The sequence below is a fragment of the Lactuca sativa genome, chromosome 1 (genome assembly GCF_002870075.4).
Source record: "Lactuca sativa cultivar Salinas chromosome 1, Lsat_Salinas_v11, whole genome shotgun sequence".
In the NCBI taxonomy this organism is placed as follows: Eukaryota; Viridiplantae; Streptophyta; class Magnoliopsida; order Asterales; family Asteraceae; genus Lactuca; species Lactuca sativa.
In genome coordinates, this window is record NC_056623.2 from 60,257,826 (window position 1) to 60,329,914 (window position 72,089).

At 37.9% G+C, this 72,089-nt stretch overlaps 1 protein-coding gene across 2 annotated transcripts; it reads left to right on the forward strand.

Moving 5' to 3' along the window:
* Positions 1-5,684: 5,684 nt before the first annotated feature.
* Positions 5,685-8,076, forward strand: LOC111905020 (uncharacterized). 2 transcript variants are annotated; one of them, XM_023900699.3, is made up of 4 exons: positions 5,685-6,200; positions 7,304-7,414; positions 7,513-7,593; positions 7,706-8,076. In XM_023900699.3, the coding sequence occupies exons 1-4, from the start codon at positions 5,937-5,939 to the stop codon at positions 7,781-7,783; spliced, it is 534 nt and encodes a 177-aa protein (XP_023756467.1). In that variant the 5' UTR covers positions 5,685-5,936; the 3' UTR covers positions 7,784-8,076. The 2 variants fall into 2 exon arrangements, with proteins under 2 accessions (XP_023756467.1, XP_023756468.1); XM_023900700.3 differs by having other exon boundaries at positions 5,690-6,200; positions 7,709-8,076.
* Positions 8,077-72,089: the final 64,013 nt, after the last annotated feature.

Below are 72,089 nucleotides of genomic sequence, written 5' to 3' on the forward strand. Positions count from 1 at the left end.
TACTGTCACTAGCACTTAGCATCATATCATACTAATACATAAACATAACACAGGTAGTAGCAACCCCTAGATGAATATCACAGAGACAATCATCTAACATACAACTCTTACTGGTGGGCGGGCATTGTGGGCGTAGACCCACCGCTACTGGAAGGTAACTCACCTCGTAGTAGCTGTTGATCTGTGTGGGAATTTTCTGTTTGCTGCTGCGGCTACTCCGGAAATCCTCCGGCTGTAATTTCCCACAAAATAATCAATTAATTACTGCTAACTGCCCTTGGGGTAAAATGACCATTTTACCCCTGACCAAGTCAAAGTCAAAGTCAACTACCTGACTCGCCGAGTTGGCTCGCCAACTCGCCGAGTCCCTATCCTTCCCATTTGTCCTCATACCTGACTCTACTCGTCGAGTTAGGTGACGACTCGAAGAGTTATCCTTCCAAACTGATGACCAATGATCCTTCATCCGACTCGACGAGTTGTATGAACAACTCGTCGAGTTCGTCTTCATCCGAAGAACACTCTAGCCTGTGACTCGCCGAGTTGTATGAACAACTCGTCGAGATCGTCTTCATCCGAAGAACACTCTATCCTGTGACTCGCGACTCGACTCGTCGAGTCCGATGAACGACTCGGCGAGTCATTCACATGCAATTACTATATATTCGATTTTGCTTGAATCCAGCTTATGCCATACATAGATCTGAGTTCTTAGGGTAGGTTTTACACGTAAAGTTTCCAACTTTACGTGTAAACATGCATAGAATGGGGATTTAAGGCCAAATAAGGGCTAAAATGGTAGATCTAGAACATTCAAGCAATATGCTTCCATAAAGGCCCTGAATCCGAGCTTCTGGAGCTCAAACATGCTTAGATCTAGAGGTTACACAACTCATTACAAACCCTAATCCATACTCAAGCTTGGAAATGGTTCTAGAAGGACTTTAATGGTGCTCTAAGGGACTTTAAGCATAAACACAGAAGGAACTGAGTTATACCTCAATGAATCACTGAAATATCACCAAGATATTCGACCTCCTTCTTCTCCTCTTGATCTACTCTTCTTCTTCTCTCAAAATCTTCAAGAAATCACATCAAAACACTTTAATCTCTCAAGAAAAAGGGGTTAGGACGATATAGGGAGCTCTGAGGGTGAAGGAGTCGGGCTTGGGGCACATAAGGGAGGTTTAAATAGGGTGCAAACCCTTGAAATTAGGGTTTCATCCAGACAGCGGGGACTCGCCGAGTCCAGAATGTGGACTCACCGAGTCGCCAACTTAAACGTGATCAATATCCCGACACTACTCGGCGAGTCAGGCCTACAACTCGCTGATTCCAAGGCTAAAAATTAAATCACTTAGATAGATTATACGTACCAGGAACTAGGTGCTAGACTTCACCCTTCACCAACTAAATACCGTACATTAGTTGGGGCACTACAATACTTGTCCCTAACAAGACATGATATATCATTCGTTATGAATTGCTTATCACAGTTTATTCATGCACCATCTTCTCTCCATTGGACAACTCTCAAACACTGATTATGGTACTTACAAGGCACTCTATATCATAGAATAATATTGCGTCACAACTCACCACTAACACTCCATGTATTCACTAATGTAGATTGGGCTGGAGACAAAGATAATTACAGATGTACCGCTGGTTACCTATTCTATATTGGCTCTAATCCTATCTCATGGAGCTTAAAGTGCCAAAGCACCTTAGCAAGAAGCTCTACCGAAGTTGAATTTAAAGTTGTTGCTTCTACCACCATAGAAGTTCAATGGCTTACATCTTTACTCAGTGAACTTGGTTACTCATTAAACACCATCCCCACCATCTATTGTGATAACTTAAGTGCTACTTCCTATTATGTAAACTTGATTTTTTCACTTTAGAATGAAACATCTTGCTTTGGATTTTCACTTCGTAAGAGAAAAGGTACAAAAATGCACTTTCCGCGTTCAACACATTGCAAAAGATGATCAGTTGGAAGATGCTCTTACCAAACCCCTACTAAGACCATGCTTTTTTATCTAATATCCAAGATTGGTCTTTTCTTAATATTGTCCATCTTGCGGGGGCATATCAAGATATAACCCGATATATATCAACTTATTTTATCATATTTGTCACATGTATTTGCATAGTCAAATTTTGTTGTATAATTCCTATTATCTCTCAATAGTTAGCTAAATATGTATTATAAATACCCTTGTATGTTCTTTGTATTAAAATGTAACATAATTGTAATATATTCTTCTTCACGTATTATTCATATCTTCATAGTATTCATTAATAACTAAAGTTTTTACAAACTTCAAAACACAAACATAATACAAATGTCAAAAAATATATATGACAGCACTAATCTAAATAACATTAGGTGGATTGTTGGGAGATTTATTACCAAAAAGTCTAATGATTTCGATCATTTAGGCTTCAAATGTCTTGACCATTTGGACTCAAGTTTGCTTGTCTTTCTTCCAACTTCCAAACTTAAAAAACATTTATATATATATATATATATATATATATATATATATATATATATATATATATATATATATATTATAGTAATTACAAAATCTATAGAACAAACTATATATATTAATACTTTTCTTATCTATTATAGCTATATGTATTTGACCAACATAGAAAACGCACTTGGATTTTCTTCACAACTTTTTCATTGTTTCCAATATATATTTGGGCAATGGGCATATTAGGCCATCCATAATACATGCAACGAGAGGGGTCGTGGTCCATGTGGTCACGATCGTTGTTCGTGAACACCACCCCGAACCTTCGTGGTCGGGTGTGGTCATTGTTTTTCGGGATGCATTCGATGCCTGAGAATGACCAATTAGGGCAATTCCTCCCTTTGATCCATTGATCAGCCGTTGAATGGTGCAAATATTTTTTTTAAATATATAAACCTTACATATATAAACACAACATTTACGTAAACCTTTACAGCCAAACCATTCACCTCTTTTATACTCTCTCAAAAAACATATTTATAGATTTCTTTAAGAATTCAATTTGGATGACGAGGAAGAATTTATCTTGACATTCTTCAATGTTGTGCAACACATACACAATGAAGAACGTATAGATGTTACACATACAATAGCAATTGTCAATCGAGATCGTCAAGCTGCACTTGACTTTTTGGTATATGATTACGTTGTCGACAATTGTCTTTATAGTGATGAGTCGTTCGAACATCATTCCCGTCTAAATAAGGCTATATTTTTACGTATCAGTAATTATTTAGAGGTCCGCTATGATTATTTTAAACAAAAACAGGATGCTAGAGGAAGAATGGGTTTTAATACTATACAAAAATATGTGGCTACACTTAGATATTTGGGATACAGTATAGTCTTTGATGCATCCAACGAGTACTTGAAAATATTGAGATGACCATAATTGATTGTGTAGATTGGTTTTACGCATGTGTGTATGAGGTTTATCATAAAGAATATTTGTGTAAACCTATTGCATGTGATATTGAGATATTATATTTGGCTCGTGAAGAGAGACATGAATTTCTGGGAATGATTGGTAGCCTTGATTGTACGTATGTGACATGTGAAAAATGCCCAAATACGTGGCGCGGTCAATTTACTTGAGGTGATATAGGTGAGCCAAGTATAATACTAGAAATTGTTGCATCTCGGGATTTATAGATATGACATTCGTTATTTAGAGTTGCGGGGTCTAGCAATAACATTAATGTTCTTGGTTGGTCCCTTATTTTCAACGATATTTGGACTGGAAAAGCACCTGATATATCATTCATGATGAACGAGCCTTCGTATTAATATGGTTACTACCTTTATGATGAGACATACCCTGATTATTCCATATTATGAAGACATACTCGGTACCTCAAACTGAATAGACAAAGTTGTTTACAAAAAAGCATGAATCAGCTAGAAAGAATATCGAGAGGGTGTTTGAAGTCCTCAATCAGACACGAGATGTAGTGAAATACGCTACATGACTATATGATATGGATAGAAGTAAACGAATGATAAATGCATAATATATTATTGAAAATGAAGGTAGAACGATTTGTACGTAGGATTTGAACGATGTAGTTATCCCGATTAAAGAGTTTGTACCCCGAACGATTGAATTTTTAGCACGGGTTGTTGACATTCATAACAATGAAATGTGTTTTAATCTTCGAAAAGATGTCGCGAAACATTTGTACCTACGAGACATGAACAAATATTAGGTGTTTTTTTTTTTTTTTTTTTTTTTTTTAATGTTTGTTTGTTTATTTTTTTTTTAAGTAATGTGGTTTTTTAATTAATGTAATATTTTTTATTGAATGAAAACTAGTTAAAAACATCTATGTTTTTATTGTATTTTTAAACTAATTTTTTTTCTTAAAAAAATGATGTGGAATGGTGTTGTAATGATAGATATATCATAGGTCTAATGGTTGGATGTGATGATATATGACATCCACCACCAGCGGCGGACCTTAGTGGAGCGCGGGGGTCCCGGGCCACTGCTCCGATTCCGACATGTAGTGTAAATTTTTTTTATGTTTTTCTATTAGGTGCATTGGTTTGAAATACGAATGCCATTATTAATTTAGATTTTTTTGAAAATCTTTTTAGTGTCATCTATACTAAAACTTTCTGCGTCCGCCACTCTTCACTACTATAACGATTAATTGATGATATTGTGGGTGACCTTAGGGTAAAAATGCACCCCACGAATCCACCATAAAAATCTCTATGATCCGGATCAACATCTTAGTATGAATTAAGTCTGGATCAATGGCATTCTTCGTATTTAGAATGATAATCATATTGGAAGGCATTGAAGGAACTTGCGTCTCCTTTCCCTTTTTTTAGGATTCTCAGTGACCTAGTAGATTTTTTTTTTTTTTTTTTTTTTTTTTTTTTTTTTTTTTTTTTTTTTTTTTTTTTTTTTTTTCTTTTCGATATAGCAACACTTCGATTTAGACTTATTAAGTAGAAAGTGGTAAAAAAGTGATAGGATTTTTATTAAGCATAAACATCAAACTTATAAACCAGTGGTTTCAAATGTAAGGTGATATTTTTATCTATGTTTTTGATTCATCCATTTAAGAACAAGATATTTTAATTTTTCTATCTTCAATTTCCAATTTAATTGAAAATAAAAATTCATGATAAAGATATAAAAATCAATTTTTTTAATGTATCTAAACACAAATTAATTTCATAGATATTACTTGCAAGAAAGCGAATTGGATAGTTGGGAAAATAAATTCCACGGCTATCATCCACACGTTTAAACTAATTCCAAGGATATGACGAAAGTTATTATTGAAAAATAACAAATACTGCGTATTTTTATTTACGATTTTGATGATTATTTGATGATATTTTCTGAAAAACCGATGAGATATATTTATCATTCTAATAAATAAATCTTTTATACGTTTCATTTGTCGAAAACAATGGACAAAATTAGGAGGATAATATTTTGATTACGACTATAATAAAGAATCTTTCTGTCTGGCCCCGTTCATGTCATGATCTTTCCATTGGAGATCCATGGGCTTTTTGGTAATTTCCACTTCTTCCCTGGCAGCAAAATATATACACGCCCTTGTATATATATGTATATATACGTTGTATACACGATTTTCATACACTCTGCCCATCTCTCTCTCTCTCTCTCTCTCTCTCTCTCTCTCTCTCTCTCTCTCTCTCTCATCTGGTGGGGCTACAAGGGTTCATAACTTTGGCATTAGGCCTGCCTTCTCTAATCACCACTCTTGAATACACTATACACACACAACGGAAAGTAAAACGTTAAAGCAAAAGAAGAAAACAATTGGAGAGATAAAGAGAGGAATTCGAGGAAGAAGGAGGGTTTTTTACCTTTTCTGGTTGAAGAAAAAGAGAGAACAAGAAATGACTACACAAACACAGGTACAAACACAGAGGCAATCAAGCGAACAGCTTCAGACACTGATGCAAGCTGGACAAATCTCCGGCAGTTTAAGCTTCAATGGGTTGATGACCAAAGAAGACGAAGAGATGTCTAGGTCTGCTCTTTCTACTTTTAAGGCTAAAGAGGAAGAGATTGAGAAGAAGAAGTTGGAGGTTAGGGAAAGGGTTCAAGCTCAGTTGGGTCGAATTGAAGAAGAAACCAGGCGTTTAGCCAGTATTCGTGAGGTTTGTTTCTTCTCTTTTTACCTTTCTGTTTCCCCAATTTTTCATATACTTTACATGTTTTCTTCAATTCTTCAATTTTTTCGAGAAATAAAATTAGGGTTTCAGAAATCGAACCGGAACAAAATCTCTTTTCTACGATTTTCGTATACGTAATTGAAAATCCAACATGTTCGTTTTACTGGGTGAAAAATTAGGGTTTCCTGTATACTGTTTTTTAGAAATCAACCATTTTGTTATCGTGTGTTTATATGAAAGGAATCTGCACAAACTTGTTGGATTTTGGGAAGGAAAATTGGGGGGGTTTTCATGTACGATTTGGGGAACAGTGTTTTCGGTGTTCTTCTCAAAAAATTGAAACAATAATGTCGGTGAACGATTAGTACTTCAATTTTGACTCCTTGAGAATCGAATTTTGGGGAAAGTAAAACCAGATTCCATCGAGTTTTCTCTCTGAGTATTTTGCTCATCAATTCTTCTTTTTCAGAGTAAAATTCAACCGAAAAACTTGTTTGATAGATCTATTTCAATAACGTTTCAACCTTAACCAAAATGGTTCAAGAAATCAAATATATGTATTTAAATTCCGATTATTTTCTTTTTTTGAAAAGAATCATTAGGCCTTAAAGCTTTTAATCACATATATGGTCACACCCATGTTATATAATTATATCAACAAGTACTTGAATTCTTCTCATCTTTATGATTCATTAATTTGAAGGCAAAAAGTCATGTAAATTTGTACCATTTTTGACCTCAAACCCACATTCAATTCTGCATTTTTGGTATCTTCCTATATCATACAACTCCAAATATCTATCATATAACAAGTTCCATTAATCAATGGTGGGACATAAAGTAGTTGTGAACTTAACAAATAATGATATAAAGTCTTTATGAAGTTATACTTTCAAAAGAATGAATCTTTATTGTCCTTGATTGTTAAATGTTAACACATGGGGGTCTATGCTCTATACCTCTCTATCTTCAATGACTCACCTCACATCATTCCCCTCATTCAAAGACATCAAATTACATTACTACCCCCAATACCCAAAAGGGTTTACCCTAAAAAATGTAAACTAAATTATATAATTATTTATTAGGAACTCGAAGCCCTAACAGATCCGATGAAGAAAGAAGTTTCAGTTGTTCGTAAAAGGATTGATACTGTCAACAAAGAATTGAAGCCACTTGGACAAACTTGTCAGAAGAAGGTATAAAATTGGATTCCCATTTTCCAAAATTGTCACAAAATAAAAAAAAAGTTATTTAATTTTTTATTAAATTGTTTCTTGATTGCTATTATTTATAGGAGAGAGAGTACAAGGAAGCCCTCGACGCTTTTAATGAAAAGAACAAAGAAAAAGTACAACTCATCACAAGATTGATGGAGGTTGGTATCTCAAATCTCAATTTTCCGTTAAAAGTTAACAGAATCTTTTTTTTTTTCCGTTTGGAATTAAGTCAATTAACTTATACAAATGTTTGTTTAATAAATTATTAAGCAGTTGGTTAGCGAAAGTGAGAAGATGAGGATGAAGAAACTTGAAGAACTGAGCAAAAGCGTTGAAACAATACAATAAGCTTAATGATGATGATGATTATGATGATGTGATGATGATGATGGTGATGGGGATAATCTAATTAGGGTTTGTGTGAGATTTTATTAAAAAAAGAAGACGTTTTATCTTCTTTCTTTATTTACTACGTGTTTTATATATTGGTTTGGTTTAAATTTGTATGCGTTTTTTTTTTTTTTTTTTTTTTTCCTTTTTTTATGTCAGTTTGTATTTTGCTGATCTAGGTTTGGAAATACATTTGTAAAAACAGGTCTGTAACTAAAATCATGTCAAAGAACCTCTTTTATTTCGATTAACCTTGTATGTCTTTTTATTTATTATTTTGTATAATTTTGGCATTAAAAAAGGTTTTATGCGTTGTGTTTATAGATAGATAAGATGAATGGTTGATAGTGAAACAACCTTTGTGAAGGGTAAGTTTAGTGGTCCAAATGATTACTGGAAGGTGGTGGTACTACTACTACTACTACTGGACCATATTATTGCATGTCTCCTTATGGTTGCATATGACAATATAGGCCCATGTATATATATTTTGTGCAAAATGACAACTGTCTACTTGATATATTGTTGTCATCTACAAAAGCCATGAATCTTTATGGTTTGCTTAGTATATATCGCATCATAAATTACAAGTTAGGGAATGTGACATATGTGAGATAAGGTTTTCGATAAGAGGTGGATGTAAGGTAGGGGACAAGAGGTGGTTATTTATTAAACTTGGAGAAATCGGTTATCTAGGTTTTTTGGTAAATGGGATTTTGAACATGTGGACATGGGATGGAGGTTATAAAACCTAGGAAAATCGGTTATATGGGATTTTGAACATGTGGATATAAAGGTAAGGGAGACATGCATGTGGAGGTTGTTAGACATATAGGAGAATCGGTTATATGATTTCTTTGGTAAACAAGATTTTGTCATTTTGAGCATATGTATATAGGGTGGGGAGACATGTGAATAGGTTATTAGACAATATCGGTTCTTTGCTAAACTAGATTTTAATCATGTGGATATAGGGTGGGGAAACATGCGGATTTAATGAACTTTAAAGAATATCAGTTATCTAGGTTCTTATGTAACAAGATGGAGGTATATGAGGAAGTTGAGGCAGATCTATAAATGACCTCTAAGAAAGTAAGAAGTAGATGGAGGCATATACATGGTAGGGAAACATTTAAAACCTATTAAACTTGGAAAATCAACTATATATTTATATATCGAGTTCTTTGATAAATGGATATAGAACATTCTACAATTATCTAAGTTCTTTGGTAAACAAGATTTAAAGCATCCTACCAACAGGTGCAAGAAAATGTCACTATAGTGATCTAACTAGAATAAAAGTATTCATTAAGTAACACGACTAATGTAATATTATTATTTTGGTGTTATCTTTAACATAAAGTTTATATAGAATAATCACTAGTTAAATGTTAAGTAACCTAGCTATTATCTTAATTGTCTTGAACACCAAAGTATTATAAGAATATTTAATTGTAAAATGCGAGATAATATGTTGCCATGGTGTTTTTTTTTTGGTATTTAGATAATATAAATATGGTTGGACAGTTGGGAATCACTACAACCACCGGATCCTACCCGCCTATGAAAAAATTGGAGGTTTACAATAAGTGCGAACTGACATGTGAAGGTGGGCATAGGACAAGCTGGAGGACAACATTCCTACGTTACTTTAATCACTTAATAGAAAAAGAACCCCTTGCTTTTGTAATTAAATGCTTTTTTAGTCCCTCTGTACAAATACAAGAAAGTTCGATCGACAGTTGTGATTATTCTTTACTTTAATCACTTTATTCAATGCTAAGCCACAAAAGGTTGGAATTACCACATGCATTGGTTGTAGCATACAAGTAAAATATTACAATGTGAACGAAAGAGCATGTTAGTGTTTATTATATTAAATTTGGACAATAATTAATAAAGTTATGTTATATGGAGGTGTATAAATTTGTTTAAGTTCAAGACTGATCCCAAACAGGTTGTTAAACTGTCCCCAAGTTTGATGCACAACCGGGATATCGGATACGTCTTGAGATAGTTAGATAGGCTCTAATTAAAAGTAGGTAGTGTGGTTGTTAGATAAGTTTTTTTTTTTAATATTTCTTTTTGAAACGACAAATAATGTAAATATACTCTCTGTCTAAGTTTGAACCCAGGAACTCCTAGTTAGTTGTTAGATTAGACTCTTTGTTATCGGTTAAATTGTGTTCCATGTATAGTTTGATATATTATTAAAAAGAGTCGAAGTTATTGAGATATTTTTCCTGCTTTTCATTCTTTGAGTTGGGAATTTATAGTCCTTTTATCCAACAATGGCTACGAACTCCTGCACGTCTCAGTATACGTACAATAACAAATTCATTCAAGAGACTCGTATGAGTTTTAGAGCATCCATACTGGACTTGTTTCGGTCAAAGGTCTTTGAGATCACATGGAAACAGTTTATTAAGAAAACAAAGAACTGGTGTAACCAGAATTTTGTTTTAGAGTAGGCTAATAATATACAAAATATGAAAACGATAACAAAATATAACTATATATGCATTCTTAAATAAATTGTTTATTTAAGTTGCAGATGATGTTGTCTTACAACAATATATAAATTTTGAACGGAATAGGTCATATCATAACCCTAAATCATTTTATTTAACAATATATATATATATATATATATATATATATATATATATATATATATATATATATATATATATATATATATATATATGTAACCTTAATTTTGTGTGGGTGAACCACAATTCACTCTTGTCCTATATTGGCTACGCCCCTGACAAAGAATACGAGGCTCATATCAAATAACATTAAAAATGGGGATGCCAAAGCTCTCTTTTTTAGGCCCAACCCAAAAGCGAGTGCCACTTACTCGATCGCACACGACCTTTGAAAACTAGATGGCGGAATATTACCAATTTACATGATGAAGACCAAACGAGAGAGTACCATGGATATATCGAATGATTCTTTTTAGTGTGTTCATGTGACCAACACATAGATCATCCATGTGCAAACAAACCTATTGGACATTATATGTAATATCCGGTCTTGTAAATGTAAGATACTGAAGTGCCTCGACTAAAGTTTGTTAAAGAGTGGGGGTCACAAAAAGCATCCTTGTACAAATGTCTAACTTGGAATTGGTGTCAACCGGTGTTTGTGTAGGTTTGCATGTAGAACATTCTTATGTTTTCGAGGAATGGGAGAAATAGAGCAAGAAACAAGCATATTAAAAGTAATTTTGGGTTTGGTTATGTCCGTAATAATACATGTTTAGATGGTCATGACATATAGAAATGATGTTTGAATCGATGGTTCTTGTATTTATGTATTGTTTAGTGGAAGTTGAGATGGGGGTGGAGGGGGATGCAACATGGATCGGGGATAGAAGACCCATTGGGCTGCGATTGGGCAAGGGATAGCCAACAACAAGGTGGAAGGTGGGCTGACGAAGGTGTAAGGGTCAATGATAAATGTGATTTTTATTGTAAGTGAGAAGATTTGTTCGTTGAATATGACATGTCATGAGATGATTATCTTGTGGGTGTGTAAATCATAACATTTAAATCCATGGTGGTTGTTGGTGTAACAAAGGAATGCACACATGGTAGAACGAGGTTGAAGCTTGTTTATTGGGGTGGTATGTATGAGAAGGGTTCGAATGACAATATTTGTGGCTCGTATTTTTTGTTTGACTTCTTATTTTGCGAGGAAATGTGACGGCATGATAAACAAAATGCCATGCCATTGTTTTGACAAAATGCGTGGAGCCATAAATTATTGTATACATTGCCATTATCACATTGGAGTGTCTTGATGTTTTTGAGAGAATAGGGTTTGATAAAATCGTAGGGGTGAGAAAAAATGAAAACTTGCTATTTTTGGCCAATTAATTAGAAATGTCCATAGGAAGTTTGGTAAAGTAATCAAGAAAAAAGGCATCGGGACAATGTCCTCGGGGACTTAATAAGGGGAGGTCCAAAAATCGCTATGTATGACATCAATTGGACAAATCTCTATGTATTAAATAGTCATTATTTTAATGATCCCTATATATTAAATAGCTATTATTCAAAAAATAACCATCTATCTTTTTGGAACCGGCGAATGAATAGGCATAATAAATTTTCTTTTGGTTTTTAATTACCTACTGAAACCTTTTGATTAGAAATACATCACTTAGTGGGTGTTTGGCTTAGCTTTTAAAAGCTAAAAGAAATTTTCCAAAAAGTTACAAAAAATCAGGATTTCTTGACTTTTTCAAAAAGTTTTTTTTTTTTTTTTTTTTTTTTTTTTTTTTTTTGTATTAAAACTCCAAAAGTTATTAGTTTGTCAAACATCTTTTTGTTTTTTTCTTTTACAAAAAGGACTTTTGGCTGTGAAAAGCTAAGCCAAACACCCCTTAAATATATATGGATATTTGTATTTTCATATCTAATTGGCAGCTTAGTAACCCATCATACTGAAATATATAACAGTTTGTGACTTCAATATGTATAATGATTTTTGGTTAAAAAAAAAAATAATAATAAACAATATGTATTGGTTAATAAATAAATAAATAAACAACTTTAGTATAACTTTTTAGAATTTGAAAACCTAAAAACTCGAAAGTTTAAAATTTGAAAATTTTGAATATTTCCCGCATACAACCGCCGAAGATCGTCAAACCAAAGTTTGATCGATTTTGACCAATTTTCGCCAAACACCCTAATCGTAATCGGCTAAAGGTCGTCAAACGATTATTCGCCGATTAATCGACCGTCATAGCTAATTTCTGTAACATTGATATATATATATATATATATATATATATATATATATATATATATATATATATATATATATATCTTATATCTTAAATTATATATAAAACATATTAGTCATATCTTGAATTTTAAGAGGTACAAGATACAAAAGTTTTTGTACAAATTAATTATGCATAACAAAACCATTGATACTTGCCAAAACTTTAAAGACTTGAATTAAGGAAGGTTATTAAAAATTAATTTGAAGCAAAATAATAATTTTAAAATGTTAAATCCATCAATATAAGTTAATTTACATATCTTAAATTAGATGTCGATAATAATTAATTTATATCAAATGTATAAACATACATATAAATATAAGTTCTAAACATAAATATTTTAATTAAAAGTGATAATTTTTCTTATTACATAATATCTAATAACAAAATCTAATAATTATTTTCCTGTATGAAAAACTATTCGTCCAAAAAACTATTTATCGTCGTTGCTTTGTGCAAGCACACATCTAATATATATATATATATATATATATATATATATATATATATATATATATATATATATATATATATAGTATACTATAAAAATATAAATATGATGTATACACATTCTTAAAATATAGTTTCTTATTTTTTTTTTATTGTATTAACAATTTTTAGTCGTAACTTTACCATCTTAAAAATGTAGTTTCTTAGGAATAAACATTACATAGTTCATGCCAACCGTTGGGCTTCTAGCCCAACGGTTTCAGGTGTCATTCTTCCTTAAGGTCAAGAGTTTAAGTCCCGTCTTGAACACATAAGTCCCGTCTTGAACACAAATGAATTTAGATGTTAGTTTAGTTATAAATTATATATTATATTTGCCGGTTAAAAAAAAAAATAAAGTTAATGCCAATAAAAATTAATTAAGCTACCTTTAAATGGGTTAGTGTGTATAATAACTACAATTACAATGAAATGTACAAATAAAAACCGTATATATTAAAAACCCAATTAATAAATAGCCTGTTTTAATTTAATTGACATAGCCGCCTTTTGGTAGAATTCACTATCAAACCAAGCAGCAATAACGTAAATGAAATACCTTTTCTAAATTAACGGCGACGAGTTACAACTTTGAAGACCAGTTTCTTCTTTTTGTTTTAATCATGTGATTTTTCACTTTTACTTTTATTATTATTATTATTTTGAAACGGCCAAATTTTATAAATTGCATAACTACAAGTTCAGACACATTACAAGGTACCAAACAGGACTGGTCCAAGCGTATATGGGGCCCGGGGCAAAAGGAAAAAAATGCCCCTTAAAGACAAATATAATAAACATTCAAAAAAAATATCATTTATTCTTCACTGTAAACATGTTCAATTAGCAATAACAAGCAAGACAAATTATTTATCTTTTAAGCCAGTTTGAGTTTGAACCAACTTTAGGCCATAAAAATCATTTTGGTTATATTTGGTTTATATATGTACACTATATAACCCATAAATTTTGGGCCCCTTGGAGTCGTGGGCCTTGGGCGGTCGCCCGGGTTGCCCACCGTCTGGACCGGCTCTGGTACCAAAAGGGGAATTTCAGTTACATTTTACACTTTTACCCCTACAATTAACCCAGAGATGCACCAACGAGGTGCGAGGTGATGCGACAAATCAAACACGAACATTTCAAAGGCCTAAAGATACTAAGTGGAGTTCTCATTTCAAATCAATATGTGGTTTTATGAGATTGTTTGGTCTATCTTCTGTAGTATTGAATGACATTGCTATAAAAGGTTCTACATCTTCTCATAGTGGTGATGCGAGATATGTACTTGCACATGCATTATCATTCGATTTTGTCATTGTTATGCACATGGTGAAAGAAATAATAGGGATAACTTACATGCTTTGCCAAACTTTACAATAGAAATCTATAGATATTGTTAATGCTCTGGCCTTGGTTTCTACAACAAAAATATGGATTTAAAAGTTGAGAGTGTAAATATATGTGGAGCCCAAAATTGTCTCTCCAAAAGAGTCATTGTGGAAAGAAGAGGGACCCAACATATATAGTCACTTATAAGATCATGTCACACCGATGTCAGATATAATAACATTTCCCTTTAGAGTCGGACGCTCGATGATGATATACAGAGATATGTTGGGCCACGGGGGTGCGGTACACTGACTCTGATATCATGTAATTATATGTGGAGCCCATGATTGTCTCTCTAAAGATCCCGTATGGAGAGAAAGGGAGACTCCGACATATATAGTCACTTATAAGACCGTGTTGCACCGATGTGGGATACACTAACATAGATATCAAGGTTGGCAATCTATTTTGGATAAAGTGGTTTGTTTCTGTGAGAAAAATAGAATATCGTCCCCAACATGAATGAAACTTATAGATATGTAATTCACTAACATCGTGACAAAGACAATATAGCCATATAGCATCACTACCGAGTTGAAATATTCATTGTTGCTATTGGTAGTCAGTTCCAAGAGTTGAACTATAGATTTAATGAGTCTACATCAGAGCTTCTTTGTCTCAGTGTTTTGCTAGACCCAAGAAAATCCTTAAATGTTGAGGATATATGTAAATTAGCAACATTATATTTTTCTCTAGACTTTACACAGCATGAAAGGAATTTTGTTGAAACTTGAGTCACAACATTATGAACTAGATGTGAAAAATCACCTAAAACTGAAAAATTCTACAATTTCTGAGTTGTGTAGAGGCCTACATGAAACAGGAAAGTCGGGTACTTATCATGTAACATCCAGTTTCATGATGTTTCTTAATTCATGATTGTGGTCCGTAATTCGATCATGTAAAGGCTTTGGGATTCAAGTGTAACGCCAGGTTCCTGGTATGTATTTAAACTTAAAATTTATTCAATATTATAAAGCAGATCGACGAGTTGGTGGCCCCAAACTCGTTGTGTTGAAAGGATGTGGACCGCTTATCTTAAGTGACCAACTCGATGAGTTGGGAGGTCTCAACTCGACGAGTTGGCTAGAAGAAATGAAACCCTAATTCTGGGGTTTTGCACCCTATTTAAACAACTTAAACCTCACAAGTTGGCCTCATTTCCAGCCTCCATTGTCCTAAACCCTAACCTCAAAACCCTAAGGCACTTTTAAGTGTTTATGAGCTATTTTGAGTGTTTTTATGTGTGTTTGAAGCCATTGGAAGAAAGGGACGTTTAGTGATACAAGAAGGAGATGCTAGATCTCGAATCCTTGCTTCATTTTCGACACATTTCTGGTATAAAGTCTCAACCTTGCTTAGTTTATTCTTAGATCTCTTTGGATTATTTTGCATGTTTAACCGAGATTGAGTGTTTGATGGGAGTTGGTCGTCCCATTAAGATAACCCTTTTAGATCTATGGTCCTCTTGAGTTGTTATGGCATAAAGGTGCCAACTTTATGGTCCAAAGAGCTCCATGCATCATTTAAGCCTTTGATTTGGCCTTTTAAGCTTCATTTGGCCATGCATGTGAGTAAATTTGAAGACTTTGTGTGACCTTTTAGTCTTTAAGGTCCATATATGTGTTCATGAGCTTTATCTTGAAGTTATAGTGGTTTTTGGATTAAGATATAGGCCTTTTAGGATTAGGGTTTGAGCTTAATGTCTTTGGGGTGGTTCTTAATGGGTAAAGTTAGAAAATTTACCCTTTTAGACATAATATCAGTCTAGATCTGGAATATAAGGCTTCGGTTTGAAGAGTAGTGGCTTAATGAATTAAGTGGGTTGGCTGATCGAAGAACTCAACGAGTTCTTAAGGGAACTCGGCGAGTTGGGTTGGGTTTGTCCCGATTCTGTTGAAAAAGGTGGAATTTGACGAGTTAAAGGGAAACTCAGCGAGTTGGATCGAAATATCACGATTCTGTGCTTAAGGGAAACTCGACGAGTTAAGTCAACTTGGGGCGTTGACTTTGACTTTGAATTTGGACAAGTTTGACCTTTAAGGGGTTTTGAAATATTGATCGGTATCTAAGGGATTGTTTCTGTTTAGGGATTGTGTAGAGTTGTTTCTGGGGCAGGGGATTTATCTAGTTATCTTTCAGCATTCGAGGTGAGTTTCTTTACCGGGTTTAGTAAGTCAAAGGCACTAAGGCCGGCCCATGTTTACATTATGTTGTTTGTATGCTAGTTGTCTCCGTGACTCTTGCGTGTGTTGTGTTTATATGTTTTTTCGGGTCAAGGCCCGATGTCGGGCGGGGACCGATGGATATTTGTATGCTTTGTATCTCTGTGATTATTACATGTGTATGTGTTTATCTGATATATGTTATTGTATGTTGGGCGGGGCCCGTTTTACTGAGCTTAGCTCGATGCTGGGCAGGGCCCGATGACGGGAGAGGCCCACTAATTGTTATTGTATGATTGGTATGTGGTATTTTGGGGGAACTCACTAAGCTTTGTGCTTACGGTTTTCAGTTTATGTTTCAGGCACCTCTGGTTCCAAGGGGAAGAGCTTGGGATGACTGCATCACATACACCATTGGGATTTTATTATGATGTTGTACTCTGATTTATGACAATTTATACGTTGGTTTATTTCAAATGTTTGGATGATATGGAAAATTACTATTTTATCTAATATTAAATCGAAAATTTTTGGGACGGTATTTTAGATGTTACAAGTTGGTATCAGAGCCTTGGTTTGAGGGATTCGGGCAAACCCTTTGGTGTGTCTGAACTCAAATTAAGGATTTGGTGGAAATTTTCAAAAGAAAATGGTTTTTTTATGAAAAAAAGGATTTCTAAAGGGAAAAGGGTGTGATGCATGCAATCAGCCGAGCTTAAGTAAGTTATCCCAAAATACCCATGCATGTTTATATATGATATGAATTGTGAATTGCATGCTAGAGTGGGGCTAAGGATCTAGGAGAGATGCCTTTGTATGCTTGTTATATGAGCTCATAGATTTTCATGCTAGTACTGATCAGTAAGTGATAGGATGGCCTGGTTAGGTTATGCTCAGTTTTGCTTACTTGATGCTCCAATGCTGCTTGCTTTGTGCTTTTAGGAGTTCTTGCTAATCTCAGCTAGTTAGTAAGCGAATATGCTAAGTTACATTTTATGGAAACTAAATAATTTTAGAAGGTTAGGTTTAGCTCCATTGCGCAACTCTTGTTTGAGTCCAACCGTTGTTGGGAGAGACCTCGCATTCGATGAATTATCTAGTTTTTGTAATATGTAATTGTATTCGTGAGCTAGTTAGAGGTGGTTAGCATGAGTTCCTTCTGCTGCTGATGGCAGAGAGTGGTGTGGATTCTGCCCTAGGAGAACCTAGGATGAGATTTAGTGCTGAGAGCCCTAGCTGCAAGGGATCTGTTGGTTATAGAGTAACTTGGTTAAGTGAAGGCACTTCTTGAGGAAAGTACAAATAGATATGGAAGGTAGTATGGGACCATACTACTAGAAGCAGAGGATCCATACTCGATTCAAGGAGGGTTGTAATGATGCCAGTGAACTTGTGTAGTTATGATTTCCCCGATATGCATTGATGCTTATTCTGATAGTTTTATGGTCTATTTTCAGTATGTTGGTATTGCGAGGCAGACTAGTGGGCAGTTCTTGTGTCGGGGAGGGATCAGGCTCAGGTTCTGGAGCTGGACAACTTGACGACTAGACAAGGGAGTTTATCTGTTTTGAGATTATGCGTAGTATCATTGATCAGACTCCTGTGATTTTTGGCTCGGTCAAGGAGGATTCTGGAGCTTCTTGATGAGAGATTGAGCGCTTTTCATGCTGAGATTGTGGCTTTGATTGGGACGCGCTCTCTGACCTTTAGGGAGTTTCGGGCTTGTGGAGCGCCAGACTATCATGGGGCTAGGGATCCCATTGCGAGCAACAGGTGGTTGGCAGATGTTGCCAACGCCTTACGTACCAGTCGTTGTCCCGAGGGGGACAAGGTCAGACTAGTATCTTGCCTCCTGAAGGAACTCGTGATTAGTGGGAGGAGGTAGGGCATGTTATGGGAGGTGATGTTATTGATTCGATGACATGGAGTGATTTCTCTACCAGGTTCTGAGCCGAGTTTGCACCGGTGATCAAGGTGCAGCAACTAGCGCGAGAGTTTCAGGATCTTCGTTAGACTACTGAGACAGTGACTGAGATCACCGCTATATTCAGGGAGAGGGCACTTCTGGTTCTGCAGTATGTGGTGAACGAGGAGATGAAGAAGGCCTGGTACCACGAGATGTTGAGGAGCGATATCCGACAGTTTGTGAGTCGATCTAGCTGCAAGACGTTGGAAGACATAATAGCGAGGGCTAGAGAGAGGGAGATTGATTTGGAGTTGGAGAGGAAGAGGAAGCCATATTCTGTTGTGAGTGTTGAGGGGTCGGGCAAGAGGGCCAAGGTATATGATTCTAGACATAGAGGCCAACTGGACCGTAGCCGCTACGACAAGTGCGTCAAGTCACACGAGGGGACATGCAGAGGGGTGGGTTCTGGCTGCTTCAAGTGCGGTCGAACTGGTCATATCAGTAGAGATTGAACTGCTACCACCCCCGTCACTCTGGTATCTGATATGATTTGCTTTCAGTACAATCAGATGGGCCACAAGAAGGCCCATTGTCAGAGTTTGGCTGCGGCAGGACCGGTGTTAGCACCTGCACCCGCGACATTGAGGATTACTGACGGCCGTCGGGGCGGGGCAGATGCGCCCGCGGCGAAGAGCAGGGATTTCCAGCTGACGGTAGTGGAGGCACGTGCAGCTCACGACGTTGTGACGAGTATGTATCTTCTCCTTATCTCTTTATTTATATTAAATTATTGCTTATCTTTATTTGCTTTATTTAAGGATGGTTCCTCGTGAACGGTATCTCTTCCTTGGTATTATTCGATTCGGGGGCTACCCGATCATTTGTATCTCTTATGCTTAGCAAGAGATTTGTTAGAGCCCCAGGGGAGCTGGATCGTCCTCTTGATGTGGAGATTGCTTATGATTGGATGGTCAGGGTTGCGAGGGTTCAATGGGATTGTACTATTCAGTTGTTCAGTGAGCAGTATCTAGTGGATTTATTTCCCATCCCTTTACGTGGGAACAAGGTTATCGTGGGCATGGACTGGTTGATCCCTAATGGGTCAGTGATCGATTGTGAGCAACAGTTGGCTCGGGTGAGGACCCCAAGTAGGGGAGAGTTGGTGATTCAGGGTGAGAGACCGCAACATGGGCCAGTCATGTGTTCTGTAGCGAGGGCCAAGCGCTACCTTCATCAGGGTTGTGAAGGTTTTATCGCCTATGTCATGGATACTCGGGATAAGGGTAAGGCGACTATGGACGATGTGTCGATTGTGCGGGAGTACATGGATGTATTTCCGAAGGATTTTCCTGGGGTACCTCTAGAGAGGCAGGTGGAGTTCAGGATTGATTTGATTCCAGGTGCGGCTCCAATAGCCAGAGGCGGTATTGGTTGGCTCCTCTCGAGATGCAGGAGTTGTCTATACAGTTACAGGAGCTGTTAGACAAGGGATTCATTAGACCGAGCAGCTCACCATGGGGAGCCCCGATTTTGTTTGTGAAAAAGAAGGAAGGATCCCATCAAATGTGTATTGAGTACCAAAAGTTGAATAAGGTAACTGTGAGGAACCATTATCCACTCTCAAGGATTGATGATCATTTTGACTAGCTTCATGGTGCATCTTGGTTTTTCAAGATTGATTTGCGATTGGGCTATCATCAGATGAGGGTCAGGGACGAGGATTTTCAGAAGACAACATTCCGGACTCACTATGGCCATTATGAGTTCGTGGTGATGCCATTTGGGCTCTTCAATGCTCCTGCTGCATTCATGGATCTCATGAATCGCGTATGCAGACCAATGTTGGATCGGTCTGTGATAGTCTTTATTGATGATATCTTGGTATTCCAAGACGCGGGAGCAGCATTAGGAGAACTTGAGGGAAGTGCTGGAGACTTTGAGGAGGGAGATACTTTTCACAAAGTTCTCTAAGTGTGAGTTTTGGTTATACGAGGTGCAGTTCTTGGGTCACCTTGTCAATCAACAGGGTATTCTAGTTAATCCGGCAAGGTCGAGGTCGTGATGCAGTGGGAGGTTCCGAGGTCTCCATCTGAGATTTGGAGTTTCCTTTGTTGGGTTGAAGATTTGCTCAAGTGTTGCGTCTTTGGGCTCGACTGTTTATTTATTTTATTTGTATTCCGGTTTGGGCCTGTCCAACCGAGAGCCCATTATGTTTAATATATAAGTATATGCTTGCATGCATATTAGGTTAACGATTATTCTAGAGCGTAAGTATTACAGATTTCTTTGATCGTTCTTGTAACCTACCAATCCTCTACAGTTGATGTTCTTAATCGAGCTCTTCTGAGGATTTTGTTTAATCATTCGACACATTTGATTCACTCTTGTCTCGTTCTTATTTTCGTGTTCTTACAGTTTTATATTTACTTACCTGTTTGAGATCTAATCGATCTTCATAGATTAAAGGTTTTAAATCTCATCAATTGGTATCAGAGCAGGAGACTGTGTAATCGATACACATCTTTTCTGTGAAAAGGTTTCAATTAGGGTTTTTCCGCAACTACCGATATTTATTGAGCCGTCATCTCATTATTGACGTATCTTGATATTTATTGTTTTGCCCTAATCTGCTTTATTACAGGTCTGATCTTTGAATAGGTTTTTCGATCATAATGGACGAGTCGCAATCAAATCCAATCAATATTTCTAACAGCATCGGTTCAACCACGAAGATTCCAATCCTATATACCCATGACTATGAAGTCTGGGCGCATCACTTCGAAGACTACGTGATAGGATCTGAGGATAATGGATACCTCATATGGGAAGCTATCATTAATGGACCTTTCTCTCATTCTGCAACGTCCAGGATTATTAAGACTCAAAAGGAGTACAATGATCTGCTGAAGGATGTTAAAGATATTACACAAGATGAAAAGGACAAATTCCAGTGCAATATCAAGGCGTTAAGGTTGATCAGATTCGCCCTTCAGTCCGACATCTTCAGGTTGGTCAGCTCATGCACGACGGCAAAGGAAGTTTGGGATAGACTTCGCGAACTGTATTCTACAGACGAGGATCTTGAACATTCTATCCAAACCTTGCTCTTCTGAGTTTGGAGAATTCAGGCAAGGAGCCGAAGAAACAGTGACCCAGACGTTCGATCGCTTCAATCATCTTCTCAGCAAGATGATCAAACATGACATCGAAAGGAAGCTTATTGAGCAGAAGGTTACGTTCTTAAATGGTCTGAGGTCTGAATGGAGAGCAGTGGTGTCTACAGTCAAAGCCCATGAGCAGTTTAAATCATACTCTTTGGCAAAACTGGTGGGTATTCTCAAGTCCCAGGAGAAGATTGTACTGCAGGAGAAGAACGTTGTTTCAAGCCTTGGTTCGTTGGCACTCCTGTCAAAAAGTAAAGCTGTGATGGAGGATGAAGACCTTAACTTGGAGGAGTATGACCTCACGTCTGAGGATTATGCTATGATGGTGTCTAACCCCAAGAGGTTCATAAAGAAGAAATTCCCCAGCAATAAAAACCGAAACTGGCAGGGGAGTTACAGTTCAGAAAAAGTTAACAATGAACCAAAGGTTGAAGAGCCCAAGAAGGAACCGAAGGTGGATGGCGATTCCGGAGTAAGCTGTTACTACTGTGGTGGGAAAAACCACTATGCTAAAGATTGTGTCCTTAAGAAGATGGCTGAAAAGGATGATGAAAAGGATGAGGAAGCTGTGTTGCAGAAAAGGCTGGATGAGTTGAGAAAGAAGAAGTCTATCGCTAACCCTTCTATTAATGCTCTTATTGTGCAGGGTTCGGTTGCTGATGACGAGTTCGGTAGCACGGAAGTTTGGTCTACCGACTCAGAAGACGATGAAGTGAGGAAGCCTACTCATGGAAAGGCTTATGTGGCAAAGGAGGAGAGCAGTGGAGGAAGATGCTTCATGGTGTCTGATGTATCTCAGATGAGGGGATACAACACTGATGGTGGAAGCCATGAACCGAAGGGGCAGGAGGACATGTGCTTTACGGCCAAACCACTCAGCCAACAGTTCAATGAGCTTGATGAACTGATAAAGAAGGTACAATCGGTTTTCATTTCATTTAAAGTACCACAATCCTCATATGAGAAAGAACTAAAAAACGTTAATACAAGAATTTCTCATCTAGATAGTAGCTTAACTCAAAGTCGAGTCACCAATTCTAACCTAACTGATCAATTAAGCAGGGTGTCTTCGAAGAGTGAGGAGCGGCGGATGTGGATCGAGTTGAAGGAGTCTGAATTAGTTAAAATAAAAGACGAAAATATTTATTTACAAAGAGACAATTTAAAGTTGTTAAAACAGCGGAATGTTTTTTGTTTAATTGCAAAACGTCTATATTCTAATATTACTCAGCTTCACTTGGACTGTGAAATAGGCCAAAAGATCCATCGCATGATTTTGCCCTTCCTTGAGTTTAAGGAGGATGAGATCCATGCTGAAGCCTATAATTGTGAAAGTGTGATTTCGTCTGATGATATCAATCCGACCTACATGTATGGACTGGACAAAATTGAGTCCTTCATTAAACCCAAGGACCACAAGGACATGCTTAAAAACCTTTTGGATGAAAATGATAGACTTAAACTGAGAACCGAAACCATACAAAAATTTGACTCTTTAAACGCCAACGTAAGCTCAGAAAACAAAATTGATGTTGAATATGCATCTGAGCTTAACGAGGACGACAACATGAGTGAAATTTCTGTAGAGGACACGGTTGACTACTCAGAATTTGTTAAAAGCGAACCTGAAAACCACAAGAATCTTATTTCTGAAAATTCAGTGGAGTTAGCTCGATTGTCCCAACAAAAGTCCCCGATCTTAGCAGAGAAAGCAGTTGTGTATCAAAAGGTCAGTACCACTCCAAATCAAGTATACAAGGTCACTGGAGTAACCGAACATCAGACGGCTGAACTCACAGCTATTGTAAACGAAGACAATGCTGATGGCTGTGATGAGTACTTCTGGTCAGCTCCAATAGATAATGCAAACGAAACGGTAGGCTTATCTGAAAGGACCTCCTGGATGAGTAAAGGTAGATACATACCTGAACCCTTGAATAAGCCAGATAATTTCGATGAGCCAAGCACCAGTGGTACGAAAGACATTCCTCAGGAGGATGAAAGTTTGACAAAAGAAGACGTTTCCTCTACTTCCTCAGTTCATAGTGAAACTCCTACAGTTCAAAATGAACCTGCCAAGGAGAAACCGAAAATGAAGGCTAATATTCATCATCAACCGAAGCATATGAGGAATAAGAAACGTGAAAGGAACCAAAGATACAGGAAGAATCTCTCGGAAAGGAGACAATTCTGGCAATCCCAGAATGCATACTTCTCACATCAAGACAAGAATCTGAAGTATGAAAACAATCCTGTCGGAAAGCCTGAGAGCCACAACAACCGAAAGCCAAGGTTCGGTTCACAAGAAAATGCCAACCGAAAGCAAAGGTTTTGTTCTGAGAATGACTTCAATCGAAAGCAAAGGTTCGGTTCAAAGAACGATTTCAACCGAAAGCAAAGGTTCGGTTCTGAAGTCAAAAGAAATCAAAACTCTAAGGTCAGTCACTCCAATGATCAAAAGCAAAAGGGTAACCTAGAGTCTCCAGCCAAAAATTCCTCTCAATCCAAACCCACTCCTTGTAGTTCATCTAATTTTTCTACTTCCACCAATTCGTCTCCATCTTGCTCTAAAGCTAATTCTGTTCGTTCTCAAAAATCTCATTCGTCAGCTGAACAAAAGGGCAAACAGAAGGTCAATGAATCGAAACCAGAGTCCAAACCGAACGCACCCAATCCTAATAAGATAAAAGTTTTTACCATTAAAAAGAAAGATGAAACAACACTCATAAAACGAACATATCTTGTTGACATCTCTCTTACTGTTCCTGTTCCCATGAAAAGCTCACGTGGACCCAAGAAACTTTGGGTTCCTAAATCTGCTTAATTTTTGCAGGTTATAAGTGACGAGCAGTTCGACGAAGAATGGTACATCGATAGTGGCTGCTCACGTCACATGACAGGGAGGAAAGAGGAGCTCAGGGAATATAGATCTCTTGCAAATGGTGGCAATTTCAAGTTTGGAAATAACTCTTTCGGCACCATAAAGGGATACGGGATGATAACAAATGGTGACTTTACTATAAGGAAGGTGGCTTATGTGGAAGGACTCCAACACAACCTCATCAGTGTATCTCAGCTTGTTGGAGGTACAGGTCTCAAAGTCTCATTCGATGATGAAGGTTCTGAAATTATTGAGAAAAAGACAAAGAAAGTAATTCTCAAGTCGGAGCGAAAGGGTGAAATGTTTCCTCTAAATCTTAAACCCATCAAAGGAAACCCAGCTATATGCCTGTTATTAAAAGCTCAATCTGACGAAAGCTGGTTGTGGCACCGAAGACTCTCTCATCTCAATTTTAAAGATATCAACCGACTTGTCACTGGAGGTCATGTTAGGGGTCTTCCATTGCTCAAGTTTGATAGAGATCATTTGTGTGCTGCATGCGAAATGGGGAAGCAGAGTCGTCAAAGTCATCCATCTGTAATTAACACAAAAGTTGTTGAACCACTCGAATTACTTCATATCGATTTGTGTGGTCCTTCATCTATCGAAATCATCGGTGGTAGTAAGTATATTCTTGTTATTGCTGATGACTTTTCACGATTTACATGGGTGTTCTTTTTAAAGCTCAAATCTGAAGCAACTCATAAGCTGAAAATGTTCATCAAGCAGATTGAAGTACAGCTCAAGAAGGTCGTTCGCAACATTAGGAGCGACAATGGTATGGAATTCAAGAACAAAGAGTTTGAAGAGTTTCTAGCAGAAAAGGGAATAAGTCACAACTTCTCAGCTCCCTACACACCTCAACATAACGGAATAGTCGAAAGACGAAACCGATCTTTGTGTGAAGCTGGCCGAACTATGCTAAGTTTCGCTTCCTTACCTCTTTATTTTTGGGCTGATGCTATTTCTGCTGCTTGTTTTACACAGAACAGGTCTTATCTCAACAAGCGATTCACGCTCACACCTTATGAGATACTAAACAACAGAAAGCCTAATGTGAAATTTTTCCATGTGTTCGGCTCACGGTGTTTCATCTTTAACTCTAAAGAACACCGCAACAAGTTCGATGTCAAAGCCGACGAGGGAATCTTTCTGGGCTACTCTCTCACATCTAAGGCATACAGGGTCCTAAACAAGCGTTCGAGAAAAATTGAAGAGACATATTATGTGACCTTTGACGATAGCCATGTCAAAAGGCTACAGGCCAAAGAAGACACCGCTGGGGAAATCTTTCCTCAAACTGGCCAAGTCACAGTCTCGATCGCTAATCTATACGAGAAATTTCTGGAGCTCTTTGATGAACTAGAGAAAGCTTCTCTCTCAGAAGCAGGTGCAGCAGACAACAAGGTTGACCACATGAAGCAGATTGTCGAAGAAGCTGCAAGGAGAATGAATGAAGGAGGATCGACTTCTAATGAACCTCCATTCAACGATGCTTCTGTCGAGGGGGAGACAAGCTCACATGTCGAGGGAGAGCCAAGCTCACATGTCGAGGGGGAGCCAAGCTCACATGTCGAGGGGGAGCCAAGTTCTACAACTGCAACCGAAGGTGCTTCAACGCCTGAAAGTCCAGCACCACAAGAAACCTATGAACCTCAAGTTTCTCAAAGCTCATCAATCGAGGGGGAGCATGATGATATGTCGCTTGATTACGATAGCCAATCCGAGCCAGAAGAAATGATTAATGCTGAACTAGACCCTACCTTTGATCCAAACTATCCTCCTCTTACCAAATGGACCAGAGATCATCCTATCTCTCAAGTGGTTGGCGATGTCTCTGAGAAGGTTCTGACCCGATCACAACTGAAGGCAAAACAGACATCCTTATTTTCAAAGGTTGAGTTTTGTATGTTTAACTCATTTGTATCAAAAGTTGAACCGAAGACAGTTAACACTGCCCTCGATCACTCTGATTGGGTTCAAGCAATGCAAGACGAACTGAACGAATTTGAAAGGAACAAAGTCTGGCGCCTTATTCCAACTCCTCCAGATGCTTCGGTTGTTGGTCTCAAATGGGTCTTTAGGAACAAAATGGACAAGGAAGGGAATGTTATAAGGAACAAAGCTCGTCTGGTTGTAAAGGGATACTGTCAGGAGGAAGGAATTGATTATGAAGAAACCTTCGCTCCTGTAGCTAGGCTGGAATCTGTAAGAATATTTCTTGCTTATGCTGCCCACAAAAACTTTGAAGTTTTCCAAATGGACGTCAAATGTGCATTTCTTAATGGAGAACTCGAAGAAACCGTGTATGTGGAGCAACCTCCTGGGTTCGTGAACGAAAAGTATCCAAACCATTGCTATATTCTGGATAAAGCTGTGTATGGCCTTAAACAAGCTTCGAGAGCCTGGTATGAAACGCTGACTAAATTCTTAAAGATGTCTAAATTCAAACAAGGTTCGGTTGACCCAACCTTCTTTCGCAAAAAGGAAGGTAACCACCTTATGATAGTTCAAATTTATGTCGATGACATCATCTTTGGCTCTACGAATCCCAGCTTAACAGCTGAATTCAGAAAGTTGATGGAGACTAAATTTGAAATGAGCTCAATGGGTCCTATTAACTTTTTCCTTGGTTTAAATATTAGACAGGGACCCGAAGGCATCTTTATCAATCAGGAAGCTTACACGAAGACTCTCCTAGCAAAGTTTGGTATGATGGGAGACTCCAAAGTCAAAGTCCCAATGACATTCGGCACCAAGCTAACTCCATCCCTAGACAAACCGACTGTTGATATCACGCTCTATCGTCAAATGATAGGCTCACTAATGTATCTTACTGCTAGCAGGCCTGACATCATGTTTTCTGTGTGTTATTGTGCTCGATTTCTGGTAAACCCACGCGAACCTCACATGCTTGCAGTGAAGAACATTTTACGCTATCTCAAGCGAACCACCTCCTTAGGTCTATGGTATCCATCCAACTCAGGCTTCTTCGTTCAAGCCTATTCTGATGCTGACCTTGGAGGATGTGGACTCGACCGAAAAAGCACTACTGGTGGCTGTCAATTCCTTGACGGGAAGTTGGTCAGCTGGCAATCCAAGAAACAAACGTGTGTGTCGTTGTCTACTGCCGAAGCGGAATACATAGCCGCTGCTTCTTGCACCTCACAAGTGATTTGGATCCAAAGTCAACTTCGAGACTATGGACTCAATATGAAGAAGATCCCACTATATTGTGACTCTGAAAGTGCAATTAGGATCTGTCATAACCCAGTGCAACACTCTAAAACCAAACACATAGCACTGAGGTATCACTTCATCAAAGATCACGTGGAAGATGGAAACGTCGAAGTTCACTGCGTAAGAACCACTGATCAACTGGCTGACGTCTTTACCAAAGCTCTTCTTGAAGCATCATTCAATAGAATATTGCAAGGGCTAGGTATGATGGAATCAGAGTCAGTACCTCACACTACCTCTCAACATCAAACATAAGAAGCGAAACCAACCGATCGCTAGGGTTCGGTTAAACCATCTGACTCGCTCATCACTTCAAAGGTAGTTTTTCTTTGTTGTATATTACTTGTACAAAATTGTTTTTCTTAGTGTTGAAAATATTTTCCAATTGCATGTCTAAAATCCTTGGTTTCTTAAAATTTTCCAAAACCGAAACCTACCGAAGGTTCGGGTTCGGTTTTTCAAAATTTTGTTGAACCGAAACCAACCGAACGTTCGGGTTCGGTTTTTCAAAATTTTCTGGAACCGAAACCAACCGAACGTTCGGGTTCGGTTTTTCAAAATTTTCTGGAACCGAAACCAACCGAACGCTCGGGTTCGGTTTTTCAAAATTTTCTGGAACCGAAACCAACCGAACGCTCGGGTTCGGTTTTTCAAAATTCTCTGGAACCGAAACCAACCGAACGCTCGGGTTCGGTTTTTCATATTTTTTTCCAAAGTTTTTTTTAAGATTTATTTTTTTTCTTACTATTTTTTAATTTTATTAAATTTTTTTTCTTTTATTTATTTTTTTATTTCTTTAAATAAATCTCAAAAACTCCAAAAATATTTTTCCCTTTTATTTTTTCTTGTGTGTTCGTTCGTTTATGGGGGTATAATTGATGAATTACTTAAGTGTCCCTAGAAGCATGCTGCTGTATGTGTCCCAAGCCTCATAGGATTTTGAATAACAGCCTTCATGACCTGGTATACACAAACCTTGTCTTCCCAATAAGGCTACCTCATTTATTCTAATCATGAGCTACCTCACTCTCTTCTCACATGAGTTAGAGTTTTTCTGCTTGGTCCTTATTTTCGCAGCAGAGGTACTTTATCTTCTTACACCATCTCCATTACACTTCTCCATTACATTCGTTTCATCAACGTAACCCTTGAGACTCTCAGAAATTACCACTGAGGTTTATGGTTACACAACATCTGTGTTTATGATCTTAGTTTCGTGTCACTACGAGCTGAGTGAAACCCAAAATTCAACACCAAATCTGAATTGACGGTGATCAATTGCTTTGCTCAAGTTTTCACCAAAGAATTGACGGATAACCTTTCATGAAATCTTAAATTTTATTTTGTGTGATTCCTATGAAATTGTTAAACGCCATAACATTTCTTCCCTTGGGATCCAGTTTTTAAATTTTTTGAGATTTTATATTTTCCAAGCCAATTTCAAATAAATTCCTACCTACTTGTTCAACAGACTACACCGGTCTCACAAGTACTTTGATCACTTTCTTTCTTATTTCAAGATTAGAATTGTTGCATCAAAGCGAAACCCACCATAAAGTAGCCTAATTAAAAGAAGCCTTTCAACATTTGTTAAAAAGTGTTTGATCGTAATTCAACGGGAATCCACATTAACACTTTAAGGTCTCTCTTGACCTTGAAGGAAGAGATTCGTGCCCGGGATCATCAGTTTCGTGTCATTATTGACATCACAGTTAATCCTAAAAAGAGTTGCTTTATTTCTTTTCTTTTTACACTCTTTGCACGAAAATCCTTGATTTTCCAAAATTCCGTTACTAATTAATTTCAGGCTGATTTATTGAATTGGTGGTTAATAATTAAGACGTGGTTAACAATCCTCCACGTGGGCAGTTAATTCAAAAGATGCGATTCAAAAAGATAAGACGAAGAGTTGCTGACTCAGGCGGGAAATTAAAAGGATTGAATTTCAACCGGTAATTAAAAATGGGCGCGTGTGAATTTGAAACGGCCTTACTTTTACTGACAACGTGGACGCGTGTGCAAAATCCAAGCGTCATCTCTCTGAAACTTAAAGGCGCGTGAGGAATTGAAACGGTTTTCTTCTGAAACGGCGCTTGTTGGGCGGCGTGATCCTAGGAATCTGACACTCTCTCTCCTACGTGATCATCGCACGCCTCAACTGTCGCACATCTGTCATTCAGAAAACCTTTTCGTCTTTCCATAGAAGATTTGAAACGATTTTTCTCTCTCCTATCATCCACTATAAAAGGCAGTCTTCACCACCATTTACCTCTTTACTGCCTCCGAAATTTCAAGAGAACAAATTCTCTCAAAAAGCTTTCCTATTCATCATCTTCTTCATACCTTCAACAATGGCAGAATCTTCTTCCGTCCATGCTACCTCACAAATCCTTCCCATTCGTCCACAACAATGTCTGGTGATTGATCTCAACCCTCTGGCGTACGACTCCTACATGTCGCCGATCATTGAGTGCTTGAAGTACTCCCAAATAGCTCCAGCTCTCTCAAGGATTGAGTCTGTGCCAATGGTGGCTCTCTCACAGGTGTATGCGACTGCGTATTACGACAAAGCAGTTGAGCGGGTATTCTTTGAAGTTGCTGATCACAAGACCTCGATTTCAAGGCAGCGATTCTGCACTCTGCTAGGCTTTGCTGCTGACTCTTCAAGAATCCATCCGGAAACGATTCCGGTGGGCCATCTTTACAACATGTTTTATAACATGGGGTACACGGAGGCGCTCGTCTCCGTTGCGAAGTTCAAAAAGTCATGCTTGCCGCCGCAGTGGAATGGCATGTTCACAGTCCTCTTCAAGGGCTTGTCGGAACGGAGCTCAGGATCCGACGGTGCCAGTCGACTTTTCTTGTCGATCATGTATGCAGTCTAGAACGGGATCAACTTGGACTTTGGGTTGGTCCTCTGGCAACAGCTCATCCAGAGCCTTTCTTCTTCATCAAGGCATTCGGAGGTGTCGCTTGCACGATTCTGGATCCTTATCACCAAGTGGGCGATGGATAAGCTGGACATCCCTACTGCTGCTGGTGCGGTGATGTCTTCGGTCGGTACTTTTCATACCACCAAGATAATCGTATCTGATGCGTCCAAATTTTCCTTCATTGGCTCTATTCCAGAGACAATGTACGGTGATGTTCCTTCTGACAGCAAGATCATCAGGACGATCAAGGAGTTCAAACAGTCAGGGCCAAGGGAACTCACACCGGAAATGCTCAAGTCCATCCACGATGCTGACAAACCGGTGCCAAGGGGCAAAAAGGCGGACAAAGGGAAGCAAGCGACCAAAGCTACTAAGGGTCCTTCTCCCAAGAAGAGGAAACAAACAAAGGCTGCACAGTCCCCACAGCCGAAGAGGAGGAAGACTCAACCGAAGCGCAAGCTTGTCATCCCTTCCTCTTCAAGTGAATCGGAAGGTGAGAGTTCAGGTTCGGACGGCTCTCAAGGAGGCGAAACCCCTCAAAGTGGCAACACCCCACCCCGTTCTCCTACTCCAGACATGGAAATCCATCACTCACCCATCCCTTCACCCACACAAACTATCCCTACTTCCATTCCGACCATAAACCCCACTACCACTATTCCCCCAACCTCTTTCCCTATACCACCACCCATTTTCACTAATACAACAACAACCACAGCAAAGGTTACAACCAACGTATCTGATACGGGGGTTCATACCAGTGCAACCGAAACCCCACCCGTAACCGAACCACCACAAACCGAAACCCATACAACCGAACATACCCACACTCAACCACCACCCGAAACTATCCCACCCCATACTCAACCTGAATCCTCCAAACCCACAACACCCCCAGCTTCACCACCCCCTCAATCTCCAGAAAATGCCTCTGATGGAGAAAACCCTTTCCTTGGCGGTGATCACATGACCTTTGATTCGGTCTACTTCAGTCCGTTTCAGGTTCAGAGTGATGAAGAGGATGATGCTCCAGTGACAAAGAAGCATCTTAAGGAGCTCAACGAGAAGGTTGACTTACTTCTCGCCTCCTCTTCCAACCAACAGTCCTCCTTATCTGAAGCTGCTCTTCAGAAGATTGTTGATGCCTTCTCCAGGGCTCAGCATGATTCGGTAGCCTCAGCAACTGCCGCCATCGACGCCTCTACCAAAGCCTGTGAGGCAGCGACCACAAAAGTCGATAAACTATTCTCAGACGCCTCTTCTCTGCTGAAGTCACTGCAGGAGAGTGCGGATTCTACCAAGACAACTTTGGAACCGATTGTTCAGCAATTGGCAAAGTTCGTCTCAACGGAGTTGACTTCGTTCGCTGCCCTTCGCCAAACCATAAGCGACGACAACTCGGCCCTTCGTGCCTCCATTGATGAGCGCCTTGCTAAGCTACAAGAGGATCTTGCGGCTGAAAACTCTTTAATGGACGTTCTAGCAAGCAAAACAACCGCCCTAAAGGTCAAGAGCACTCAGCTATCAAACTCTCAACAACAGCTGGAAGCCCTTCGATCCGAAAGGGAGGTCATCAAGACATGTGTTTCGGATGTACACGCTGCTTTATCCAACATCCTAGAAGCACATGATCCGATTCTAAACCATTCGGTGAGGCGAACCCTTGCTGAAAAGCTCTCTCCGGCCATGGACCTTCTCAGCAAAATAGAAGGCTTACCTAGTTTCGTGTCCATTCCAAAACAAGGGGGAGAAGAGAAGAAGACCGGATCGAAACCACCTCCTTCCTCCAAAGCTACTCACACAACCGAACCAACTCCGACTGGTCAAGCTTCGGGTTCGGGTGTGAAGGACAAAGGGAAAAATATAGCTGAGGAAGAAGATGAAGATGAAGACAAGGAGACCATTGCGGACATGTTGAAACGAAAGAACAGTCGCAATGTGGATGAAGACGTAAATCGTGTGGCGCGAGAGGCTGAAGAAGCCGAACGCAAGCAGAAGGAAGCCCACGATCTCCTCGAGAGCAGGAAGACTCTCTTCCCTGCATGGACTCGGGAGAGAATGATCAAAGAGGCCATAGACACTCCCAGCATATTATGGCTCGAGCCGGTGATTTCGTTCGACTGCGTTAATTCTGTCGATTCGCTGTTCGACATGCCGTTGACTCGAAAGGCATTCGTCTTCCATGCCTTCTCAAATATCTTTGAAGTCCCTCATCCGAACGCTGAGCTTGATAGGGAGCTCATCGACTTCTATCTGACGGCTGCTCGTCCTCAATATCTAACTTGGAGCGCCCAGAAGATAGTAAGCGTTCGGGTACTGAAGCCTTACACCGAAGGTAGATTCATAAATGTTCGGTTCAAGGTGATTCGGGGATCTGCAAGAACTGCACATCATATCTCCCTGGCGGATCTACCAAACTTAAATCCTCATGGTTGGATTGTTCTGCACAACATCCTCTTGACAAATGAAGCTGAATATGGTCCGATTATAGACCATATCAAGAGGATGATTGTCTGTTATATCATGGAGGTTGCCCTGATGGATCAGGAGGTTGCTACTGTCTTCAAGAAGAAACCGAAGATAGCTCCTGTGGGATCGGCCAGTGATCTCAATCAGATGAAGATGGGCAAGATCGACCCGAGATGCAATTCGGTCATGTTCACTAGAGCAGAAGGACAGAAATGTCTCTTTGCTTTAGCTGACAAACATCTCTACACCACTGCTTGTCTAGAGCATGTATTATCGATCATTCGAAGGTGTAAAGAGAATACAGCGGATGATGTTAAGTACTTCAATGACATGATCCAGTGGTACATCAGGTTTAGGCAGACGATTCTGGCTCTAATCTCTCGTCTGTTTAACACTGTGAAGAAGAAGGTACCTGGCTCTGCTGTTGGCCCAAGTAACAAATGAAGGTCTCGCTCCAATTGATGCAAAGGGGGAGATTGTTGGGTTGAAGATTTGCTCAAGTGTTGCGTCTTTGGGCTCGACTGTTTATTTATTTTATTTGTATTCCGGTTTGGGCCTGTCCAACCGAGAGCCCATTATGTTTAATATATAAGTATATGCTTGCATGCATATTAGGTTAACGATTATTCTAGAGCGTAACGATAGTATTACAGATTTCTTTGATCGTTCTTGTAACCTACCAATCCTCTACAGTTGATGTTCTTAATCGAGCTCTTCTGAGGATTTTGTTTAATCATTCGACACGTTTGATTCACTCTTGTCTCGTTCTTATTTTCGTGTTCTTACAGTTTTATATTTACTTACCTGTTTGAGATCTAATCGATCTTCATAGATTAAAGGTTTTAAATCTCATCATCCTTGGTTTGGTGGGTTATTATCGGAGATTTATCCAGGATTTCTCCAAGATTTCTGCTCCATTGACCTGACTGACCAAGAAGTTGGTGACATTTCATTGGTGGCCTGAGCAGCAGGAAGCTTTTGATACTCTTTGGAAACGATTATGCGAGGCGCCGATTTTGACCCTGCCTGAGGGTGTTGATGATTTTGTGGTCTATTGTGATGCTTCGATCACACGTTTGGGTGCAGTTCTGATGCAACAGGGGCGTGTGATTTCATACGCCTCGAGGAAGCTGATGCCTCATGAGGCAAATTACCCGACGCATGATTTGGAATTGGGGGTGGTGGTTTTTACCCTCAAGATTTAACATCATTACCTCTATGGGGTCCGTTGTACTATTTACATGGACCACAAGAGCCTGATGTATTTGATGGATCAACCAAATCTGAATATGAGGCAGCATCGTTGGTTGGATGTGAAGGATTATGATTGTGAGATTCTGTACCACCCGGGGAAGGCCAATATGGTGGTCAATGCTCTTAGTCACAAGGTGGTCGCGACTTCGATCAGGGATATATGTTTGAGGATGACAGTGATTACTACGTTGATGGAACGGATTCGGGAAGCTTAGGCCAAGGCTATGAAGGAGGAGCACCGAAAGTGTGAGCGGATTGTAAGTCAGGTGGATTCCTTTGATTATGATAGTCGTGGATTGTTGACCCTGCATCGGAGGGTCTGGGTTTCTTATTGGGGCGGTGTGCACCAAGTTCTGATGGAGGAAGCCCGCAAGTCGAGATTCTCCTTTCATCTCGGGGCAACGAAGATGTATAGGGATCTTCACCCTGATTATTGGTGGCACTGCATGAAGTAGGATATAGTGTGGTTTGTGGAGCGGTGCTTGACTTGTAGGAAAGTTAAGGCTGTGCATCAGCTACCTTACGACAAGATGCAGACGATGGAGATTCCCATATGGAAATGGAAAGACATCACGATGGATTTTATCACGACGCTCCCCAGGTCAGCGAACTGAGTGGATTCTATTTGGGTCATCGTGGATCGAGTGAATAAGAGCACACATTTTATTCCGATCCAGGAGAGTATTTCTATCGATAAGCTAGCTGAGATTTATGTTCAGGAGATGGTGGCATGTCATGGAGTACCAGTATCAGTAGTTTCAGAATGAGATTTTCTCTTTACTTCCAGGTTCTGGAAACGGTTCCATGACGAGATGGGCACTCGTCTCCATCTCAGTACAACTTTTCATCCGTAGACCGATGGGCAGAGTGAACGGACGATTCAGACTCTTGAGGACATGCTGCGTGCGTGCGTATTAGATTTTGGTGGGAGTTGGGATACATATATTCCATTAGCAGAATTTCCATATAACAACAACTATCACGCTAGCATTAATCGAACTCCTTTTGAGATCTGTACGAGAGGAAATGTAGGACCTCGATTTGTTGGGGCAAGTTCGGTCAGCGAGTCATGGGGAGTACCGAGGTGGTGCTCAAGACCACTGAGATGATCCAGGAGGTTAGGAGCAGGCTTCAGACAGCTCAGGATCGGTAGAAAAGCTATGCCGACAAGCGTCGGTCAGATTTGGAGTTCCAGGTGGGTGATATGGTTCTTCTGAAGGTATCACCTTCTAAAGGTGTCATTCGGTTCAGGAAGCGGGGAAAGTTGGGTCCCATATATATTGGTCCCTTCAGGGGTTTGGCTCGGGTGGGTCGGGTTGCATATCGTCTAGATCTTCTAATCGAGCTCAACCAGATCATTGCACTTTCCATGTCTCTCAGATGCGGAGGTGTTTGGTGGATGATTCCGCAGTTGTACCCTTAGAGGATATTCATGTAGATGATAGCTGGAATTGTGTCAAGAGGCCGGTGGCAATATTAGATCGGAAGACGAAAACCTTGAGGAACAAGGTAGTGGAGCTTGTGAAGTTGCAATGGTTGCACCGTAAGGGGTCGGAGTGGACTTGGGAGCCCGATGAGGAAATGAGGGAGCATTATCCAAGATTGTTCGAGGAGACAGACTTCGAATACGAAGTCTGAGACAAGTGTGATGGAATTTGAGCAAAACATCAATCCTATGGTGTGCATGCAAACCCTAAAGCTTTGGATCTAGTTTGTCTAATGAACATGTAATAATAATCCAAAGCTTATAAACCCTAAATCTAGCATACAATAAACTAATTAACATATGAAAGGGTTTAGATCTTACATTGACTGTTATGTAGCAATAACAATCTCAATTCCTCTTGATCTTGACCTCTGAAAGCTTAGTGCCTCAAATGTTGCACCTCTAATGGAGTCACAAACACCATGAGCAGCAAGATGAAGAAGGAGAGAGGGCGGAGGCACCAAAAACGTCCTAGAACCCTTAGGGATTACTTCACGACGTTTTTGGGGCCTTAGGGGTTCCTTATATAGGTAGGCTATTAGGGTTTTCAACCAGGAAACCCTAATCTGACTGCTTAGGCCCTAAGAAGCCCATTGACACCCTCCTTAGAAGCCTTGGACGAATTCTAATGGGTTTCCCCATAGATTTCGTCCACTCCAACTGCTATGGAGTCCATTAGCCCATTTATGCAACTATCTAATAATTACAATATCAATCCCCTTTATTTAATTATTCTCTTTTAGCCACAAAATTAATTCTTATCAATTCTTGACTAATATTAATTAAATGATATGATTTCTCTTTTAATATATTAATCATATAATATATTAATAAATCATAATTAATCCTCTTTCTCCTTAGTTCATCCTATTAGTTGCTATGTCGAAGGCAACCTAAAAGGACCATGCTCACAATAGGGTCAAGTACATACCAAAATAGTTATGAGCTTAGAAACCTAATCCAACAAAATGGGGGAGAATTGTAATGCCTGGTTTCTGGTCTAATATAAGATATTATCGTCTCACCAATCACTCGTGATAAAATCCATGAGGCGATCCAAGTGAGCGTGGGTTTAATGCAATGCTCAAATCATATTCATAAGCAATCATGAATGTTGCAGCAAACCTTTGCTATGTCTAATACACTTTAGACAATCCACAAGCCAATTCATGACAATCTTCTTTCATACCTACTCCCAAAGTATGAGTGACTGTGGAGCGTTCGAATAATCATATTATTCAGGAAGTCAAAACATTCAAAGTGAAACACAAGAATAATCGAATCCAATATGGCCCCAAACTTTTGAGTATGAATAAAACTCCTTTTATTTAGTCACCATATTGATTACACATTATTCATTGTATGTAAGTCCCCAAAATTGCTTTTGTATCAATCAAATCCAATTGATGGTGCGGAATCCCAATCAATTGGATGATGTCAGATCAATATAGAAGAGAAGGAGAAGAAGAAGATGATGAATCTAACGATGTATTCAATATGAATTATGCTCCTTACAATAGATTCATGCACAATCACACTCTTCTCTCTAACTTTCTCTCTCTACAAGATGCTCTCATCTCCCCTTCTTTTTCTCCAACCGTACACTCCCACATGCACTCCTCTATTTATATGGACCTCCAGCCATACACATGTGTATAGCCGCACACCCTGTGTACGGCCGTACACACGTGTACGACTGTACACACAAACCGCAAACACATACAACATTACATAAAAATATATTTTCCTAGAAAAGCAAAGTATAAACCATATTTTTGACACAACAATCTCCCCCTTGGTTTATAGCTTTCTTTTCTAATTGACCCAACAAGCTCCCCCTAAAAAGTAGCTGGCTTTTCTTTTTAATCTTAATTGGGAACTTGGCTTCAGCATTAATCTTCAAATTCTTCACAGCTTCAAGATGAACTTGATGAATCTTCAATGAATGACTTCATATTGAGCGGTTGGGCTTTTCTTCAGAATTTGGCTTTGAACGCACGTCGGGTGAGGAGGCTTGATGTACTGATTCTTGAAAGATAGCGCTTTCAGCTTGAGAATCTACAGAGAGAACAATTGTTCTAGATCACTTCAGCAGGTACAAAGATAGCAGCAGACTGATTGAGGAGGATTCAATGCAATCTGTCACATATTCTTCAATTTCAGCTTCACCTTGCTTCTGGGGTTGAAGGATTGAATGTCGAAAGAATAATCTTCATTTCTTGCTCCTTCAAATGAGAATTCTTCGATGCTCACGGATGAAGCCTTGGCTTAGAAATCTTCAACACAAACTCCATGAGTCTTATCTATTCCTGAAATCTCTTTTCAAGACAAAACAAAACTAAAAGAATAATTAACACACAAAATAAAAATAGAAACAAAATATTTTTGGATTTTCTGATTTTTCTGAACAAGAAATAACACTATTTTTGGATTTTTAATTTTATGATTTTTGTTTGATTTTTGAATTATTTTAATTCTCCCCCTAAAATTTATGCATAGAGGAAAACTATGAACAAATTTAACAAAAATAAAATGATATCTAACTTTAAGAATGATTTGGGATCAAAGTTTTTTAGACAACCTTTATCCGCTTGTCGGTACCTTCTATCTTCACGTCTTTGTCTGGTCGATCGCCGATATTGTTGTCCACTTAAACACGAAAAGTTGTGACAAAATTAGGACTTACTATAAGTGACAAGACAATGTGATCATGAGTTCCTAGATATTATATCTGATCCTAAGTTTCTAGATACTATATCTTAAGGACCATTCAGCTGACGACGACCAGGGATATTGTTGTCCACCTAAATTGAGCAGCGAGATCTATAGACAATCTTTGAGTGTTCAATTTTAATTGTACTAGAATATGTTTCCCGCTTCCAGATATGCCCCAGTAATCAAGGACATCCAGAGTACTCCTTACATCGGATGAGCAGACCAACATTAGGGGAGAAGATGGATTCGGAGTATTATCACTTATAGTGCATATGCTGTGTACCAGGTCGGATTGTTAGTCACGCAAAGGAGACAAAATATGGCTAACAGATAAGAGGAATTTCATATATGTATATGTATAATATGCAGAGAAATAGAGTTGCATATGTTACAGTCCAGGTCGGATCTCTTTCAATCACACAGAGGAGGTAACATATGACTAACAGACAGAAAGAAAGAAAATGATTTTCTACAGACCTAATTTATCGGAATTTACCAGTTGCCCCATCAATACCGGAATTAAGGACAGAATCCGCACATGGAGGAAAAGTTAAACCACGATTCTAGATACGGGTTCATTTAATGTGACGAGTAGATTCCCATATATATCTCCCTGCTCAACCGATCCAAGCGTCGTATTGCCAGGCTAAACGGATCTAACTAGGTCAAGATTTGTCAAGTCATTTGATTTCTTAAGTTCAACTCTGCCTAGTCATGTCAATTTAGAATCTTTCGTGCCTACCGACACATCAAACCAGAGCATAGACCCTTCAACTTTGGGTACGTTATGCAGACTCAGGTTTTCCGTTATCACTCACTTCCCAAAACATCTCCCTCAAGTACATTCCATAAGCAACATATTATTTTTTTAATTTTGATTTTTTTTTAATTTTTTTTAAATTTTCTAATTTTTGTTTTGTTTTTATTTCTCCCCCTAAATTTGTGCATAGGAGAGAAACGAAAGTAAATGCGCAAATTTAAACTATCCTAAAACAAAAATTTGTCTTTAAAGCGAATCATCTTAAGAAAAACTCAGGAGTATAGAGAAGAAAACCCAAACCGTAAGTCACCGATTGAATTTGCATCCAGAAGGTCTGAGAACAGCACACGTAATCTCATAACAGATCCGAAAATTCTTCATGTCATTAAGCACAAACCCCGTGAGTGATCACTTCCTTTCTTCCCTTCCCGCAAGGACACATACTCTCAAACAATGTTTTGAGTGTTGTACAGTTGAGAGGTGCCTCCTATCATGTGCCTGGAGCAACCACTATTAACAAACCGAAGTCTGATGATATGCCTCCATAGCTGCTCCAGCATAGAGAGTGATCAGTTGGTCTTTGGAACCCAGTCCATTTTGAAACTGGGTCAACCATTATCATCCTTGCACGATACTCTCTCCCATGACATATCCTGCTTATCACAAACAGAAGATGTAGAAATATTAGAATCGTTAGAAGATTTGGGAGAGTGAGCCTTTAGAACCCATTTGTAGTTGGGTTTAACCCATTTCTTTTTCGATCTGATGGGTGGCTCAGTACTTGCTTTTGAACTCGAAGCTGGCCGTTGAGATGAATTTGATTTTGTCTCTTGGATTGGACTTCTTGGCCGACATTCCCTTCTTGCCCTTGGGATTTTGATTCTTGGCCTTCTGGGCATTCCAGTCGCCATTGTCTGAATGTGGCCTCGAAGGGTTTCTTTTGGGGTATCTCCCTCTTGGTGCGTTCTGCCACCCTTGTGCATAGTAGGGAACGTATGCGCGATTTGGATAGTTTTGGGCAATATGTCCAGGTGTTCCACAGTGAAAACAAGACTTTTTCTTCACTGTGAAGTTGTTTCTTCCTACCCCTGGTGGCGTGTCCTTGCCTTGTTTCTTGTTGTTCCCACATGCACACTTGCAACAAGAACTCTGTTGCGTTGGAATTGGTGGCCTGTGTTTCTCAACGGCAGGTTGATCAGAAGCAGTTGAGTTCGAAGCAACAAATTCAAAGTTCAAGGAGATGTTGGTTTGTTCAATGGTGTTCTCCTTGTTCTCATCCTCTGCTACTTTACCTGCACATGAAGTATAAGCATTAGTATCGTTCAGCTCAGCACCCTCAGTTGGCCCTGATTGTTCAGTCTTAACTGAATCTGGAGTAGGGGTTTGGCCATACTGAGCAGGCATTTCTTCCTCATTGGTCTCAAAGGGTGGGTTATAATTGTGATTAAAAGGAGGTGGCACACTGTGATACCCTAGACCCTTGGTTTGATTATCTTTAAAACTCAATTGATTTTCTACTAAGGACTCGACTGTGTTACTTGATGCGGTATAATTTTTGAAACTAACATCTGTTTTTCCACACTTTATTTTCAAAGCGTCAAGTTCTTCAGTTACAGCAGCATGTTTTTTCTTAATGTGATCATAATTTTCACACTTGTTGCTGTAATCTTCTTGTAATTTCCGGAAATCCTTGATTTTTGTTTCTAATTGAGCTTTTAACGGTTTCTGACCTTTCCTAAGAGTATAGCCTTCATATTTGAGGTCCTCATTTTCTCTTTTTAATAAATCGATTTGATCTCGGAGAAATTTAATCGTAGCTTTACAAGATGGAGTACATGAAACTTCATTTACCGGAATTGATGTGGAACTCATTTTTATTTATTTATTTTTTTTTTGATTTTTTATTTTGTAAATTTTTTTTTAAATTGCCCTTTGACTTAAAAACCGGGAAAGTCAACCTTAAAAGTCAAATTTAAAAAGTCAAACTCAAAAATCAAACTTGAAAAGTCAAACTTAAAAGCCAAATTTGAAAAATTAAAAGTCAAATGAGAAAGTCAAAATTTAAAGTCAAATGAGAAAGTCAAAATTTAAAGTCAAAGGTCAACTTTTAAAAGTCAAAGTCAAAATTTTAAGCAAAAAGTCAAAAATAAAAGTCAAAAGTTAAAAATAAAATAAAAAAATAAAAAGTAAAATTTTTGGGTTGAAAAAGGATTATAAAAAATAAAATTTTGAATTTTTGGGTTAAAAGTGTGAAATTTCGAAAGTTGAATCCGAGGAGAACCGGTTATGATTTAAATTTCGGAGGAGAATAACATCAACCAAGTTGGTCGAGATGGTAATGCGCCGGTTGTGTAGGGGGAAGGCCCGGGTTCGAATCCTGGCAGCTTCAAATCCTTTTCATTTTTTTAGATGCGAAGGCTTCTGTGCGAGGATGGCTGGGAAGCGAGGACGAAGCCGCAAAGCCGAGACCGATGCTGCTGATCCATGAACCAGATGCGAGATCGAGGCGAAGGAGCTGGACCGTACACGAGACCGCACACGTCCGAACCGCACACGCCCGAGTCGCACACACTGAGCCGCACGCCGAGGCGTGTACTCCGAGCCGCACACTCCGAGGCGTACACTGTGACCGCACACATCCAAGGCGCACGCTCCGAGCCGCACACCGAGCCGGCTGCACACTGCTGATCTGCACACCGAGGCTGCTGAGCCGCACTCCTTCAACCGGGCCGCACACCTTCAACAGATTCGCGAAAAAAACGACGTTTTTCACCATTTTTTGCTCTAAAACTCGATCAAAAACTCGTTTTTATGAAAAATACAAAGAAGTAACCCCCCTTATTTTTGCGAGATCTATCCAAAAACGTTATTCTCTTTTCAAAAAAAGATCAAATAAGCTCCAGATCTGAAAAAATTGATTGATACAACCAAGCTCTGATACCAATTGTAAGTCCCCAAAATTGCTTGTGTATCAATCAGATCCAATTGATGGTGCGGAATCCCAATCAATTGGATGATGTTAGATCAATATAGAAGAGAAGGAGAAGAAGAAGATGATGAATCTAATGATGTATTCAATATGAATTATGCTCCTTACAATAGATTCATGCACACACACACACTCTTCTCTCTAACTTTCTCTCTCTACAAGATGCTCTCTTCTCCCCTTCTTTTTCTCCAACCGTACACTCCCACATGCACTCCTCTATTTATATGGACCTCCAGCCATACACATGTGTACAGCCGCACACCCTGTGTACGGCCGTACACACAAACCGCAAACACATACAACATTACATAAAAATATATTTTCCTAGAAAAGCAAAGTATAAACCATATTTTTGACCCAACATTGTATAATGTTTCAGATAATCAACTTATTACTTGAATTATAATAGCAGTTGTGCCATGCACCAAGCATGCACACTCTGTTTACCTATGGTCCATACTTTGTGAAATAGATCAATTGTAAACATTTCCAACGATTCTCATTTCATAATCCCTAATCCTTATTGTTAGTGTAAGAACACAAAATTCTCGCCACTACTAGAACATGTTAGACTCTAACATTTTATACAATGATCCTTTTGTCATCTTATTTCACAAAAGTCACCAATACTTTGCTAATGAAATTACTAAGTTCTCTATTGGCAATTGTTACAAGACAATTCCATAGATGTGAAGTCTCACATTCAAAGTACATTCCTTTGAATATCCTTCTTGTGTAAATATCACACCCCAAAACCAAGAACGGCGGAAACATTCTGGGGTGGAGGACGTCATGTATAATATCAACAACAATGTAAAGTAGTAAACAAGCAACAACATCATCCATTGCATTAATAATATAATTATTATACAAATGTGTTCTGTCAAATTTTGATAAACACTAAAGCATAAATCAAAATGAAAGATAAATCTTGAACAAGCTCCATCTTCCTTTCTCCTTGCATCGGAACCTGTCTATGATGACCTGAGGATACAAGTAATTTTGAAAGCGAGTATCAGCTTTAAAGCTGGTGAGATCATAAGTATTAATGTGTCTTAATTTGTAAAACTTATAATTTAAGACTTGACATTTGTTTGAAAGAAAGCTCGTATAAGTATAAAAATGTTTGTAGAACAACTGTAAATGTTTGAAAAACCCTAGAAATCCCTATGATTCCTATTAGTAACAAAAGGAGTCTTCTACCAAGACTTAACTGTTCTCAATGTAATCTTCTATCAAGACCTAACTGTTCTGAATGTAGTCTTCTACCAAGACCTAACTGCTCTGATTGTAGTCTTCTACCAAGACCTAACTGTTCTGAATGTAGTCTTCTACAAAGACCTAACTGTTCTGATTGTAGTCTTCTACCAAGACCTAACTGTTCTGAATGTAGTCTTCTACCAAGACCTAACTGTGTTAATATTATTATCATTATAAGAAATTGTATCCTTTGGTACTAGGATACTTAAATATAATTCACCTCATTGGTTATGTGAATGAGTCACAAAATAAAGGTAATAATACAACTAACCTGAATATTACCCTTTGGTACTAGGGTAACTAACATTGTTAACTTTAAGACCTCCGTAGACGTACTTTTACCTCTGTTGCTAACAGCTGGGTATAGGAATAGTCAGTCCCTTAAAGTATACATGTAATGGTACCAACCGTTGACATCCGTGGATGTGCTTTTACCTCTGTAGCTAACAGAGATTCTAGGAATGGTCAATCCCGCAATGCATCCTTTGGTACTAGGATATTAAATTCATTCTATCTCGTCGATTATGTGATTGCATCACAAGGTAAAGGTAAGAATGAGGATTTCATAACAATATCTATACATATAAAAATGTAATGATAACTCGTCATATATTATCTATGTAAACGTAATCATGTAAAGGTAATCATGTAAATGTACTCATGTAATTGTACTCATGTAAGTGTACTCATGTAAGCGTACTCATGTAAGTGTAATCATGTAAAAGTAATCATGTATATGTACTTATGTAAATGTACTCAAATAAATGTGATAGCTGTAACATGTGTTCTCTCTCTATCTAGCAAGTATTGACTCATGAATGAACTGACTCATTGTATGATATCGCGTTCTAGTAATGGTTCTAGTATCTTCCTAAACTACCCATATGGTAGTTTACTAGTAATCTAACTGGTAAGTATGGACATGGATGTATACCCTTGCTACCCAAGGGCATGGGATGAACTGGAAGGACCTTTTATGAATCTATATGTACACATGATATATAACTAATATTTAAATGACCTTCGGACGAGTATCCGATATCCCACCAGACCACATCTCAAGCGCGGAAAGGAAATAGGGTGGATAACCTTCCTAAGTCTTTTAAACACTTCTTATATAACTACACATATAAAGGCATGCAATTTATAATATAAAAGCATAAATAAGTGTTGTAAGACATTTGAAACATAAATATTAGTTTAAGAAAAGATCGACTTGATGTCAATCTATAAAACAATTTGAAGGCATAAGTTTGATAAAGCAGTTTAGTATATAGAAACATTTGTTTAAAACACAGTTGTAAATAAGTTTGAAATATGATATACAGAGTAAGAGGTACAGTGTAATAAGGAGTTTAAAACATATAAAATGTTTATAAAATCATTTGAAGGAAACTGTTTAGTAAAACGGCTAATGAGTAGCCAAATCATTTGAATGCTGTATATTAATCACATGTGATTGTTGTAATAACTAGCATAATTCTACTTATTAATCACACGTGATTGATATAATAACAATCATGTTTCTACTTGTATCCCCCCCATAAAACATTTAATAATAGTTTAAAACATTAGTTAAGGGGTGTGAACTCACCTACAGTAAGTGACTGGAATTGAATGGACTGTTATCGTACGGAAGGATCGGACAAGTGCTTGGTGTCAAGCGAAGACTTAGACACACACAATGATCCTAATTACATATATAAACATATGTATATAAATAATTAGTGATTAAAACACTAATTATACAAGTAATAACATTTAAGCGCGAGGAAAACACTTTTGGTCAAGTGCTAGGAGGCTAAAGGGTTGCAACAAAGGAGTGCAATGCCCCAAATGTGAGTTTAAGGTCTAATGACCATAATCATTGGAGTTTACGGCCCAGGGGAGTAAGCTCCTGGCCGTAAACTCTCAACCAAGGCCTAAATGGAGCTTAGAATTATCTCAACTCTAGTGGGGAATTGTTTCAAGGCTTAAACAAGTTTTTGGGTACCATATTGACTCCTTTGGGGAGTTTACGGACCATAGACCATATTCCCTTGGAGTTTACGGCCGTAAACTCCCTTGGGAGGGTTCTTATGGTGCTTTCAAGTCTCAAACATTTCTAGAACAAATCTAGACTTTAGTACTTGGCTTTAGGAGGGTTTATGGCACCAATTTGTACCATTTTATGGAGTTTACGGCCATAGAACCTTTTGGGCCGTAAAATCCCTCACTCTTGGGGTTCTAAGTGTTTTAACTAGTCCATAACACATTTAGGTACATGCCCAAATTGTCTCATGGCCTAAGGAAGGATTTAGGGTGTCATTTGACCCCTTAGTAGTGTTGGATTAGTGTCTAAGTCCATAACTATTTTGGTATGTACTTGACCCGATAGTGCATGATCCTTTTGGGTTGCCTTCACCAAAGCAACTTGATTGAAGAAATAAATAAAGAGAGAGAGGTTATTATGATTTATTAATATGTTATAAGAATAATATATTAAAGGAGAAATCATATTTGTTTAATTAATATTGGTCAATAATTAATTAAGAATTAATTTTGTGATCAAGTGTAATTAATTAAACTAGAGGGGCTGAATTGTAATTATGTGATAGTTACAAAATAAGGTAAGGATTATCTTATATATATGGTGAACGAATTTGATATGTAAATCCCTTAGAATTCGACTAGGATAAGGGTTTCTAGGACTTATCTTATGGTTGCTTGGTGGACAAGCAACTAGATAAGGATAAGGACTAAAACCTTAATCTTTACACCTATATAAACCCCCTAGGGCTTAGGAATTCGTCTAACCCTTCCCAAGAGATCCTAAGGACGAATTCTAACCTCCCTCCTCTCTCTTTATACCTTCTCCACTTGCTTATGGTGTTTGTAAGCCATTAGAGGAGTGACACTTGTGACTCTCAGCTTTCCAAGGTCAATTCAAGGAGGAATTGGATTGTTATTGCTATATAACAATCAAGGTATGTTCTTAAACCTATTTACATGTGAATTCTGATTTCCATATGCTAGAATTAGGGTTTATAGTCTTGGATTCAAAGTATGTACAATAGAGAAACCTAGATCCAAGCTTTAGGGTTTGTATGAGCACATAGGATGTCTTATGACCAAAACCCATCAGTGGTATCAGAGACTAGCTTGGTTTCAATTGTATTGATGCATTGTATATCTGAAAAATTCGATTTTTGGTGTTTTGGAGGCTGGACTCGCCGAGTCCAAGGTGACTCGACGAGTCCAGGTTTGACTCGACGAGTCAACTCGTCAGATAGAGCTTATCTCGGGATTTCTTGCTGTTTTTGCATTGGGATAATTACCTTATCATGTTAGATTAATATTAATCCGATTATATGATATATTTGACTATATTTTCAATCTAATTGAAGATATTTATCAATTAATAAGATAACTGTTTCCTTATAAGATAATTGATTAATTATTTTAAGTAAATTGATAAATTATTTTGCAAGAAATCATCAAATATGGATAATTATGTGATTAAATGTTAATTTGAATTATTTGATCCTTGTTGTTGTAAAAAGTTTCATATTTGGGCCTTTAGGTTTTATAGTTTAAATTTGAACCCCAAAAGTTTTGTTGTTTTGAAATTTAAATAGTTGAAACCCTAATGTTTTGAAAAAGGTTTCAAAACTTGCCCTCAAGTTTTGGAATTTATATTTTGATTAAATAGTTTAATTTTGATGCATATTTAAATTCTAAACCCTAATGTGTTGAAATTTTTCAAAACTTGCCCTCAAGTTTTGGAATTTAAAAGTTGATTAAAAGTTTAATTAGGAATGTTAAATTCTAGAACTCTAGTATTGTTTTGAAAAAGTTCACATCACACCCTTATGGTTTTATTAATTAATTAAGGTGTATAATTAAAAGAGGTTTAGTAAATCCATAAAAGTTTAGGTTTACAATTTAATTGAATTAAAAGTATAATTGTTAAATTAGACCACCTAGTATTTTGAAAGTATAAAATACACCCTATACTATATATAACATTAAAAGTCTAACATTATATATATGTATGAGTAAAAGTCAGTCTTACCGTTAGTAGGCCTCATTCACGAAGCTGGTCTATAAGGGGTGTTTAAGGAAATTGCCTATAAAATGGCGATTGAATGGGTATCCACTCTTACCCACCGCACTCTTGACTAGTGGAGGGTCGTTAGCCGAACGGGTAGGATAGGACGAAACCTTCCATTATAAGTATAATGAATTATTAAAGTAAGTAAATGTTTTCATAAAATTCCCAATCTTAGTTACTTAGGCAAAAGTGAATTGATGCAATTCCATGAAATTACACTTTGTGCCCTTGCGAAGACGTTAGTGGAGCGTGTGTGGTTAACCGGCACACTAAATGGGTCTGAGCAAAGGTAGCAAAGGGTGACTCAATGTTTGTCATAGTTCGGTGGAGCGTGTGTGGTTTACCGGCATATCGAATAGGTGACTGTAACATGTGCGGGCACCATGTAAGTTTGCATGGTTATTCACACCCGCTTTGTGATCCTCGGAATCCCAGTCACAAACAAGAGGGGCATATCGAGATTTAAACATGCCATTGAAAGTTCAATGAATCTCAAAGGATCTAGGAGTTTTCATAGGTTTAAAACTTAAATTTCTTTTTCGTTTTTCGTGGTGGAAATTAGTGAATCGTCATTCACTTACCTTCAAATGTTCTGCAATTAGGGTTACGACATCCCTCTCCCGAGTTGTAGAATATTGTGTTGGGTTCTAGCCTTAGTATTTCATTTGGGTGATTTACTAAGGACTCAATCAATCAACTAACTTGAATTCGTTTTCTCCCGTTTTGTAGATGTCAAAGTTCGACAACTATGGTCTTCCCAAATCCCGTGGAACAAGCATTCCACATGAAGATGATATTCCACGATTCGATCGAGGAACAAGAAATCATGCTTCACTTCCTCTTCCTCCTCCAATTATTCTCCCTAACCCACAAGTTCAAAGGCTTGAAAAGTTCAAGATCACTCAAGCCCTTTTGGCATGGAAACATAAAGAAGGAAAGTCCGTGTGTGCACACATCCTAGGGATGAAGTCACACATTGATAGGTTAAGAATGTTGGGATCCGTTGTCTGTGAGGAAATGGCTGTTGATTGAGTTCTTCAGTCACTTCCCAACTCATATAGTGAGTTCGTAAGAGAGTACTATATGATGAACTACGACGTGACCCTTATAGATCTCACCTATATGCTTATTGCTGCTGAATCTGCAATGATTTGGCGCAATAGAAAAGCAAAGTTGATTGGTGAATCTGCCTACGAGACCTCTAAGGATATAGACAATGGCAACGAAAGACATGCTATGATCGAAAAGTTTGATCATAAGAAAAAGGCGATGTTTGAAGTAGTTGCATGTCCTGTTCCAAAAGAGTCGATTTGCTTTTATTGCCAAGAGAAAGGGCATTGGAGACGAAGCTGCCCCATTTACCTAAGAGATCTAAGAGATGGGAGAGTCGAAACGTATGGCTCTAATATAGGTAAAATCCATTTACTAACTCTTTTAAGCTTCTATTCTAGATTCTTAATACATAATGTAATAAGATTACAATTGATGTTTTGTAGGATCGAAGAAAAGAAAGGGAGCTTAAGGGAAGAAGTGAGCAAAATCTAACCGTAAAGGAATGGATTTCGATCGCATTTCTCGAAGATTAGATTCTTGAGATACTACTTAGAGTTAGAATTAGATTGCTAAGAAAGATGTATTAGCATAAGTTTTCAAATGAGTTGCATTGTAAGGACAAAATTTTTCCGCAATAAAATAAATTTTGATTTTATTTATTTATCCTTACAATGGCGTGTATGAAAAATTGATGTTAAAATGGTTCTATTATTAGCAATAATGGATTTGGTTCTTATTATGTTATTTATGGAAAGTCGAGAATTTACCAAATAGGGAGAGTTTCTCATCGCCCAAGTTTCAATTGGACAGAAACTTGGAATCATGCAACGTGGATGCATGATGAATGAGAAATTTCGTATTTGGAAATTAGACTAATTCATTGACAAAGTGTCAAGTGAAGGACTAGGAGATCGAGTACACAAAGTTGTGTGATCAAAGTCCACCATAAGAGTAACGAGATATTCGTCATGATTTACTAAAGGTTTATTAAATATGATTATACTTACATGATTAGGTGTAATTTTGAATTGATTAAAGGGTTTAAATCAATAGCAGAACGAATAAGAAGAATCAAGTAGGCAGAAAGATAAAAGTTACTCCATTCTAAGATGAAGGGAGAGTACCTTTTATGCTTTATGATAGGTCTTAATGATTAAGAACCATATCTCAATTGATCCTCTAAGTGAGTCTTAGTACAATTGTATGTCTAAGAAGAGGAATCAAGAACTAAAGAAATGGTTAAATCAATAAGTCAATCATACTTCGTTCCAATAACAAATCTTAAAATTAAGATTGTGACATTGAGTGAAAGGTATTAAGAAGGTTTGTAACTTTCATTAAATGTGGAAAGTTGTGATGTCTTGGATAAGACAAAGACCAACTAGGACCAATTTATGAAGTGTTTTGATAAAAACTACACTAACTCTTGAATATTTGTTTGTCAAGAAATGTTTATTGACAAGAGAATCATATATGTCAAGGAGTCAGTGGGAGTCTTAATGGTCTTGAAAGGTTTCAAGAACAAATCAAATAAACCTTAACGATCATCACTAGCACACGAGTTGAGGTTTACAACCTATCGTGATGACATTATTTTGATTCTGTGCCAATCCAATCGAGTTAATTATGCATGAGAGTTCTATGAGTTCTCATTTTGAACGCATAAAAGGCAAAGCACCTTAATCAATGAAAGGTACATTGAGAAGAAAATGTGAGCTGCTTAACTACTTGGAAGACATGGTGGGCAGCTGTGCTACCATAAGGCAAGAAATCAAGATTAAGAAAGCTCGGTCCATATGAGTTTGAATTTGTCGTAAGCTTTAGTTTTAACAAATTCACATGGATAAGAACACATACACCGCTCAAATCTAAGTGTCATAAGATTTCCTCCTTCATGAAAATGATTGTGAAGAAATGCTTTCACTAAGAGAGATTTTAAGAAGATAGTGATTGTAAAATTGCATTCTCAAATTCAATCATGGTTACGGCATCCCTTTCCATAATTTGAATTGTGAGGTTTGGCAATTAGTCTTAATTGTTTAGACACACATATGAACTATCGAAGGCAAAGGTGTATAAGTTCAAGAAGCATTGATAAAGGATTATCAAAGCACTAAGTATTAGAAACATGAACTTAAGAAATTCAATAAGTATTGTCTTTCTGAAAGTTAAGATGTTTATGAATACATGTCAAAGCTAGTGGGAGCATAAGTGTTATGTTTTATAGTAATCATAATGATAGTGGGAGCATAAATGTTATGATTGTATGATTATTAAGGAAAGTATTGCAGGGTTAGCAATATTAATTATAGAAAACATGAGTCATACTTTGCAAAGTCGCAATAGTTGAAGAGTTGTTTTGCTATAATTAAGGGAGAGAATATTATGCTTCATTTCAAATCTAAAGGTTTAGGTTGAGAAATGTTAATAAATTTAGTCAAAGGTACATAGTGTGTTCTTAAAATTTTGATTATGATTACGGCATCCCTCTTCACAATTCAAATTTTGAGAACATAGCAAATAAAACATTATGCGTCGTGTCCCATACGCTTCGGGTATAGGATCGATTACAAATGCTTTAATGTTTGGCCATTCTAAAATTTTCCAAATGTCGAGCGCATTTAGAGGGAAAAGGGATTAGAATTGGTTTTGACTAAAATAATTAAACAACTATCAAAGGACAATCCAAGTTCGACGAGGATTGGTCGCTTGTGAGTAGTTGGAAGTATAGTATTGGAAAATATGGAAATGTTTCCATATTGGATGGACCATATCGACATCATTACGAATAGATAAGATTCTATTAAGAATGAGTTGTCATATGGAACATATGGAAGTGTGTCCATATTGGGAATTGAATATTGAGAAATATATGACTAGATTAGAAACTTCTATGCAAAAGGATGTTCAAAGAATGTACTTTGAGTGAGTGACATCACGTCTATGGAATTGTCTTGTAACAATCTCCGATAGAGGACTTTGTAATATCATTGGCAATAGTCTTTGTGACTTTGGTGCAGTGACATTACGAAAGGATAAGTTGCATAGAATGTTAGAATCTAGCATATTCTATAAGTAGCAAGAATTTGATATTCTTTAACTTATGGAAAAAGGATTTGGAGTTGAGAAATGAGAATGATTGGAAATGTGTTCAATATGATCTATTTCACAAAGTAAGAACCATAGGTAAACATTGTGTGCATGCTAGGAGCATGGGACAAGTGTTGTAATTCAAGTAAGAAGTTGATTACCCGGAACTACAAATAATGAGTAATCAATATGGTGATAAATAAAAGGTGTTTTATTTATGCTCAAAGGGTTGAGGCCATATGGGATTAGTATTATTCTTGTGTTTCACATTTGCATGTTTTGACTTCCAGAATAATTGAGTTTATTAAGAATACTCTATATTCAAACGGGCCACGGTCGTTCATATGTTGGAAGTAGATATGAATGAATACTGTCGTGAATTGGTGTGTGGATTGTCTAAAAGAGTATTAGACATAAGCAAATGTTTGCCGCAACGTTCATGAGTGCTTACGAATATGATTTGAGCATTGGATTAAACCCACGCTCACTTGGATCACTCCATGAATTGTCTCACGAGTGATTGGTGAGACGATAACATCTTATATTCTTGAAACCGAGATGTGTGAGTTGTATCTTGCGAATCGGTTGCACATTGATAATATGTAAATGCACTAGTAACTTGGTGTTATAAAACATATTGTTGTGTGTGATTCGGTGCGTGAGTGCAAGCGAGCATTGTATCAAAGTTTATCCGTTCCTTTTATTCAAAGTAGGATAAAAGCGATATCTTTGGGCCCCTCGATGGTTTAGTGATGACAAACGTAAATGCTCGGCCGGGCTAGGGCTAATTTGATTTGTTCAATTAGTCAGTCGTCATAAATCGGGAATCGAGTTATAGTACAAAGAGAATGATTTGAAATCATATCTCATATGATATCTAGAATGGAGGAATATATGATCCCTTATCTAAGGACACGCGTATCTAATATGATCAGAGTTGACAGCGGCTTTGGAAAGCTACGATTGTAGATCGGGATCCGAAGTCATACGCAGAATAGTTGTTAGACTTATCCAAGTGGGAGACTGTTGGATTAGTGTCTAAGTCCATAACTATTTTGGTATGTACTTGACTCGATAGTGCATGGTCCTTTTGGGTTGCCTTCACCAAAGCAACTTGATTGGAGAAATAAATAAAGAGAGAGAGGTTATTATGATTTATTAATATGTTATAAGAATAATATATTAAAGGAGAAATCATATTTGTTTAATTAATATTGGTCAATAATTAATTAAGAATTAATTTTGTGATCAAGTGTAATTAATTAAACTAGAGGGGCTGAATTGTAATTATGTGATAGTTACAAAATAAGGTAAGGATTATCTTATATATATGGTGAACGAATTTGAGGTGTAAATCCCTTAGAATTCGACTAGGATAAGGGTTTCTAGGACTTATCTTATGGTTGCTTGGTGGACAAGCAACTAGATAAGGATAAGGACTAACACCTTAATCTTTACACCTATATAAACCCCCTAGGGCTTAGGAATTCATCTAACCCTTCCCAAGAGATCCTAAGGACGAATTCTAACCTCCCTCCTCTCTCTTTATACCTTCTCCACTTGCTTATGGTGTTTGTAAGCCATTAGAGGAGTGACACTTGTGACTCTCAGCTTTCCAAGGTCAATTCAAGGAGGAATTGGATTGTTATTGCTATATAACAATCAAGGTATGTTCTTAAACCTATTTACATGTGAATTCTGATTTCCATATGCTAGAATTAGGGTTTATAGTCTTGGATTCAAAGTATGTACAATAGAGAAACCTAGATCCAAGCTTTAGGGTTTGTATGAGCACATAGGATGTCTTATGACCAAAACCCATCAAGTAGGAGTTTACGGCCCAAGAATTACTCTTGGCTGTAAACTCTTCAACACTTGTGCTTTCCTTATGTTTTCTAGGTCCTAAATACTTTAGGGTATTTGTCTAACATAAAGTCCAAGCTTTAGGTGCCTTAAAAACACCATTTGAGCATGTTTCAAGGGAGTTTACGGCCTAAGCTATTCTTGGGTCGTGAAATCCTAAAATTGGGTGTTTCTTGGTTTATTTCTTGTCCCTAAAACACTCCTACACATGTCCAAGGTAGTTACTAAACGCGGGGGACAATCTAGGCTCGGTTTTGGGAGTTTACCGCCCAAGAACACCTTGGGGAGTAAACTCCTAAATCGGATGATTTAGCTATGTAATCTATGTTATGAATACATTAAAAGCTTTCTAACACTACTAGGAAGAGTTACTCACAATTTGGGAGAAAAACCCGAAGATCTGAGAGAGAGAATTTTGCTTTTCTCTAATTGGAATTCAACTAATGAACCAATTTGGTTCAGAATTCTATTTATAGTCCTGGGATTTTTGGCAGAAAATATTTCTATTCTCGGAATGAACTCTAATGTCCTAGAGTATTGGAGTTACAGTGTTGCACAACACCTTAGTGCATCCACTCTCCTAATATTTCCTTAGGTGTAAAATCCTGAAAACTGCCAAACTTATACTCGAAATCCGAGTTTTCACTGTAACTGTTCTACTTTTATTGGCTTGATATGGTTTGTTCAAAATGGAAATTTCGGGTTGTCACATCATCCCCCTGTTAAAGGGAATTTCGTCCCGAAATTAGAATTTAGGCAAGGAAGTATGCACGAATGATCGAGTCGTGAGGAGGAAACTTCCTAATCGATTGGTTCTAGCGCACTTAAGTGAAATCGGGCTCTCGGTTGGCATTCCAACGAACCTTCACTAACTGGCGACGGCGTTGCTTCGTCCTCTTGACCTCTCGGTCGAGGGTCACTATGGTTCTAATACGAAGGCGAGGACCTCGACGAGTGGACTTGCAAGAGTCCTAACGGAAAGGTATGGTTCCACGATCGAGATGCGAAGAGTAGAAAGTACGTTACTGAGTTCGCAGGGTAGGTCTAGTTTGTGCGAGGCACATGACCGATTCTGATAAGAATCTCGGAGGTCCTGTCTAACTTGGATTTAGCTTTCCACGCTTTACGAAGCGTATTTAAGCCATTTCCAGAGTGAGTTATCCTAAGGAACTTGGTCACTCACTTGGAATCTCAAAGGTTCCTTTTCTTGCGTAACTTCCCAGTCAAAGGCCACCTCTTGCTAGGTCAAAGTCATACGAGTTTCTGTAGCTTGTGAGGAGTTCTGAATGAACTAAGGCGGTAGGTCGGTAAGACCTAGAATCTGGCGAAAGACTGTCGGCGTCTCTGGTGTCGATAAATGCTCAACGGTTTTGACAAATTGTAAGAGTGCTCATAATTTCTCACACTACTAACAGTGTGTCATAGAAATTTGACTCTTCAATTTCAAAAACCGTGCCTAGAGAACTTCACGAGAAGTTCCTCTGTAGGAAATGTTTCCATGGGTTTTCTTCTTACTACGAGGGTAGATAAGTAAGTCACTACATGGAGAAATGATGAACTGATCCAAGTAAGAAAGACGTACCCTACTCGTTTAGCTCATGAAAGCTATAGGCGTATTGGTCCTATCCGAAGGGGATCACTACGGACTCAAAGTGTCCGCATCGAGTTCAGGAGATAGTCTTCTGGACATCTTTCCCTAACACTCGAACTGGTAATATTCGGATCTCAGATCCAATCCTGGATGTAGTTCCTTTCCTTGCGTTTGCTCAACCATTTCATCTATGCGAGGCAGAGATAACGATTTCCATGAAAATCTTGACGGGGTCCTCAATAACCGAGGTACATACAATGCGATCCGTCGATCTCTGCGAGAATATGACCGGGGTTCTCTAGGGTGAGAAACCTAGTCTTCTAATTCTATTTCTGTGTAGTTCGCTAAGTTGTTTGTACTGTTCTGGTATCTCCGTGGGTGTTTAAACTATAGGGCGATCTGTTTACGGGAGTCGTACTGGGTTCTAAGTTTGTTCGCATGACGATGCGATTACTCGTAGGCTTAAGCAGTTCTCCGTCCTGAAGTCATATTAGAATTCATACTTGGTTCTCAATCACCATTTCGTGTATACGAGTCATATATAATTAAGGTTGAAAAGGTAGTCGAATAACTGATTCTTCTTTAAGCTCATATCCCATCGAGGAAAAAGAATTTAAAGTGGAATCATCAATTCTAAACCTGTAGAAGCTCGATTATATATCACTCTTATGTATACCTTCCTTAGTGATAGATCAATCGCATGAATCCTTGTATTAAACTTGACGTACTATACGAGTGGTACTTCAGGGATTTCTTCGGAAAGAAAATAACTAAGAGGTACTCCTGGCATGAGTACTTCGGCGTTCTGATGTGACGGTTTCGCTAAAATAACGTTTACTGATAAGGAGACGTACGTATGAAGCTGTTTTTGTGAGGATCAAATTTAATCGAGTCGTATGATAATGCCGGAATCATACAGAAACTTAAAGACATTAGATTTGAACATAAAATGTTTTACAAACAAAAACAACCGTGCAACCATGAACAGAGTTATAGTACTTTAGATTTACTACCAGACTATTGCTGCGAATAAGGTATACTACAAAAGACAAGTATACGCAGCACGAGAATCCCTATACAGATAGGATCTCGCAAAAGGTAAGACTCTAGTTGCACTAGTTTTAAACATGTTTTTGATCATACAAAAACTGACGATTTGGAGGGAACCTATACTATATTAGGGTCCTTAACCGTCTCTTTCCACTCTGTGATCAAACTCCGTCAGGTTCGTTGTTGTCCGTCTCTGCTGGACAGTCCCTCTTGAAGTGTCCCATGACGCCACATAGATGGCATATCTGGGAGGTTTGGACATTGGTGGTTGATGTGATGTGCTGAATCTGAATCCTACAGCAGCTGGTAGTATGTCCAATCCTGTTGCACCTAAAACAGTGTAACGGATGGCAACTACCCAGATGATGAAAGCTACACTCATAGCATTTTGGTAGGTTTCCGACATATTGCCTGGCTGGTGTAGGGACAATCGGGACACCAGAAGGAATGGTAGTAGGAGGTGCAAATGTAGTAGTTGTGAAGGTCGTTACGTTATTCGCCCCTCGAAGCGATTTGTCTTTCTTTTTGGCCCAAAACTTCCGTTTGTTACTCTTGGTCCTGACACTCGGGGTATCGTGGTAGTTTGTTGCTCGTCGAGGTACTGGATTGTCACTTGGATTGGCATTGTTGTTAACAGCTCCGCTAACATTCGCATCGTTAGCGTGAAGGTGGGTTAGAATATCTGCCACGGCAGCCGAGACTGCAGCTTGAAAGGTAACTGGATCAATCTGGAGGGTTGGTGCTTGGTTGATGGGTTGCTCGTCTTTTTTTGGCGACATGATTCTGTTTCAGGGAAAGAAAATGAATTTGTGAGCGAGCATGGTTGAACCTAGACTTAATTTGACTGTTTATGAAAAGAATAGAAGTATGTTCTCATGAGTATGACCTACATCCCTATGACGCAGTCCTAGTACAGATTGGAGGTATGATTACGAAGGTTTGACCTACATCCCTATGATGCAGTCCTAGTAATGAGTAGAAGTAAGTTCGTAGAATGGTCTCAAGACGTTTGACGTTCGAGCTGAGGTATCGTGGTTGGTGAATAACAAGATCCAACCACTGAAAGAGACTTGGAAATGTCTCCTGAGATAAATCACTATAGTCCAATGACTTGACTAAAGCATGTTTCAGATAGACTCCTAATGAAAGAATGATAAGGGTACATGAATGAAGAATGACATAGAAGTTAGCCGGCTGTCAATATCTTTGATATTCATGATGTAAAGATTTGGGAAAAATGACCTTGTAAAGGTCTTACATCATATCCACAGAAGATAGTTCCTGACAGCATAAAGACCTAGCTAAAGCACTTACGGAATAAGATAATTTCATAGAAAATGCCACATCGGGCATAGACAGAAAACGATTCCTTTTAACAAGGACCATAAAGTAAAGCGTCTACTACTGGCGACGGTCATCCCTCTGGTGAACTCTTAGTTCAACCAATTGACGTTCCATGTCAAGTAGGTGTCTTTCGCACACCATCTGGCGTACTTGGAGCTCTATGACTTTGGCTCGTCATTCGGCCAGTGCTTGCAGCAGGGTTTCATGGTTTCTTTCTGACCTCCCGTGTGCATCTCCTAGATGAATGGTGTGGAGGGTATGCATTCTAGCATAGGCGACTACTTCTGTAATTTGATGTAGGGTTGTCCTACCTTGAATCTCATTTCGGGCCACTCTGCGGACCAAGATTGGCAAGACTCTATCTGCTGAGCCCCCATTGCTCAAGTCGTAAAAGCTTCGGTCGCCATCAAATGTCATAGACTAATATTGTCCTTGGCTCCATGTTTCCAAGCATTCCACTCACTCAGGGTCGGGCCACGAAAAGGCTGGACGAGGGTTAGGAATTGGAAAGGGAGCTGCTCGGGGTAGGTTTTCAACCTCTGTTTTAGAGTTAGCATCATACGAAAAGTCTTTGTCATGGGGATTCATTCAAGGGGATAGGATGATCATTATCTGGTTCTTCTCCAACCCAACCAGCTATGACTTCATTCGGAAGATACTGGTTTGTCGAGGGGATGGAGTCCAGTTATGTTTTCTATGCGAGAATTTAGGGTAAGAGAATAATTATTAGACGAACTATCTAGATAATTATTTAGAAAACCTTCATTAGTTACATTGCTCTTTGTGAAGTGCGTACCAGCTATGTGTAATCTAAATAGGATAGACCTTCGAATAAGTGACCTTCATTCCAAATTCACACAGAATAGGGGTAAGGCAAAATTATCACAGATTCTAAGTCTATAACATTCTAATTACATATAGCCTTAGTGTATCCACCTAGCAACTATCAACTTAGTAATGAAGATCCCGTTTTAGTTCTCAAGTGTAAAGTACTTATAGTAACACCAAATACTCCTATAGTATTTTAATTTTAATGTTATATTCTATTGTTCTCATTGTGGTAGGGTTGGTAAGATTTTAGCATTATTGCAACCACACACTTAAACTTAGGCACATGCTAGTCAACTCTCGGATAATATAGGTGATCAGGCTATATCTTCCCAATTTTGACCATATGTCTCTAAGCCCACTTGTGTTGCCCAACAATCGTAATTCTTTTGTACTGTCCTAGTGACACTGATTTTAGTATGAATGCAGCACATATACTTACTTAAATATATTACTATTTAAAGTATAAACTCTTGGTCAGAGTATTTTTAATCCCTTATGTATTTATAGTTAGTATATCTTTTATGGGTTGATATACTTAATTCACTATAAACAATGCTCTGATACCAATCTGTCACACCCCAAAACCAAGAATGGTGGAAACGTTCTGGGGCGGAGGACGTCATGTATAATATCAACAACAATGTAAAGTAGTAAACAAGCAACAACATCATCCATTGCATTAATAATATAATTATTATACAAATGTGTTCTGTCAAATTTTGATAAACACTAAAGCATAAATCAAAATGAAAGATAAGTCTTGAACAAGCTCCATCTTCCTTTCTCCTTGCATCGGAACCTGTCTATGATGACCTGAGGATACAAGTAATTTTGAAAGCGAGTATCAGCTTTAAAGCTGGTGAGATCATAAGTATTAATGTGTCTTAATTTGTAAAACTTATAATTTAAGACTTGATAGTTCTTTGAAAGAAAGCTCGTATAAGTATAAAAATGTTTGTAGAACAACTGTAAATGTTTGAAAAACCCTAGAAATCCCTATGATTCCTATTAGTAACAAAAGGAGTCTTCTACCAAGACTTAACTTTTCTCAATGTAATCTTCTATCAAGACCTAACTGTTCTGAATGTAGTCTTCTACCAAGACCTAACTGTTCTGATTGTAGTCTTCTACCAAGACCTAACTGTTCTGAATGTAGTCTTCTACTAAGACCTAACTGTTCTGATTGTAGTCTTCTACCAAGACCTAACTATTCTGAATGTAGTCTTCTACCAAGACCTAACTGTGTTACTATTATTATCATTATAAGAAATTGTATCCTTTGGTACTAGGATACTTAAATATAATTCACCTCATTGGTTATGTGAATGAGTAACAAAATAAAGGTAATAATACAACTAACCTGAATATTACCCTTTGGTATTAGGGTAACTAACATTGTTAACTTTAAGACCTCCGTAGACGTACTTTTACCTCTGTTGCTAACAGCTGGGTATAGGAATAGTCAGTCCCTTAAAGTATACCTGTAATGGTACCAACCGTTGACATCCGTGGATGTGCTTTTACCTCTGTAGCTAACAGGGATTCTAGGAATGGTCAATCCCGCAATATATCCTTTGGTACAAGGATATTAAATCCATTCTATCTCGTCGATTATGTGATTGCATCACAAGGTAAAGGTAAGAATGAGGATTTCATAACAATATCTATACATATAAAAATGTAATGATAACTCGTCATATATTATCTATGTAAACGTAATCATGTAAAGGTAATCATGTAAATGTGCTCATGTAATTGTACTCATGTAAGTGTACTCATGTAAGCGTACTCATGTAAGTGTAATCATGTAAAAGTAATCATGTATATGTACTTATGTAAATGTAGTCAAATAAATGTGCTAGCTGTAACATGTGTTCTCTCTCTATCTAGCAAGTATTGACTCATGAATGAACTGACTCATTGTATGATATCGTGTTCTAGTAATGGTTCTAGTATCTTCCTAAACTACCCATATGGTAGTTTACTAGTAATCTAACTGGTAAGTATGGACATGGATGTATACCCTTGCTACCCAAGAGCATGGGATGAACTGGAAGGACCTTTTATGACTCTATATGTACACATGATATTTAACTAATATTTAAACGACCTTCGGACGAGTATCCGATATCCCACCAGACCACATCTCAAGCGCGGAAAGGAAATAGGGTGGATAACCTTCCTAAGTCTTTTAAACACTTCTTATATAACTACACATATAAAGGCATGCAATTTATAATATAAAAGCATAAATAAGTTTTGTAAGACATTTGAAACATAAATATTAGTTTAAGAAAAGATCGACTTGATGTCAATCTATAAAACAATTTGAAGGCATAAGTTTGATAAAGCAGTTTAGTATATAGAAACATTTGTTTAAAACACCGTTGTAAATAAGTTTGAAATATGATATACAGAGTAAGAGGTACAGTGTAATAAGGAGTTTAAAACATATAAAATGTTTATAAAATCATTTGAAGGAAACTGTTTAGTAAAACGGCTAATGAGTAGCCAAATCATTTGAATGCTGTATATTAATCACATGTGATTGTTGTAATAACTAGCATAATTCTACTTATTAATCACACATGATTGATATAATAACAAGCATGTTTCTACTTGTATCCCCCCATAATACATTTAATAATAGTTTAAAACATTAGTTAAGGGGTATGAACTCACCTGCGGTAAGTGACTGGAATTGAACGGACTGTTATCGTACGTAAGGATCGGACAAGTGCTTGGTGTCAAGCGAAGACTTAGACACACACAATGATCCTAATTACATATATAAACATATGTATATAAATAATTAGTGATTAAAAGACTAATTATACAAGTAATAACAATTAAGCGCGAGGAAAACACTTTTGGTCAAGTGCTAGGAGGCTAAAGGGTTGCAACAAAGGAGTGCAATGCCCCAAATGTGAGTTTAAGGTCTAATGACCGTAATCATTGGAGTTTACGGCCCAGGGGAGTAAGCTCCTGGCCGTAAACTCTCAACCAAGGCCTAAATGGAGCTTAAAATTATCTCAACTCTAGTGGGGAATTGTTTCAAGGCTTAAACAAGTTTTTGGGTACCATATTGACTCCTTTGGGGAGTTTACGGCCCATAGACCATATTCCCTTGGAGTTTACGGCCGTAAACTCCCTTGGGAGGGTTCTTATGGTGCTTTCAAGTCTCAAACATTTCTAGGAACAAATCTAGACTTTAGTACTTGGCTTTAGGAGGGTTTATGGCACCAATTTGTACCATTTTATGGAGTATACGGCCATAGAACCTTTTGGGCCGTAAAATCCCTCACTCTTGGGGTTCTAAGTGTTTTAACTAGTCCATAACACATTTAGGTACATGCCCAAATTGTCTCATGGCCTAAGGAAGGATTTAGGGTGTCCTTTGACCCCTTAATAGGAGTTTACGGCCCAAGAATTACTCTTGGCCGTAAACTCTTCAACACTTGTGCTTTCCTTATGTTTTCTAGGTCCTAAATACTTTAGGGTATTTGTCTAACATAAAGTCCAAGCTGTAGGTTCCTTAAAAACACCATTTGAGCATGTTTCAAGGGAGTTTACGGCCTAAGCTATTCTTGGGCCGTGAACTCCTAAACTTGGGTGTTTCTTGGTTGATTTCTTGTCCCTAAAACACTCCTACACATGTCCAAGGTAGTTACTAAACGCGGGGGACAATCTAGGCTCGGTTTCGGGAGTTTACCGCCCAAGAACACCTTGGGGAGTAAACTCCTAAATCGGATGATTTAGCTATGTAATCTATGTTATGAATACATTAAAAGCTTTCTAATTGGAATTCAACTAATGAACCAATTTGGTTCAGAATTCTATTTATAGTCCTGGGATTTTTGGCAGAAAATATTTCTATTCTCGGAATGAACTCTAATGTCCTAGAGTATTGGAGTTACAGTGTTGCACAACACCTTAGTGCATCCACTCTCCTAATATTTCCTTAGGTGTAAAATCCTGAAAACTGCCAAACTTATACTCGAAATCCGAGTTTTCACTGTAACTGCTTTACTTCTATTGGCTTGATATGGTTTGTTCAGAATGGAAATTTCGGGTTGTCACAGTAAAAGTTTCTAATCTAGACATCGATTCTCAATATCCAACTCCTAATATGGAAACATTTCCATACTTGCCATACGACAACTCATTATTAATAGAATCATATCTAATAATAATAATGCAATTATGGTCCATTCGTTACTATACTTTCAACAGCCCACAAGCGACCAATCCTTAGCGAACCTTATATTGACGTTGGCAGTTGTTTAATTATTTTAGTCAAACCGGTTCTAGTCCCTTTTCCCTCTTAATGCCCTAGGCATTTGGAAAATTTTAGAACGGTCGAATATTACAACATATACAATCGATCCTATACCCGAAGCGTATGGGACACGATTCATAATGAAAAACGTGATACTTTACCAGTTCCTTGCTATAGTATTGCCATATATAGAATCCTTTTAAGTTGAATCTTTTCAACATAACATCAATATATGTCTTTTTGACTAAATTTGATTAAAATTTCTCGATCCAAGCTTTTAGATTTCGAAACGAAGTATAATATTCTCTCCCTTAATTATAGCAAGACAACTTTTCAACCCCTGCAACTTTGCAAAGTGAAACTTTTGTTTTCTATAGCTAATATTGCTAACATGAAACACATAAAATAATAATCATTCTCCCACTAACATAATAATTATATCCATACCAGCATAACATTTATGCTCCCAATAGATTTGACACATATTCAAAAAACATTTGGACTTCTAGAAAGCAATAGTTATTGACTTCCAAAGTTCATATTTCTAATACGATATGCATCGATAAGCCTTTATCTAAGCTTCTCAAACTCATACACCTTTCCTTAGTTAGCTCATATATGTGTCTAAACAATTTCAGCACTTATAGCAATAAGTCTTAAATGTTTAAACTAATTGCCAAATCTCATAATTCGAACTATGAAGAGGGATGTCGAAATCATAATCGAATTTGAGAATGTAATTTACACAATCTCTATCTCCTTAAAATCTCTCTTAGTGAAAGCGTTTCCTCACAATAATTTCCATGAAGGAGAGAAACCTTATGACACTTAGATTTTATAGTGTATGTGTTCCTATCCATGTGAATTTTGTCATAACCATATTCGTAAGATAGTGTTTGTGACAAATCCAGACTCTTATGGACATAACTTGTTCATTCTTAATTTCTTACCATCATGGGTCCCACCATTGCTTCCAAGTTATTTAGCAGCTCACCTATACTAGTCAATGTACTTCATTGAACAAGGTGTTTGCCCTTATGTAGTCAGTTGAGAACTCGTAGAACTCATATGCATAAGTAACTTTACTGGAATGGCATAGAAATAAAATTTAGTCAACAAAATAGGTTACAACCTCAAGTCGTGAGCTAGTGTCCAATAGGTTTACTCTTGATTAGTTCTTGAACCTTTTTCAAGATCATTTAGACTCCCACTGACCTCTTGACATATAATATTCTCTTGTCAAGAAACATTTCTTGACAAACAGATATTCAAGAGTTAGTGCGGATTCATATCAAGACAAACCACTACACACAATTGGTCTTAGTTGGTATTTGTCTTATCTAAGACATCACAACTTACAAATTTCAAATGTGCAAGAGTAAGAAAAACATTTTCTACTCTACATTTGATGAGTGCGTTAAAACTTCTTAAGATATGTCACTCAAGTCACAATCTTGGAGTATAACTCTAAGACTTGATTTTGGAACGAAGTATGATTCACCTATTGATTTAACCATTTAAACAATTTCCGATTTCTCTTCTTAGCCATACTAGTGCACTAAGATTTACTTAGAGGATCAATTGTGATATGGTTTCACAATCAATGAGACAATCATAAAACATGATACAAAAGTACTCTCCCATCTTTTCAGATTGAGACACTTTTACCTTTCTGCCTTATTGATTCTTCTTATTCGTTCTGCCATTCATTGAAACTTTTCAATGATTCACAATCATACTTAATCTTATAAGCATAACCACATTTACTAGACTTTTAGTAAATCATGACGAATAATAATATTGTTATTTGTGGTGGACTTGACCAATGCACAACATTGTGTAGCAGTTCTCCCAGTCCTTCACTTGACTCTTTGTCTAGGAATAAGTCTTAATATTCCAAATATAAAGGTTCTCATTCATCATACAATACAATTTGTATGATTCCAAGTGTCTGTCCAATTGAAACTCGGGCGACAAGAATCTTTCCTTATTTGGAAATTCTCGACATTACCACAAATAACATAACTAAGAATCACATCCATTTCAATATTGCTAAAAAAAGAAATACACAAACATCAATTTTCATACATGCCATTGCAAGGAATTATAAATAAGACAAAAACCAAAATTTATTTTATTTGTAAAAGGTGCGGAAAAAATTGTCCTTACAATGCAAATTCAAATGAAAACTATGCTATTTCATATTCCTAAACAATCTATCATAACTGAAAAAGTAGTAGCTCCAAAAATTCGATCATCGAATCATGCGATCGAAATCCATTTCTTCGCGATCAGACTCAGCTCACTTCTTCCTTTAAGCTTCCTCTCTTTTCTTCGATCCTACAACACATCAAAATGCAATTTTATCACATCATGTATTAAGAATCTCCAAATAGGAACTTAATAGAGTTAGAAAGTGGATTTACCTGAAGCAGATTCATACATCTTGACTCTTTCATCTCTTAGATCTCTCAGGTAGTCGGGGCAGCTTCGTAACCAATGCCCCCTCTTTTGGCAGTAGAAAAATATGGATTCTTCTGAAATGGTACACGAGACTATCTCAGACTCAACTTTTCTCTTGCGTAGTGAAAACTTTTATGGACTTCCAATGTTGTCATTTCCCATAGAAGGATGGGACATTGATTTACCAGACAAATTTGCTTGACCAGTGCGCCAAATCATCGTTGATTCAACAACAATAAGCAAATAAGTCAAATCAATGAGGGTTACGTCGTGGTCCATCATATAGTACTCTCTAATGAAGTCACTATATGATTCGGGAAGTGACTGAAGAGCCAAGTCAACAACCAACTTCCTTGAGACATTGAAGCCTGACATTTCGAATCTATCAATATGCAACTTCATATCCAAGACATGAGCGCATACCGACTTTCCATCTTCGTGTCTTTTCGCCAATAGGGCTTGAGTGACCTTGAACTTTTCAAGTATTCAAATACGTGGGTCAGGGAGAATTATCGGAGGAGGTGGAGGAAGTGAAACATGATTTCTATTTCCAAAACCTAATCGTGGAACATCATCTTCATGTGTAAAACTTTTTCCAACGGTTTCAGGAAGACCATAATTGTCAGACTTGGACATCTACAAAACGGGTGAAATTCAAGTTAGTTGATTGGAATTCTTGATATAACACCCAAATGAAATATCAAGGCTAGGATCCAACACAATATCCTACAATATAGAAGAGGGATGCCGTAATCAAAATTGCAGAACATTTGAAGGTAGGTAAATGACGATTTACCAATTTCCACCATGAAAAATGAAAATTGAAAATTAAGTTTTAAATGAATTGAAACTCCTAGATCTTTTGAGATTCATTGAACTTTTCAATGGCATATTTAAATCTCGAGTGTGCCCTTTGTTTGTGACTGGGATGCCGAGGATCACAAACAAGTTGTGGATAACCATGCAAATATACATGGTGCCCCCAATGTTACAGTCACCTAATCGACGTGCCGGTTAACCACACACGCTCCATCGATCTATGACAAACATCGAGTCACCCTTTGCCACTTTTGCTTAGAGCCCAATTAGCGTGCCGGTTAACCATACACGCTCCACTAACGTCTTAGCAAGGGTACAAAGTGTAATCTCATGGAATAGCACCAACTCCACATTTTTCCTACAGTAGCTAAGATTTGGGAATTTATAAAACATTTAGTTACTTTGTATTTCATTATACTTATAATGGAAGGTTGTGTCATATCCTACCCATTCGGCTAAATAATTAAATATCATATAATTAATAATTATCACATAATTTGACCTAATCTATTTTCTTACGAGATAATTCAAATCAATTTACAAATAATCAATCTTTACCTTATAAAACAAGTAATTATCTTAAATTGACAATTATCCATTAATTTGATTAGGATATCAATTACCATAATATAAAAATCTAATTTTAATTTGAAAAAACAATTTAAGGTAATTATCCAAAGCAATTAAGGCAAAAATCTCGAAATTGTGCTGTCAGACTGAATTCACGAGGTGAATACATTGTGTTCACGAAATGAGTCTGGTTTAATTCGAAAATCTGTTGTCAGACTGAATTCACGAGGTAAACACACTGTGTTCACGATCTGAATCAGGTCAGATTCGAAATTCGCAAATTTTCAGCTTTGAAAACTTAATTTTTCATCAAATACAATAGACGAACACCCTATGCTCTGATACCACTGATGGGATTTAAGCAAAACATCAATCCTATGGTGTGCATGCAAACCCTAAAGTTTTGGATCTAGTTTGTCTAATGAACATGCAATAATAATCCAAAGCTTATAAACCCTAAATCTTGCATACAATAAACTAATTAACATATGAAATAGGGTTTACATCTTACCTTGACTGTTATGTAGCAATAACAATCTCAATTCCTCTTGATCTTGACCTTTGAAAGCTTAGTGCCTCAAATGTTGCACCTCTAATGGAGTCACAAACACCATGAGCAGCAAGATGAAGAAGGAGAGAGGGAGGAGGCACCAAAAACGTCCTAGAACCCTTAGGGATTACTTCACGATGTTTTTGGGGCCTTAGGGGTTCCTTATATAGGTAGGCTATTAGGGTTTTCAACCAGGAAACCCTAATCTGACTGCTTAGGCCCTAAGCAGCCCATTGACACCCTCCTTAGAAGCCTTTGACGAATTCTAATGGGTTTCCCCATAGATTTCGTCCACTCCAACTGCTATGGAGTCCATTAGCCCATTTATGCAACTATCTAATAATTACAATATCAGTCCCCTTTATTTAATTATTCTCTTTTAGCCACAAAACTAATTCTTATCAATTCTTGACTAATATTAGTTAAATGATATGATTTCTCTTTTAATATATTAATCATATAATGTATTAATAAATCATAATTAATCCTCTTTCTCCTTAGTTCATCCTATCAGTTGCTATGTCGAAGGCAACCCAAAAGGACCATGCTCACAATAGGGTCAAGTACATACCAAAATAGTTATGATCTTAGACACCTAATCCAACAAAGTGGGGGAGAATTGTAACGCCTGGTTTCTGGTATGTATTTAAACTTATAATTTATTCAATTTTATAGATCAACTTGACAAGTTGGTGGCCCCGAACTCGTCGTGTAGAAATGATGTGGACCGCGTATCTTAAGTGACCAACTCGATGAGGAGGGAGGTCTCAACTCGACAAATTGGCTGGAAGAAATGAAACCCTAATTCTAGGGTTTTGAACCTTATTTAAACAACTTAAACCCCACATTTTGGCCTCATTTCCAGCCTCCATTGTCCTAAACCCTTCATCAGACAAGAACAGGAAATTAGGCCAAATCAAACATTCTCAGGTTGTAAGATCTTAATTATGTACAACCGTGATTCATACACTAAGCAACTACAGTAATGATGTCAATTTCGTATAAGGAAAAACCCTAGGCTATCGGGCATCATATAATCAGGAAATTCTATCATGCAATTCCTGAAGATCCCTAGCCAAGTACTAGCATGTTGTTCTAACATATCACAAAATCAAATAATCCGTAAGGTATTTTGGGGTCTATTTACTAGCTTCGACTGATCGTACACTTGCATCCTCCTTTCATATTTTGAAAACCATTTCATAAATCATTTTAAAATCTTGTCCTCAGTTTGAGACTAGAGAACACGAGTGTTTCCTCCAATTCACTCAAACCAAGGCTCTGATACCAACTTGTAACACTCATAAAAATCATGCCAAATTAAAACTTTTTAAAACATTCAAAAACCAATACTTATTACAAATTTGTTTTCAAAATGTTTTCATGTCAGAGTATCCCAGAATCAAATCATAAAATATAAGGAGGTGCACGATGATGCCTTTGGCTTCCCGCGATCATCAGAAGTACCCGAAACAAAATCAACAACTGTAAGCCTGAAGCTTAGCGATTTCTTCTAAAATACTAACGTCATACAATCATAATCATATCATATAAATAATCAGCATGCATAATGATCCATCAGCCTGATTGGACCGTCTCGTAGGGCCATCAGTCTATCTGGACTGCTCTCCGAGCCATCAACACGTCTGGACCGCCTCTAAGGGCCTTCAGCCTATCCGGACCGCTCGTCGGGCCTTCGGCCTGACTAGTATGCCCTCCTGGGCCTACAGTCTATCCGGTCCGCGCTGGGTATGTTGGCTTTTAACAGAAAGCAGGTCCGCCTCAACCCAACCCGCAAATCAAACAATCATGTGCACATAAATATCATACGCTAGCATATATAAATGTCAAACCGATCTAACAGATCACTAATCATAGCATCATACTATATACCAGGATACCGACCTAACCGGTTACTAACATAGCATTATCCTATATACCAGGATACCGATCTAACCGGTTACTAACATAACATTATCCTATATACCAGGATACCGACCTACCAGGTCACTAAGCATATCACCATCGTAACTACCAGGATGAAATCAGTAAACATATCATTCAATAAACCCATATACAAATCCGAAAAGGGCCGAAATTGGTGCCTTCGACCCTGTTAGTATAGTGAGGACAACTCACCTCACAAGTAGCTCAGGATTATAAATGTCAAACTCCCCAAATACAGCTCCAAACTCAATCACCTACATCCACCAATGATCCACTTTCATAAATTCCCAAATTACTATAATACCCCCCAGAAGTCAAACTAGTCAACCCTTGGTAAAAGTTAAACTCAACGGTCAAGGTCAACCGTCCATGTTGACCCAACTCGTCGAGTGTAGTCCACTAACGTACTCATCGAGTTCTTCTAGAACTAGAGAAATCATGAAAACCCTTGTTGACTCGACAAGTTTCTAGACAACTCGTCGAGTCCATGCGGTGTCCAAATGTCGGGAAAACCCTAACTAACTTGTGGAGTCATCTCACAGACTCGCCGAGTCCATGCAGAAACCACAAAACAGCCAATCTTCATCTGACTCGTCGAGTTGACCATGCAACTTGTCGAGTCCCTTCAGTCCATTTCTCATTCAAATGTTTTTAAGCTATCCTAAAGATCCAAATTGTAGATTTAGCTTCCTAAGGCAAAGTTACTATGTAAAATTGCCAACTTTACGTGCATGCAAGGTATTAAAGGCCAAGACCAAGCCAAAGAAGAAATTTTAGGTAAGGAGAAGGCCATAACTTTCTAAAGACTGGAACTTTATGACTATAAGGGGCTAAAGAAGTCCAGATCTAAAGTTACAACTTCAGATCATGCCCAAAACCAGAAATAACTCCACAACAAACTAGAAATAGCGCTAAAACTTTGCATGAGGAGATCTAACTAGAGAGAAGTCAAGGTAACGACTTTTTACCTTCAAGATGATGATAAGATGAAGTAGAAATTAGATCCACAAGCTTCTCCTTGCTCCATGCTCCTTAGACTTGAAGCTCTCTTCACAAAATCCACCTTCCAAGCTTCTTAACACAAAAAAATGGAGAGTAGGTGTGATTAGGGTTTTCTGAGCTCAAGGGAGATGGTAACGGAGGTAGAGGGAGGCTAATGACCCTTTAAATAGGATCTAGAACCCTGGAAATTAGGGTTTCATCTTCCAGCTCCTACTCGTTGAGTTGGGGGTCCTCCAACTCGTCGAGTAGACCTCCTAAATCACGCGACCTGATCCGCTTCTACACAATGAGTTGGGGCATCCAACTCGTCGAGTAGTTCTAAGAATGTGACTATAAGCTTTAAATTTTATACCTAGGAGTCAGGGTGTTACACATTTTCTTAATCAACAATATATACAAAGTAATTAACATTAAAATTATCATCAACTGAAAATATGATATCTTGATTACTTAAATTCTCATCAAATTGTTTTTTCTTCTATGGGTGGCACAATTTTCGGAATATCGTCGGGTTTTCGTTAAAATATGTGCTTTTCGATTAGGTGTAAGATGATTGATCGTGGGAGACACTCTCATGCAAAGACTGGAATTGGTAACAGAATCTAAAATGAATCCTTGATTGCATGTGTCTCACATAACGTGTTTGTCACAAACTTTCTGTCTTATCTATCAGTCAGAGAATTAAGGAGTAAGTGTGAGCAATTTGGAAAGGTATTTAATGCATTTACACCTAATAAGAAGTCTAAATTTGGGATACCTTTTGATTTTGTTAGATTCATTAAGGTACACAATATTCAAGATTTGATTGATACCTATGTTTAATCTGGATTGGAGGTATGAGATTATATGCAAATATGGCTCAATTTGATAGGGGTATAAAACCAAGGCAGTAGATCAGTCAATACCTAAACATATTTCTAATCAGGTTCCTGATATGTTGGCAAATATTGGTAGTAGGTATGCCAGTTTGTTGTCAGGTCAGAATATGAATGATCATAACTCTTTGTCGAATGATGAACCTATTCTTGTGTTGGATGCGAAATATATGAATTTTCAAGATGACTCATTATCATTGGTTGGCTGCATGAAGGACTTTAGGTCTATGTCTAATATGGGTATTATATGTACGAATGATGTAACATCCTTAAAAATCACAACCAATTTATACTTTTCAAAACAATCCATTTACTATTAAAAGTGTTTACAAAACCGTTGTTTCCAAAACACGATTTAAAATCAGAGTCACCTAAGATCCAATCAGTAGTGAAACCAAGGATGTGTACGGTCACTCCTTCGCCTTGCCACGGTCCTCTGAAGAATCTGAAACCATAAACAAAACTATAAGCACAAAGCTTGGTGAGTTCCCCGAAAGTACCAACACATGAACAAACAACATATTCAAATAACAGCCTATACTATGTCCACAGCTAAAAGACTGGATTACCCTTGAGCACACAGTATGAGTCTGGCTTGCCTATCGAGCCAACTTCTCATATATGGCTTGCTCATGAACCCACAACATAAGTCTGGCTTGCCCCGGGGCCCACAACTTATGTTTGGCTTGCTCTCTAACCTAATCAGTCATCAAACTGAAATTTTCTCAAGCCCTCATTACAAGTCTGGCATACCACCTGGTCCTCAGATCGTATCTGGAATGCACCTGAGCCCTTATTATGAGTCTGGCCTGCCCCACTCGGCCCTCAACTCATAACTGGAATGCTCCAGGGTTTATTGGCTACAACACAAAGCAGTACAACCTTAACCCAACATAATATGTCGACATATACAAAGCTGATAAACATATAATCAGTC

Coding starts and splice junctions, on each gene's coding strand:
- LOC111905020 (XM_023900699.3), top strand. CDS start 5,937: ATGACTACACAAACACAGGTACAAACACAGAGGCAATCAAGCGAACAG. Junction 6,201..7,303: donor GTTTAGCCAGTATTCGTGAG/GTTTGTTTCTTC, acceptor ATTATTTATTAG/GAACTCGAAGCCCTAACAGA. Junction 7,594..7,705: donor TCATCACAAGATTGATGGAG/GTTGGTATCTCA, acceptor TAAATTATTAAG/CAGTTGGTTAGCGAAAGTGA.